This window comes from Cibotium barometz, chromosome 26, assembly GCF_041138505.1.
Source record: "Cibotium barometz isolate CiBa-2024 chromosome 26, ASM4113850v1, whole genome shotgun sequence".
Classification (NCBI taxonomy): Eukaryota; Viridiplantae; Streptophyta; class Polypodiopsida; order Cyatheales; family Cibotiaceae; genus Cibotium; species Cibotium barometz.
In genome coordinates this window covers 37,157,710-37,229,798 of record NC_141071.1, presented here as the reverse complement: position 1 = coordinate 37,229,798, position 72,089 = coordinate 37,157,710, and the positions used below count along the sequence as shown (strand labels likewise).

The following is a 72,089-nucleotide window of genomic DNA, read 5'->3' as shown; positions in this document are numbered from 1 at the left end:
ACTAATATCGACCTATCAAATTTCCCATAAGAAAAGTATGCATATTGATCCATGAAAAAGGCTTACTACATCCTAATATATGAAAAGAGTGCATGTATTGAAGTACATGTGTTGGCCTATCAATGGAAGGGTAAATATTTCCCATGAGAGGAGTAAGTTATTAACTGACCTATCAACAAAATACATGTATTTGTCTATGAAAGAGTGCACACTCTCTTGATTGAAATTTGAATTAGGGTTTAAAGCTATAATAACCTCTTTATTAAATATTGCTTTCATAGACAAATATATGTATTTGTCTATGAAAGAGTGCACACTCTCTTGATTGAAATTTGAATTAGGGTTTAAAGCTATAATAACCTCTTTATTAAATATTGCTTTATGGTATTTATTTATGTGATGGCCTATCAATGAATAGAGTGCATGTATTCCGAGCATAGATGTATTGGCCTATCAATGGAAGTGTACATGTACTGGCCTATCAATGATAGGAGTAAATGTGTTGACCCATCAACAAAATACGTGTATTTATCTATGAGAAGAGTGTGCAAACTAATCCATGAGACGAGTGCACATATTAATCCTTGTGATATCAATCTATCAAAGACACAGTACATATTAATCCTTGTGATATCAATCTATCAAAGACACGGTACACATTAATCCTTGTGATATCAATCTATCAAAGACACGGTACATCTATTCCATGAGAAGAGTAATATCAAAAGAAGGGTATTTCGAAAAGAAGGGTACATGTATCAACCTATAAAATGAAGGGTAGGTATGTAAAGGGTTTGTTCCATAAGAAAAGTACACATAGTGATGCATGAGAACAGTATGTGCACCAACCTATCAGAAGAAGGGTACTTCTACCTTAGAAGAAAGAATATATGTATCGATCTATGAAAGGAAGCGTATGTTAACTAAAATAGAAAGAGTACACATACCAACTTACTTATGAAAGGGTGCATTGGCTACTAAATAAAAAGTACATGTGGTAATCACAAAAAGAAAAGTGTATCCACTTTAATCGTTGAATATAGAAGGCTCCCCTACGAACTCCTTATAGATAAATGTGCTAACCAATGCTAGTCATGAATGAAGTTAATTATTTTAACCATGGTTACATGTACCAACTTACTTATAGAAGGGTGCATTGGCTGCTACATAAAAAGTACACATGGTAATCACGAAAAGAAAAGTGTATCTACTTCGATCGTCATTGAATATAGAAGATTCCCCTATGGACTCCTTAAAGATAAACATGGTAACCAATGTTAGTCATGGTGAAGTTGATTATTTAAACCATGGTTATGTTTATTTAATCCATGTGTTTGTAAATTTTGAAAGGGGGGAGAAGACATGATGTATGGCGAGAAAGTGGTACAAGTCTTCCCTTAAACGTATAATCATAGGGGAACATGATATTCGCTCCTTTTAAAAAGCACTTTCACTGATGTAATAACAAATCCATGGTGGATCTAAATACTATCATCATACACATAAGCATTTTGAATAAGATACTGCCAAGAACGTTTATTGTGGATGCTTCAATCGTTGACAATAAAATAAGCATCTCCTCTCACAAAATCCTTGCACATTAACATGTTAACTAATTTCAAATCATTTTCTAATCAAGTTAATCTTTTAAACTTTGGCAACGCATCTTCTATGCATGTTTATATGAGGGGGAGAGAAAAAAATGACCATACACAAGGTAAGGCGGGGAGGTAGCACAAGTCTCCTCTTAAAACTATAATCATAGGGAAATGTGCCATTCCTCCCTCATTTAGGAGAGCACCTTCAGTAATCATTTGTAACCAAAACTGTATCACACGCAACCCCTGAGTAGGACCATACCATCACATTACTTGCTCTAGAAAGCATCTGTGATGATTTTCTAAAAGTAAAAGACAAGGACCATGTATAACACCTTCCTAGCCAAGCACATGACCTTAGGCAATGATCACCACCATGAGTCACAAAACCTAATTGAGGGTTCACATAGCCGAGCAACATGATGGTGTCTATGGCAATAGCCCTCAATCACATCGATGACTAACCAACCTCGTTTATGCCATACAAGCCCACATCAGAAACTAAGCTTATAGTAGAGGCACCCACTAAGCTCATAGTAGAGGCACCCAGTAAAGCCCCACACCAAGCTAGTAGCCAATCGAAGAGACCAATTGGATGTAGCCAAGCCCATCATAAATTGAGCCCATGGAAGAGGCACCCACTAAAGAAGCCTCGTGTGCCAAACCAACAGAGACATACACCTTCCTATCCAAGCACATGGGGTGCTAACCTTATGCTATAATCACCACGAGTCACAAGACTCAAGTGAGGGTTCACATAATCGAGCAGCATGATAGTGGCCATGCTAATAGCATTCAGGTACACTAATACACCAATGGCCCTATTCTCATGCCATGTTGTTGTAGCCAAATCCCATTATAAATTGGGCCCATGGCAAATGCATCCACCCCGAAGAAGCCATGTGCCACACCACTAGTAGCCAAACAGGAGACCTAATGAGCCTACATTATGAGAACCCATGTGCTAAAGTGTCTAAGCACACCCATCTCTAGAAACATGAGGGTAAAGATATTAAGGCTTAGAACTTAATGATACAAATTTAATCACCTCAATGAAGGAGGAGGAGCTGAAAAACATCATACGTAGCAAAGGATTTTTAGTTTGTCAAAGAAGTGAACCCTTTTGCTCTTGAGAAGCATGGAACTTAATGATACAAATTTAATCACCTCAATGAAGGAGGAGCTGAAAAACATCATACGTAGCAAAGGATTTTTAGTTTGTCAAAGAAGTGAACCCTTTTGTTCTTGAGAAGCATGGAGATGATGACCAATACTAGTATGAGGGAGGGAAACCATGGCCTTAGGCTATGCCAAATATACAAGATTTTTAAATCCTTTCTCCATCTCGTTAAAGGCTATAACTTAAACCAATACTCATAAGAAGAAGTAATTAAACACGATATTAAATCCTAAGCTTAATCATGAAAGAAATTAACCATAGAACTTCTTTTCACAGTCTCATAAACATCACTCACATCCATTATATTGTATCTTTTAACCATGATATGTCCTTCATAGCCATAATACATCTTTCCCAACTATTAAACTTCTTTCACATCCATATGCATTTTCACTTCCATAATACATCATTCCCAACCATTAAACTTATTTCATATCCATAATGCATTATTCACAACCATGCTTCTTTCACAACCATGATGCATTATTTACAGTTGTAATGCTTCTTTCACATCCATAATGCCTCTTTCATAGCCATAATGCTTCTTTCACACCAATGTTTCTTTCATAGTCATAATGCCTCTTTCACAGCCACAATGCTTCATTCATAGCCATAATGTGTCTTTCACAGCCACCATAATCACAATCATAATGTGTCTTTCATAGCCATATGTATCATTCATAGCCATAATGCTTCTTTCATAGCCATAATGCTTCTTTCAAATCCATAATGCTTCATTCACAGCCGTAATGCTTCTTTCATGACCATATGCATCATTCATAGACATAATGCTTCATTTATAACCATATGCATCATTCACGACCATAATGCATCATTCACGGCCATAATGCTTCTTTCATAGTTATATGCATCATTCATAACCATAATGCTTCTTTCATAGCCATAATGCATCATTCATAGCCATAATTCTTCTTTCATAGCCATAATGCATCTTTCATAGCTATGATGCATTATTTACAATTATAAATTTACTTAAAGAGATGCAACCCTAACCCTAATTAACCATACAAATCTTTAACACAACACAATAAAACTGAAATTCCTCTAATGATGAGAGATTAGAAAAGGTAGTTTATCCCTAATTCTCTTAAAAATCATAAAAGAGTTGCTTATTCTAATTAAAATTTAGGAAAACATAAAGAAAAGGAAGAATAGGAAATTCTCACAAATAACCTAAATCTAGTAGTATAGGGAATGGATAAGAGAATAGCCTAATCATGCAATTTCACTTCTTCACTTTCTCTAATCATTAAACCTTATTACTAATCACAATTTATGGAACTCTCATAACTTAGTTTACGAGAAAGAGCTCTCTTATTACTGAAACGAGAGTTAAAAAGAGAGAGATGAGAAGAAAACTCTAAGAAAGGGCCTCATGTGACACTATATTGCACTCCATAACCCATTAACAGCATAATTAAGCCCTAGGGAAAAATTAATTACAAAAAAATTAAGAGAAAAACCAAAAAATTACTTACAAAACACTTGGCTTGACTTTGGGAGAGCACGATTCAACCTTTTAGCTCCAAAAATGGCTCTAATATCACCCAAGAGTAGAGGGGGTAGTGGTAGGAAGCACTAGGCAGCAAGAGGGAGAACGAAGTATGACAAAAATCAACTCCCAAACCCCAATGAAGTAGGCACATTTTTTAGCTTGGAATTAGGAAAAGACCCAAATTCAAAAAGGAACATGGTAGGTTTGGTCACACAGGGACAGGGAATGGTGAGAGGTAAGGTGAGAAGCATCAAGTCCCTGCCACCCACAGAAGGAGGTAAGGTGGACACATGGAAAGGGGATGGGCATGTAAATCCCTTGAGAAAGTTTCCCAAGCATCCTCCTTATGATTAAGATCTAATTAATTTAGGTTACAATTTGAACATACCTAATAACTCTTGATAATAAGTAGCTTAAGAATTTTTATAGCTTTTCACCCAGTAAAAATTATCTCATCTAATATTTACCACATCATTGCCCTATAAAGTTTAAATAATATTTATTATTATCTATTTCGGAGTCTCAAAATTAGAAAGTAATTTTATATCTCAAGGAAGTGATCAACTTAATAACTTTTCTAACCAGCTTTCAAGGTAAAATTGACAACTTCAATTTTTACAACATAGGGGCATGGTTTTAAAAAAATAATTGAGGTCATTAGATATAGAGAGGGAGGGACCTTACATCCTTCCCTCCTAAAAAGAACAAGCAGCCTTGAGCTTGAGAAATGAGGATATGCATGGTGAATACTGTTGGCTTTTTCCCAAGTAGTATCCTCTAATTTTTAGTGCTTCCACTTCACCAAAATTTATTCGCAGATGTCTATTCGAAAGAAGATTCTCTCAAAAGTCTAATATCTATTATGGCTCCACTTCAAACTCTCCTTGCTTAGGGATGATCATCTGAGCATTATCTAATATATGGGAGGGGTCAACTACATACCTCTTAACGAGATTTACATGAAAGATGTTATGAATTCGTAGATGAGAAGGTAGCCAATAACTCATAGGCTTGGTCATGCCAATTTGCCTTGTGATCGCATACGAACCACAATACCTAGGAGATTTTCTATCAATCCTGAGGAGCTTTAAGATCTTGTCAAATCAACTTGACTTGACGATCCATTTTGTCCATCATCTGCTTTGTGGCTTCTATTTTGATCAAGGGATCTAACCAAATTAAAGGAGTGACACATTCTTGACCATACAAAGCTTTAAAATACAATATTCCAAAACTCCTATGGTATGAAGCATTATAAGCAAATTCTACTAACTGCACAAATCTAAATCACTTCTTAGGTTCTTGATTAAAGTAAGCTCTAAGCACATCTTCAATTACCTGATTTACTTTCTCGGTCTGCCCATAAGTCTCGGGATGGTAGACCATACTCATATCCAAGTGAGTACCTATTGCCTCAAACAATGCTATCCAGAACCGAGAGGTGAACTTATTGCCCCTACCACTGACTATATGATGGGGTAAGCCACAAAGACTAGCAATCTCTTTAACAAGATATGTGTTATGCCTGTAGCGGTAAATGTCTTCTTGATAGGCAGCAGATGGGTTACCTTTGTTAGATGATTCATCAACGATCATAATAGAATCATATCCACCATGCTCACAGTCGAAAGTCCAGTGAAAAAATCCATACTAATAAATTCCCACTTCATCTGAGAGATTTCTAGAGGATGAAGTGTTCCAGGAAGCTTAACCTTTTTAGCTTTAATTTTCTAAAAAGCAAGACACTGCTTAACATAATTTAATACATTGTGTTTTAAACCTAGCCAAAAGAAACTCTTCTTAACCAAACAATAGGTCTTAATGTAGCCTGGATGTCCTATGAAAGTACTATCATGAGCTTTCATAAGAATTTTCCTTGAGTTCCTTATCTTGGGGAATACATGACCTCTGGTTTGAAGAATAGGCTCATCCAATGTATACCATTCAAGATTTTGAATCCTTTTGATTAGAACTTAGGGCTTACAAATAGGGGTCTTTCCCAAGAAGTCTCTTAACCTACTCTGGAAGGGGTTAGAAGTCATAGAAATTACCATTAAAAAATATTGACAATGTGAGGCTGAGAAATGAAATTTAAAAAAATTAATATATATGTAGTATTCTGGTGTTTTTGTTCCAAGCAATGACAGTTGGCTTGTATTTAGAGTAGATGTTATGGCATGTTTCCTTTGTCAGTGTGTTGGGGGTGTTTTTGGGTTTTGCATCAGTACATTTTGTATCCCTATAGCATTGTCTACTTGCATGAGTGGTGTGACTGGGGGCTTAAGGTTATTAAAATATTTTAAGCCTTTGATAAATCTTGAAGATATGATGGCCAACATGGAAGATCAAAATGGCATGGTATGAAAGCCTGGATTAATGTGAGAAAGTAGATGCAATTGCCTCAAAGAGGTCTAGACTGCTGGAAAGCGGCAAGAAGGTATTAAATAAGAAAAGCATAGGGGTACATCACGGTAGTACCCAATCACCTATTGAGGGATGATTAAGGAAGTATAGTGTGGTCATGTGGAGGCTAGGGTGGCCAATGATGAGAATAGCAAGAGGATGCATGCGACAAAAAAGGAGAAAGAGAATGGGGAGATTGAAGGAATCAAGCAGCAACCCTTTTTTGAGGAAGGAAGGCAGAAAAGTTTTTTTTTAATTAAGGGAGTTTTTGACCGGAGATAGTGGGACTGGAAGAGAGGACATGATACTGTGAGTCTCACCTGGAGATCCAGAGAAAAGCTAGTAGATCTCCTGTTTGTGATGTTACCAGCCCCATCAATGACGAAGGAAAATAAATATAAGAAGGTCACAGAAAGAAAATCAAAGACTTTATTAAAAAGAATCAACTCAATCCACAGGACATCCACGCAATACTTGATGAGACAAGTATATCACATAGAGGGTACTCAGCCATTTATAAGACTTTGCAGGAAAAGATAAAGGATTCTAGTAGTATGAAAGGGTCATTATTGCTAAATCCTTCTTTAGTAAAAAAAATTGCACATACAAGTAAATGAAGAGATACTACAAGCATTGGGAACCCCATTTCACATTGAAGACACATATGTTGTGCCAAAAGGAGATATAGTATATAATAGATACAATAATATTTTTTCCAACTTGGAGGCCTTACAATCGTATGCTATCCAATTTTTGAAGTTACTCCTAATGAATAATGTGATGGTGTCCTCAAATTTGTGCTAAAGCTTAATGAGTGTCAAATTGTGAAGGAAAGAAAGTTAGAAAGGGTTACTATCACATTCATGAACAGGGCACTTGATCTATCTATTAAAATGGATGATCCTAGATGGTTTAATGTTCAGTCTGAAAATAATATATTCTCCTTGGGATCCTTTGAGAAAAAAATTATTAGAGATCATTTTGTGCAATGCTATAACAAGAAATGCGTGTTTCATTCTTATGTTTTTTTGTGTTGTAGGTAGACTCAGAGAATTTTGATATTCTTCATTAGGTTTTTCATAAGACATCTATCAGGAGCAAAGAAATGGCAGAATTTTGGATGTGCAAGGTATGGGACAATATAAGGTGGAGTGGCATATGGAAGGTGATCTTAAAACTCTGAAATGTATGTATAATGTGTCAAAGGTAGCCAATTCAAAAAGTCCTTGCATATATTGCATGTACAATGCAAAGGTATTTGATAAGAGGTATTGGAAGAAGGCACCGGACCTAGATTACAAGCTAGTTCTCGATATTCTATTGGTGAGATTTCACATTTATACAATGCATGCTCTTTGCAGATTCATTGAAAAACTCTTGTTTTTATAAATATGTTTTGCATAGACTTTATAGCCCAATATAGCAAAGGTCGAATCCATCAAGGCACTAAAGAAAGTTCTATCATTGAAGGTAACTTGTAAACATCTTAGTTATATGATGCCAAGTGTTGTTATCATTGTAAATGACCTTGTAATTATAGACTAGTACTTTTGGCTATTTTTGCAGCCAATGATCTTATCTTTGTACATGACCACCTTGTAAATAAGCCATTACATAAATCAAAACTTTTCCCTTTCTTAGTGTTGAAATTTCAAAATGTTAGTGTTGGTACACTTATCTTTGTTTCTGTCTACGTACGTGTTAGTTTCAATAGAAGACGTCATTTTTCATACTGTCTAGTTTAACGATGTAGGTCTATGGAAGCATAGTCCTCTTTTGAAGGTGCTTTGGCATGTAAATATTGGTGTGGATTACTCCAGATATGCTACAAATTTGGTCATCATCTCAACCTCCTCCATGGCACAAAGGCAAGAGTACATTTTGGCTCAGAGGGAGGCATCGCTTATCTCTCTACAAACATACACTTTTCTTCTTAGAACTAGGCTAAAAAGCATGGATCTTTGGATGAAGATCAGATATCTTAGGGTGCTGTAAGAAGCACTTACACAGTCTCCCAAGATTCTAGCTATATGTCTTATGAATATGTTGTGAATGTTGTTTGAGAAGTGAGATTTATGATGGATGAATGTTTTGGATCAAATAATGAGTAGCTAATGTGTGTTGAAATCAGTGACTATTATGTTTGGTTTTGGTGTTTATGTCAATTATCATGAGTAAATGATTAATTATCATTTACTTAATTATCATGAGTAAATGATTAATGATCTTGATTTCATACACCACTTCATCTCTAATGTTGAACACATTGCCCCAGCTTTCCTTCACTTACTCTAAGAGGAATATTTTGGGTATCTTGCACCAGAACCACGTAATATTCCTCGTATCTTTGTTTTGTAGGGGACCTAAGCATGCATTATAGTAGGTGGTGCATCATTTAGTAGGAAATAACTACTTATTCCCATAGGGAGTTTTGCCATTAAGATTCCATACACTACTTCATCTCTAATGTTGAACACAAAAAGAACCCAAAGGTGCAAAAATTTCATTCCAAAAAAATAATCCAAAAATCTTTGACTAGGCAGCTCGCTTTTGCATCTCAGATATCTTTGGTTGCTTCTAATCTCTATGGAACACAATACATGGCACAAGCTTGAGTGCTTATTTCGCAAACGTGATAAATGTCCAAAACCTTTTTGTTCCCTCGTGAGCTCAATGATGCAAATGGTGCATTGATAAGCTGGAAGACCTATGAGTATGTCAACAATGAGGACATGGGGAAAGGTGTTCCAAAGTGGATAATTAAACTTGGATACAAAGAAATAGCTCCATCCATCATCATCCCACAATTCTTGCTAACACTTAAATGTTTTTATCACCCACACAACTTTCATAGTTATTGTCGACACTCTCAATTTAAAGAGTGCATCAAAAAATTTCCAGACGATGTGGTGGTTTGTTGTTGAATTTGCAAAGAACTATACATTTAAAGTGCAAAATGAAGTCCAATCGATGCATTGGCATAATGACCAATGTACCATCATGGTTTACGTTTGCTATTGGAAGGAGATGGGAGAGATAAAAAAAACAAGCCATGTGACACACTATTCGTGTAGCATTGCTTTATGCTCCACTACCAATGGCTAGTGTCTAAAGGCCTTAAGTTTAAAAGACAATGGGTTTGGTTAGATGGGGCAACATCTCAATTCAAGGAAGTATGCCCATTTTACTTTGTTGCAAGGTAAGGCATTCGTTTACACAACTCCTTATTTTTTCTACATCACTGCTGTGAAGATGCTCCATGTTTTAAAGTGCTATATAACATACTTTTTTCTCTTTTGTCTATGTTAGGTATTGCTCTTTGGCTAGCATTTGGATGATGTGAAACTTTTTTTGAAAGTCGCCATGGCAAGGGAGAACATAACGGTGTCGGTGTAGTCATAAAGCATGCACTAATTGCCAAACAATTGGATGCAAATGGTGCAAATGGTGCAAAGCTATATAATGCACATGACATTGTGGAATTGACTTGGAAGATGGGAGATTATGTGAAGCAAATTCTCTTCATGGAAGTAAAGGTGGGTGATGTTGATAGGTCTCGCTCAACACACTACATAATGGGTTTCAATCACAAAGATCCTACACAAGTGCTACTTAGAGGCTTATCATGCTTTTGTTCATTCTGCATTGATGAAACATGGGATAAGTGCACTAATTTATCTCATGCAAGTCTGTAGACCTTGCACAAGCTAGAGCCCATCAATGGACCGAATGCAATAGATCTAGAGCAGAACATACTCAATGGATAAAGACTAGCTAGTTGACATGCTTGAGATGGGTGACCATTTCACAGTACTTAGGTCCCCTACAAACAAAGATACGAGGAATATTACGTGGTTCTCATTACACAAGCCTGGAACTTTTTTAAAGAAGGTTGTGGTAGTAAAGAAAAGCGGGGAAAAAATGGAAATTTTAGTTAGCTAGTGGAAGAAGAGAGAAGAGAGAGGGTAGTTAATTAGCGAAAAAAGATGTCAAAGAGCTCATGTTTGATGTGTTGTTTGAACTAGAATTTGTGGACTCTAGGTTCTTCTTTGCATTTGAGAGGCAAAGGAGATGATACGTGAAAGGGAAAATAAATGTGTGACCTTAGCATAATTTCATTTCATGCATTCGTGTGCTAGATAGAGACTCAACCAAAGCTACCTTAGATAAAAATAATCGAAAAAGATATATGCAAATATATGCCTTTTCGGCCCACACTCGCTAGCCCATTCGATGAGGAACACCAGCACAACAACGTTGACGAGGCGACCTTGCGCGCAGTCTTGCTTCATGTTTATACACCAAGTCGCATCCGTGCTAGTGCTCCACGCAGTTTCCCATGGGTGCTTTGTTTTCCTTTCCATCAGATTTACTTGTGCTTTTATATTCCCAACCAAGGAAATACTAGTGCATGTGTGGAGAGTGTGGAATCAACCATCTCTATCAAAACTAGCCATGGTTTCTGGTTGAGTACCCTACCCTACCTTGCCCTCGTAGTAGCGACCTCTTCACAGTCTACTCATTGTAGACCATGTTAGTGCAGGCCATAATGGAGAGGTAGAAGAAGAAGTGTAGCAGAGAGCTAAAGAAGGCCATAATGGAGAGGTAGAAGAAGAAGTGTAGCAGAGAGCTAAAGAAGGTCGTAGCTATAAATGCAAGTTGTGAGTGCAAGCACTTAAGAAAAAGATCCAGAAGAGTTAAAAGCTTAGATTCAAGTGGAGAAGCTTACCTAAAGTTTCCCATTGAGAAGAAAAGATACCTCAAGGCAAAGACAAAGATTCTCAATGAAATGGAGATGGTGTTAGGTCAAGGAACATATCAAATAGTGCATAGTACTAAATACATCAAGTCAATGTCAAATGAACTAAATAGTCGATGTAAAGTTCTAAATAGTACTAAATAGTACTATTTAGTTCATTGACTATTAAACACTTGACTAAATAGTAATAAATAGTTCTAAATATTTTTAAATAATATTAATTAGTACTTTTTGATATTACTAAAATTAACTACAGGATGATGTACCTATGTAAAAGCAGGAAGATGTGCCTCCAAGAAATTGGTGGGATGCTCTTTATACTGTTTTAGACTAAGCCTTTGCTTTGCAAACATCCTTCTTGTTTGGAGACACCCTAGTGTTGTCCTTCCAAAAGTTGGTGACACATTGACCAACCTCAAAACTTAGGGAATCTTGCCAATGCTATTAACCTTCATTAGCCCATTTGAAATCTTCTCCTTCTATGTCAACACGATGCTTCTTCAAATTTTATAATTGAATACCAAGGGCTTTAGTGACTTTGCTATAATATATTGTTTTATTGCTAATTTATTGGTAAATCATGTGGAGCGCTTCTCTCTTTGCAACTAGCTTATCAACACTTTGCATTCCTTTGACAACACCCAGTGATGTCCCTGAAATTCTCCACAATCGCCATTGAGTGGCTTGGAAAATCTATCTTATCCACAACCTATTTCATATATGGATATCGTATAAGCCTGGCCAAAATGTTTGCCTTTGTACTCAAGCCAAGGTTTCTTGTCACTTTCTTAAAATGTCGCACAATTAATTTTTAGCAAATGTCTTATATACATGGCCTTATATTTATTAGTGCTCAGCTGCCCATGGCATGTTTAAGGGCACAAAATTAGTTAAGTTAATACCTAAACTATGCATATACAAATTAGTTAAGCTAATACCTAGGCTATGCATATACAAACTAGTTAAGCTAATACCTAGGCTATGCATATACACATTACATCTTAGCTAGCAACACATAATTTTTAGGCTAGTGACCATGTGTGTTAGAAGTAATGTTAACCAAATGTGGTTATGTTAACATTTCCCCTCCCTAATTCAAATTCCATCCCTCAAAATTGACAAACTATGATAGAAGAAGTGGCGACAAAAAATGTTGTACCATAATTTTGGGTATGATGTAGTAGGAAGGATTTATATAAAGTCTTACATGTATCCTAAAGGTGATGAGATGCATTCAATGCACTTGTTTGTAGCTATGCTGAAGAATATGTTCAATAAATAGATAACTCTTTAGCCTTGCATGAGGGAAAGAAGCAAAGAATTCAGTGGTATAGCCCACATAAGAAAGCTGTAAAATGATGTAAGGAAGGTAGGGGGCTTCAGTACTGCCACCAGCAGAGCAATACACTAGTGATCCCTTAATAGGGTGAGGAGAAAAAGAGGAAAGGATCTCTTAAGAGATAAATCTTAACCTCAATGCCTATGTGCATGCAAGGAGAGTGAGAGAGATGGAGATGGAGAAGGAGGAGATAAAGTGGAGAAACTTATTTCACCACACTTGGGAACTACTACCACTAGGTGTGAGAGAGGTGCAAAGGGTGGGAGGGGTGTTGGGATTCTCAAAGCTCCTTGGGCCCATGTAATTGCCACCACTATGGGAGTCCCTTACTAAACCTTAAGAGGGAATACCCCCACTATGTTGACAAAAGAGGTGTGGCAAGAATGGGCTCTTTTTTTTAGGAAATATTATGTGTAGTGATCTTTACTTTACAAATAGTGCAATCAAGTGTGCAAGTAAGGTGGAAAGAGTCCACTCCCACTACATCCGCTCTCCCATTCTCCCACCACATTCAAAGCAGGGTGGAGAGAGCCTTTGAGCAACATTGAACACTATGACTAGTAGTTTCCACTCTCATTGCACCCGCTCCCATGATCCCACCACATTTGAAGCATAAAAGGGTGGGAGGGGTGTTGGGATTCTCAAAGCTCCTTGGGCCCATGTAATTGCCACCACTATGGGAGTCCCTTACTAAACCTTAAGAGGGAATACCCCCACTATGTTGACAAAAGAGGTGTGGCAAGAATGGGCTCTTTTTTTTAGGAAATATTATGTGTAGTGATCTTTACTTTACAAATAGTGCAATCAAGTGTGCAAGTAAGGTGGAAAGAGTCCACTCCCACTACATCCGCTCTCCCATTCTCCCACCACATTCAAAGCAGGGTGGAGAGAGCCTTTGAGCAACATTGAACACTATGACTAGTAGTTTCCACTCTCATTGCACCCGCTCCCATGATCCCACCACATTTGAAGCATATAAAAGGCCCATTGGGATTGTTTAGGAGGCACCAATTAGTGTTTCTTCTCAAATGGTCAAGCCCCATATGCTAGATTTGAAGAGGAAAACCACATACACCATTGTGTTTTGGTAGACTGAGGCCAATTTAGGGGTTGGCATGACCACAAACATGGCCAATAAGTTAGGATTGGTACTACAAGGGGGTGGGGCATATGTCATTATCAATGCCCTAGGTTAGGAAGCATGTACATAGCTAACTACAACCAAGGGAGTAGTGAGGGGTTATTATAAGGAGTGGCTAGTGGAGGCAATAGGAGTCTCATAAGCCTAGGGTTGGAATATGGTGGTACCCCTTTTGGCACATGATTTGTTGGTGGAGGGGCTAGTGGAGGCAATAGGAGTCTCATAAGCCTAGGGTTGGAATATGGGAGAACTACCACCAACAAATCGTGTGTGCCAAAAGGGGTACCACCATCAGGTTCATAGGAGCATGGGTGGTTGTGGAACTCCCTCTCTAAAAGGTGGTGCACTAGCTATTAGAACTGCCACCATGTAGTCTTTGATGAATGGAATTAGAGGGTTGGCACCTTTGTGAAGTTTTTGTTGTATTAGCCAAAGACCCTTGAGGTAATAGAAATCCTTGTCCTCATGGCCATATTACCATAGTATAGTTGTTTGGCTTAGCATAGGAATAATATTCTTAGTTACGTCATTGAAGTAGAGGTGTCTCTTTGATTTAGTCAAAGACGCTTGAGATAATAGCAATCCATGTCCTCATGGCCATACTACCATAGTATAGTTCTTTACCTTAGTATAGGAAAAGTAATCTCACCTACATCATCAGAGCAGAGGTATCTCTCTGATTTGTCTTGTTTATATACATTCTAAAAGCCTATTTATACCTCTACACTAAGCACTTAAAATGAATGATCTTTGTGACTAGATATATAATAATATAATAATAAATGGAATGATAGTATCAAATCAGCATGATATTCTCTCTTTCCCATGTATTTGTTTGTTGCCTTATGAATGCTTTAGAGATCCTCATGTGATCGAAGAGTGCTCAATCATGTGTTCGGTCTTGTTTTGATTTTTGTGATTATGTGCTGCCTGCATGGATGCCTCATAATATTTTATATTGGTGAATCTACCAACACTTTTGGATATCCTCCTACAAGTGAGTGCTCAATGATGTCTTTGGTCTTGTTTTTGACTTTTGTGATTATGTGGTTGCCTGCATGCATTTGGGTAAGGTAACACTTTTGGATGCATGCATGCATCTACCAACACTTTTGGATATCCTCCTACAAGTGAGTGCTCAATGATGTCTTTGGTCTTGTTTTTGACTTCTGTGATTATATGGTTGCCTGCATGCATTTGGCTTGGGTAAGTCTCCATCCTCAATCCATTCAACATGACATTTTTTGGTGATTTTGTTAACCCCTCATGTTGTGTCATTACATTCCTACTCCTTTTTGGATGGCATCTGCATTTTTATTTTATGTGTGTTAATTCTCATGCTCCTGTTATTCTTGTGTTTTCGTTGTTCCCTATGTCACCATCCTATTAGCTATTTTTGGTGTCTCACAAATAGGATTGAGTTCATCAATTTTTGTCGCTCATATTTTTTGGGGCTCATTGATCAGTTAGCATTATCTTCTTTTCAACCATTTCTTCCTCTATTGTGCGAGTTTCATGTCACATGTTTGCCTTTTTCTCATATGATAGAGGTAACAAATCTTCTTCTTTTGGTTGACAAGCTGACGAGCATGATAGTATGTTGCCATTACATCCCTCATTGTCAGATACATGTTTGCTTTGCCAGATTTACATGTATTTCCACCATACATCAATGCTTTCAAGCTTTAATGGAAAGCTTCCAAAAACCAGAATTTTTCTTTGCTTTGATTTGCTCTATTTTGCTTTGCTTTTGCCTGTATCACCTGCAATCCGCTCAAGGATGTTTAGAAGACCTTACCCGGTAGGCCAAGCTCTCAGATCTGATAGTATTTGGTGTGCTCCAAGCTTCACAGCTCCAATGGCAAGCTTCATAGCTTCTCTTCACAGCTTCTTTTCCCTCTTCTCTTCACTCACTCATAAACCCTAATAAACAGCGCAAGGCTCTAATACCATGTTGAAAGAACGGTAGAGGGGGAGGAGACACACACACAGGAGCAAACCCTAATGTATATTGCACACCCTAACCATAGAGGGAAGCCATCTCCACTCTCACACAAAGCATAATGCCCTAATCCATAATCCACACAACACACTATGAGTTGTGTCCACACTCTACTAACCCTAGCTAATGTCCACACACTATGACCAGCTGGACACACGGTCATTTATGTCTCACACATGTTCCTACCTAATCTGCCAGCACATAGCATAGCTGGCTCACACTGACATCGAGCTTGAATCTCAACAGCCCCTCTCAAGCTCATGATGTACTGCCGATGAAGATGTAGATGAGCTTGGAATATCAAGACTCTCAACAATGACAGGCTGTAAGCCTATCTCAGTGCCATTGGATCAGAATGGCAAGTTGAGTGTAGATTCAGGAGAGATTTTGGAGGATCCTACTATGTATAGGTGCATAGTAGGAAGCTTGATCTACATGACGATCACGAGGCCAGATTTGAGCTATGTTGTTGGGTTGGTGAGAGTCAGTTTATGCAGGTTCCTCTCGGAAGCTGCATTTGGATGCATTGAGACGCATACTAAGGTATGTGAGGTCTACTTTGCATTGTGGACTATTTTATGAAACTGGGACAGAGATATGTGTACATGGGTACACAGATGCTGATTGGGCTGGTAGTATCTCAGATAGAAGATCTACTAGTGGCTTCATGTTTTCTTTGGGGAGTGCTTCTATGACTTGGAGCAGCAAGAAGCAGCCTACGGTTGCTCTATCCACCAGTACTACAAAGGCCGAGTACAGAGGTGCTGCTATGGCAGCATGTGAGGTAGCTTGGTTGAGAAAGCTACTTGCAGATTTGGGTCTATCAGTGGATAGACAAGTTGTCATTTTCTGTGACAACATTAGTAGTATACAGTTGGCCAGGAACCCAGTTTTTCATGCTCGCACACGAAACATATAGAGGTCCACTACCATTTTGTCAGAGAGAAGGTTTTGGCAAGAGACGTTGACCTTGTTTATGTCAGCACACATGATCAGGTCGCTGACATCTTCCCCAAAGCATTGGGTACAGAGAAGCTCCGCAGATTCAGGGCTTCGCTTGGTGTACATGAGATGGAGTTGAGCTCGAGGGGGAGTGTTGAGATATCGAGCTCATCTAGTGAGGCGGTGGACACTTCCGCCTGGGGGAGATAGGTCCCACACTTACACCACTGGCATGGTTGGTGAGATCATGGGTGATATGCAGCTAGTGGGATGACAGGTTGTGTGGTGACAGCCATTCTAGAGACTGGCATAGTTATAGCGCCAGCTCATTTAGTTGGGTTCACGCTATAGAGAACCCTAGTATGTATTTGGTTGAGTACCTTTTCATATTGTGTGTACTCTTATCTTTGTATATGGTGTGTTGGAGTGTAGTGTGAAGAAGAAGAAGATTTTCAGCCTCTCACCTTGTGTGTTCTCTTTTAGGGTTTTGTGAGTGTGTGTGTGTGTGCTTGCAAGAGCTCAAGCTCTCTTCTCTCGTGCATCTTTTCACATCACCATGTCTTGGATTGCACTAGCAGCAATTACAAAAAATCTACACTTCCACAAATTATTGCGTGTATATTTTTTTCTCAAAAAAATCCTTTATATATTATTAACAACTAAAAGCTATATAAGTTTCACAAGAAGTGAGTGTGGGCATGAGCTTCCAAAAACATGATGTTATGTTATGAATCTCGATGGATAATAGCTTGCTTTAGTTTCATACCTTCCTTGGTGGAAAATCCAAGCTCACCAAGGAGTCAAATAAAAATGCTAAAGTTGAGTTGGAGCTATTTATGGTAATAGAGAAGATATGTATAAAAGTGGACTAGTTAACTTCTTTCTATTGATCTTGGATCATTGACAATGGAGCATCTCAGCACATGACCAAAATCAAAAGGAATGGTACACATCTCTACATGAGATACCATCACTAGAGTGGTGAGAAATAATTCAAAATGACCTTGGGTATAGGTACGATCTCTCTTGTTTCAAAGAATGGTGTTTCTAAGAAACATTTAGATGTCCTCTATGTGCCAAATATCAAAAAGGAATTTTCTCTCAGTTGCGGCCATCATTGACGATGACCTAAAGATTCAATTGATCAAGATGGTGCAATCTCATCACGAATGCCAACAACAATGTCGTGGAGAGAGGAGTTAGGTGAAACAACTTGTACACGAGCTTTGAGATTTCTCTACCCCCAAATCGATATGGGTACATGAATAGGCTCTAGCGTGAGAGATTTGGGAACCTTAGTTAGGTGGAACAGCTTGTATACAAGCCTTCATATTTCTATGCCCAAGCTAATATGGGTACCACCAGTAGGCTCTCGGATGAGAGCTTTGGGCACCTAAAGTATGTAATCTTGAAGAAGGTGCATAAGGATTCTGGAGAAACTATGAAAGCCTTTTAGAGAAGCCAAATACATGTGAAGCTTGTATATTTAAACACGTGAACATGAGAGAGAACACCCTTCCCCTCGTCTATTGGGTCCCACATCCCCTTATCAAGGAGACGCTTGTGAACCTGCCTTTAATGTAAAAAATCAGATAGGTTTGTGTGTGCAAACTTGTGTATGATCATGAGCACTTATCTATATGAAATATTTTGATGAGAAGCATCTCATATCTATTAAATATTTACAAGGGTAACCTTTCAAAGTCAAAGGGTCAACATCGGGATTTAAAATCAAAACCTAAGTGTTCTTAAGTAGACAATAATGACTATGCTACATGTCCCTTCACAACACATAAGGGTTGTTCTTTATCATAAACTAATCCATGCCCCCCTCGTCTCCCTCTAAAACAGTAGAAATTGTAACATTATTGAGCCAATTAATGAGTTTTTATTTCAAGAAGCTAGGGACCTATGTCTATCTCAAGGGCTCACTTCTAAAATTTTCTATTATGAAGATCCTCATATGATGTTGGTGGGGCAACTAGATCATTACGATAGGCTAGAAGCTTAGGATGACTTCTAATATTTTACCTTCTTTAGTATTAATTGATTGGGATAATATTATTTAAAAAAACTTTGGCTTAGCAGAATAAGGAAAAAAGGTCATTTGCAAAGTGGCCTTTGTATCCACATTTATTTATAAGATATTTTATTTTTTAAAATGGAACTTTACACCTAAACTTTTGATTCTACTATCTCTTTGTAGCACTTCTAATAGTGTTAAGAGATTAGGTGACTCTTTGTAGAATTTTTCTTGACCTCTACAAGGTAAAGCCTAGAGAAACTGGTGGGCTCAAAGGGTTGCAAGAGAAAATCAAACACTATTCATGCTCGTATCTATACATAGGAGCTAATAAATGCTAACAGAGTTAGCTGCAAATTAAAAAAGCATGAAGAATAATTAATACACTATGCTATATAAAATATATATATTAGTAACACATGGTCCAATTTACAAATTTAGATAATAAAGAGGGTGCGAATTAAAATAAGGGGGAAATTTTTAGTAGTATCTAATAAAAAGAAAGAGAATGATTTAGGTTGATTAAAGTATGTCGAAAAAAACATAGAATTATTACAAGGTATAATATAAACTATTATACAAAGTATAGCCTAGTGTTATTGGAGGTAGGATACAAAATGTTAAAACATTGTGAAATAACTATGCCAATTTTTACATAACTAGTATGTAAATGAAACTTCCTAAATAATAGTAGATATAAAGAAATGATAAACCCAAGATTAATTGTCTATTGCTAGTAAACCAATTGTTAGTAGAGTTCTACTAGTATGAGAGTTAGTGAAAACCAAGGGAGCAATTGTAAACCATAATGTATAAATATTATAAAGTACCTTATATATAAATATTATAAAATACCTTATATATAAACGATTATGATCATACTTAATACAAATTAGCCATTAATGAATATCAAAGCAAGAAAAATAGTTAATTAAACAATATCATGATTGACATCAATAAATTGCTTTAGAAACACAAATTAATATCATTACAAAAAACTATTAGAAGTCCATAAGATTACAAGAGAATAGTAGTGTTTAATAATAGTAGAAAGGAGAATGAGAATTAGTGTAAGGGAGCAATTGTATGTATAAATATTTAAAAATACCTTGTAACTTAAATGATTATGATTAATATAATCATTGATACATAAAAAAGTATGCATAATCGTTAGTTAATCAACATCACGGTATATAATCAATAAATTGTTAGCAAGGCAATCTGAATTAACATCATTAATGGTTACAAAAAACGATTAGAAGTCTATAAGGTAGAGCTTAATATTAGCAATAAACTTACGCTGGGATTTAACAGATTAAGAAAAGTAAAAAGCGCGAGTAAATTAACATAGGATTAGGAAGCTGGCGCAACCTGAGAAGAGGCCATCGAAAGCACTCAGAGACGTTTAGGGTGATTACATCTCAAGGCAGAGGGGAGTTGGTTGGATTAATGTTAGAGACTAATTATGATTAGAAGGTTTAATGCATGTTGTTAACGTATAATTGGTACTCTTCAAATTGCCACAAGGTCTATTTTTAACTATCGTTTAAAATTATTAATACATGGATTAAATCAATATCGCCGACCTCATTACATAACGAAGGATACGTTAAAAATAGTGGGTAAAGTTTATTATGCACAAGATAAGATGGGGTTTATTAACCTATATGACTATTATTTTATCAAATGGTTCCATAGCTATACATTACCTAATTATATAATATTTTGGGAGGTTTAATACTTATTATTAATTTATATAATATTTTGGGAGGTTTAATACTAATTATTAATATTCCATAGCTATACATTACCTAACTATATAATATTTTGGCAGGTTTAATACTAATTATTAATTTATAATAAAAATAAAAATAATTCAGTATAGTATGAAATATTACCTAAAAAATAAATCCAACAAGGTAAAAACAAATATTATTCCTAATCAATATTTATTATGTGATACAAATAAACCCATGAGTGGATCCAATAATGTGAACCAATAACAAGGGAAATGAGGAGTAGATTATTAACGAAAAAATTATATCATTTCAAAGGATCATTCAAGTTTAATGAAAAATATTCAACCCACAACTAATATGTAACAGGATTATGTGTATCTAAGAAATAAACTTAGTGGGTTTAGGATATTATACTTAAATTATCCTTTTATTACAACTATCACTAGATAAAGTTTATCATGGTTGCATAATAAATACGATCCACCATGCATTATACAAGTATCAAACTATATGTTGCAAGAGTCAAGAATAAGGGAAAACAATTGTAGTGTTTAGTCAGCCATACATCATACAAGAAAAAAGATGGTTATGTGGTTACACATGTATACTTGCAAAATAACAGTACTATTAAGAGAAATTAGCTAGGATTCCAACTGTATATACAGGCATGAAGAGATTATAGAGTGAAATGTTCCAAAGTCGTCATTACTCTTCCATCAATGATATGAGTTTCTGCACAACGATCCAAATATTAACATACATGATTATTAATTAGAAAATGAGGCACAAATTATGCCAGTTTTAAGATTAGTTGTGTGTGTGTGTTTATTATTGTGTATGTGTGTGTTTGTGTATAAGGGAGAGAGAGAGAGAGAGTGTGTGTGTGTGTACTTACAAAATGAGGTAAATATGTGTGAGTGTGTGTATATATATTTGAGTGTGTGCATAGGGGTGAGTGTGTGCATAGGGGTGAGTGTGTGTTTAGATTTACCATTAATAAAGAGAAAATTGAATTGTGTGTGTGTGTTCAAGCTATTTGCATTTTCAACAACAACAAGGGAGTTGGGTGGCAATTGTCAACCACTAGACAAACCCCACATCACCCTTGGCAATGACCTCACCATGCCAAATGCAAAATTGCCTCGTCATTGAGAGACACCTATAATATTTTTGGGGCCTCAAGGTGGGCATGTGTGTGTGCGCTTGTGAACGAAGGTGGCCGGAGTGGCTTTGATCCACTCTTATACGAGCATCATAGTGTACTCTTATACGAGCATCATAGTGTCTTGGATTGCATTCATCACTCAATAATAAAAAATCTACGCTTCCATGAATTATTTCTCATGTAGGTTTTTTTCCTTAAAAAATCTGATGTATATTGCTAATGTGATTTCACTTCATAATTAAAAGCTATATAAGTTCTCCATGAAGTGAGTGTAGGCAGGCCTACGGATTCCCAAGCTTCCAAGAACATGATGTTATATTCTAGATTTGGATGGATAATAACTTGCTTTAGTTTCATACTTTCCTTTGTGGGAAATTCAAACCATAACCTTGGTGGTGCAAGTGATTTTAATGAAAGTCCCCATATTGTGTGAGAATAATCTACTATTAGCATTCATGTATTATTTGGTGTAGGAGTCTAAGTAGTAGAGGCATTGTTGTAGGTTCCTATTTCACTTGGTGGAGCTAGATATCTTATTACAATCATTGATGGCTTTGCTTGATGATCATGGGTCTTTCTTGTAAAAGAAACATTCAAAGAAAGTTTGGAATTGTCTAAAAACCAAAATAGTCATAGATTGAAATATTTTTAGGGGAAGAAGGAAGGAGGAGAGGAGCTGCGAGGGGGGGAGGGGGAGATGGGACGGGGCGGGTTGGGGTGGTGGTGGTGGTGGTGGGGAGGGGGGGTGTGAGGTGGGATTTCTTTCCGAAGGGACATGGTGCCTTGAGGGTATGCTAGCCCGCCCCGAATAGTTTGCCTGCCCTCCCCTTGCACCTCCTCCCCATATAGAGGCAAACTATTCAGGGTGGGCTAGTAGACCCTCAGGAGGCAAACTATTCGGGGCGGGCTAGCATACCCTCAAGGCACCATGTCCCTTCGGATAGAAATCCCACCACTCACACAGGGGGGGAGATGGGACGTGTGTGTGTGTGTGTGTGTGTGTGTGTGTGTGTGTGTGTGTGTCTATCTTCTTCTCATTATCTGAGAGTTGGTTGTTTGTGTTCGTATGTGCAAGTGTTCACACATGCATGCATGAGTGTGTGTGTTTGTGTGTTTTGTGTGTGTGTGTGTGTGTGTGTGTGTGTGTGTGTGTGTGTGATATATATATATATATATATATATATATATATATATATATATATATATATATATATATATATATATATATATAGGAAAACATAGGCCCAATTTCATTGATGCTTCAAGGTATGTTTCTTCTATTTTTGTTATATATAGTTGTGTGCACACTTGAATTAACCTTTAAATTTACAAAACTTACCAAGAACATTCCCTAGATATTCCTTTCTTTTTTAAGGATGAATTTGTTTATTTTGTGTACCATCCTAATCAAGATGCTAGGGGAAAGAAAATTAAAAATTTGACACAAAAAGTACATTTGAGACAATGATTATCGGCATGTTAGTGCAGTGGTTAGAATGGAGTTCAAGAGTCCCCAAGTGTGGGTCAGAATCTCCCCTATATGAGTGAGGGCATGTGTGTGTGGGAGATAACATGTATACTTTCTACTTTCAAGATATATATATAACTAAATATCGATTATGTTATTTTTTTAATAAGATGCGAACATTTTGTTACTTTTTTTCAGAATCCCCTTTCAACGGATGCACTACCCGCATTGCACCACTCACACACACCACGGATGTCAGGGTTTGTACCCAGGTCCATTCATTTAGGTAGCGTAGAGTAAGGACAGAAGTTCATCTACAAAGTGCCCTTTGTTATCCATGATTATGTATTTATTTTTTAATGTAATTTCACACCTATAGGTTTGATTCTACTATCTCTTTGTAGCAATTCCAATGGTGTTGAGAGCTTAGGTGACTATTTCTAGAATTTTTCTTAACTCAATAAGGTAAAGCCTAGAGAAACTGGTGGGCTTAAAAGGTTGCAAGAGAAAATCCAACACTATTCATGCTCTCATAGTAGCTTGTTAACCCATTCCTAGGGTTAACAAGAGCTACCACCATTATCTTACATCAAGGAGTCAAGGTAGATGCACCAAAGGGTCATACATTCAAGATATGAAGCAATGGTGTCCAAATCTACAACTTGGATAGGCGCCCGTAATGGTCCGATGGAATACTTAAGGCGATTCTCGCTTCAAGAGCATGTGGTAGCATGTAAGATGAAGTCCCAAGTGATGTACTTCATGGATATATTATGAGAGTAGTCATTGTAATAGCATTAGGCCTCTTATGAGCCTAAAGTGCCCGGTTGGCCACAATTTAAGTGTGTGAACAGTTATGGCCATGTATATAAGTGAATTTCTCTCATAATACAACGTACTCTCCCATTGTGCAATTGAGTCTTGCTCTTGCTAATCCTCTTACTAATCTCTCTCTAATGCATGCTAGTGAGTGTGTGTGAGTGATGTGAGGTGAGAGGAGGGACGAGTACCCGCAATGCAATGCGGCAGTCTGACAACATTCGCGAGAAGTGTGGTGGATTTCTTCTCAAGGATTTGTAGAGCTTGGAGACCTCAAAGGTTACGAGCTCGGCCATTGGAAAGATCCTCGACAGTCACCAGGTAATCTCGTATTGGATGTGTTTCAAGGAGGGTTAGGGTGAGCCATAACAATGCTACCAAAAAGAGCTTGATATAGGCTCTCCTTCGCCATCATGTAAATGTGTTTACACAACTGCATAGTTGCCAACTAACTTTTTGGGTGAGGGGATGGGGAGATGAAAGACTCCCTACCCATGAGAATGGGTGGGGGAAATATCTTCAAATTTTCAAGATTTTACCTTTTTTTGGTTTCCATCAAGTGTGTTAAGAACCTAAGGTCCTTTTCCAAAGATTCTAGGCAAAAATGCCTCCATGGCACATAGAAACCATAGACTAGAAGACTCCCTAGCATGGTCATACGAGATCTTAAAATACATGAAACCATAGACTAGAAAACTTCCTAGCATGGTCACAAAGATCTTAAAATACATGAAAAAGGCTTTTGCATATAAATAAATATAGATTGTGTGTGCGCGCGTGCGTGCGTGTTCGTGTTCGTGTTCGTGTTCGTGTTCGTGTTCGTGTTCGTGTTCGTGTTCGTGTTCGTGTTCGTGTTCGTGTGAGAGTGTTTATATATATTTTCAAGCTATATGCAATTTTTACCAAGAGGGTTAGGAATTATCAAAACCACTAGAAAACCCCCATTGTGGTTGTTGGTATCCCCATTTAGCAATGGCATCGACATGCCAAATGCAAAATCACCTACTACTGATGCGTGTGTGCTTGTGAACTAAGGCCATAGTAGCTAGTTCTTTGTTCTTGTAGAGAGTGCTTCACTCCACTGTTATATGAGCATCATCATGTATTGGATTGCACTAGTATTAATCGCAAAAATCTACACTTCCACAAATTATTGCTAATGTACATTTTTTCCTCAAAAAAATCCGTTGTATATTGTTAACAACTAAAAGCTATATAAGTTTTACATGAAGCAAGGCTGGGCATGAGCTTCCAAAAACCTGATGTTATGTTTTGGATTTAGATGGATAATAGCTTGCTTTAGTTTCATACCTTCCTTAGTGGAAAATACAAGCCAACCAAGGAGTCAAGTAAAATTGCTAAAGTTGAGCTCTAGCTATTTATGATAATAGAGGAGATATGTGCAAAGGCGGACCAATTAACTTCTTTTCATGGATCTTGGATCATTGACATGGAGCATCTCGACATATGACCAAAATCAAAAGGATTGGTACACGTCTCTACATGACATACCATCATGGTAGTGGTAAGGAATAACATAGCCAAGGGCATATACTCACTCTCTCTCTCTCTCTCTCTCTCTCTCTCTCTCTCTCTCTCTCTCTCTCGCTTCAAAGAATGATGTTTCTAAGACACGTTTAGATGTCCTCTATGTGCCAAATATAAAAAGGAATCTCCTCTCAGTTGGCGAACATCATTAACCATGACCTGAAGGTTCAATTGATCAAGATAGTGTAGTCAGCATATTTCTCTGCCCAAACTAATATATGGGTACATGAGTAGGCTCTGGGATCAGAGATTTGGGTGCCTGAGTTAGGTGGAACAATCTGTATACGAGCTTTTAGACTTCTTTGCCCAGGACAATATGGTTACACGAGTAGGCTCTGGCATGGGAAATTTGGGCACTTGAGGTATGCAATCTTGAAGGAGGTGCAGAAAGCTAATATTGTGGAGAAGTTAATATTGTGGAGAGGCTATACCAAAGTTTTAGAGAAGGTAGATGTATGCGAAGCTTGTATGTTTAAACACGTGAATATGAGAGATTTGGGCACTTGAGTATGCAATCTTGAAGGAGGTGTAGAAAACTGATATTGTGGAGAGGCTATACCAAAGATTCAAAGAAGCCAAATGCATGTGAAGCTTGTATGTTTAAACACGTGAACATGAGGGAGAACACCCTTCCCCTTGTCCATTGGGTCCCACATCCCCTTGTCAAGGGATGCTTGTGGATTTGCCTTAAAAATGCAATAAACTAGGTAGGATTGTTTGTGCAAACTTGTGTATGATCCTAAGCACTTATCTATATGAAACCTTCTAAGAAACATCTCATATCTATTGAATATTTACAAGGGTAACCTAGGATCAACATTGGGATTTGAAATCAAATCCTTCCCTTATATGAGGTCTAGTGGACAATTGCCACCAACTCCTTGTTGAAAATTGCACGCATGCATGCACAGGCACGCGCACACACACACAAACCTGAAAGCTTTTTCAAAAGATGGTTGTGCAAGAGCCACAAAACCACTTCAAGTTGTCCATGGTAATGTTTATGGTCCCATAAAGACCATTTCACTTGGTGGAGCTAGATATCTTGTTACAATCATTGATGGCTTTTCTAGATGCTCATGGGTCTTTCAATGTTCAAAGAAATTTTGGCATTGGCTAAAAACCAAACTAGTCATAGATTGAAAGCCTTTTACAATGATAAGGAGGTGAGGGGAAGAACGAGAGGGGGGGGGGGGGGGGGGGAGGGGGAATGGGATTTGTTTCACATGCCTTCAAAAAGTATGCAAAGCAAAGGGAACCAAGCATCAATGTTTTATAGCTCATTGGAGAGAGAGAGAGAGAGAGAGAGAGAGAGAGAGATTTATAGGGGAAACTCTAATTGAACGGTTTGAATGGAAAGAGAGAAATCCAAGCAAAGTTCCCATGGTTAAGAAAGTTGTTGCATTACAGAGAAAATGAGGTAAACATGTATGTATATATATATATATATATATTCACACACACACGTGTGTGTGTGCATGTGTGTGTGTGTGTGTGTGTGTGTATTTATAAGGTAAACTCTTATTTTAATCAAAAGGATTTAATGGAAAGAGAAGATCCAAGCAAAGTTCCCATGGTTAAGGAAGTTGTTGCACTACAGAGAAAATGAGGTAAACATGTATGTATGTGTGTGTGTGTGTGTGTGTGTGTGTGTATCTTTTCATTATCTAAGAGTTGTTAAGGAAGTTGTTGCACTTCAGAGAAAATGAGGTAAACATGTATGTATATATATGTGTGTGTGTGTGTGTGTGTGTGTGTGTGTGTGTGTGTGTGTGTGTCTTCTCATTATCTAAGTGTTTGTATGGGCGGCGTATGTGCTTGTGTGTGTGAGAGAGAGATGTTTATAGGAAAAAATATGTTATTTCAGTGAAACTGCAAGATATGTGTGCACTGTGCATGCACGAGTTAACCTTTAAATTTATCTAAACTTACCAAGAACATTCCCTGAAGAATATATATTACCTTCTTTTTAACGGATGAATTCATTTATTTTATATGTGTGTGTGTGTGTGTGTGTGTGTGTGTGTGTGTCTTCTCATTATCTAAGTGTTTGTATGGGCGGCGTGTGTGCTTGTGTGTGTGTGAGAGAGAGATGTTTATAGGAAAAAATATGTTATTTCAGTGAAACTGCAAGATATGTGTGCAATGTGCATGCACGAGTTAACCTTTAAATTTTTCTAAACTTACCAAGAACATTCCCTGAATAATATATATTACCTTCTTTTTAACGGATGAATTCATTTATTTTATGTACCATCCTAATCAAAGAGCAAAATTTTGACATCCGTGGATGGGTTCAAATCTCTCCTCAATGACTGAGTGCTGATAAGCTCGGACCACAGACTGGATAACTTCTGGTGGACTTTGGATCTTCCAAAACAGACCAAAGCAGAGTTCTCAGAGATGACCTTTGGCAGCTTAATATCCATAGGACATGGACTCAATGCGAGATCAACCTACGACCTCCATGAAAACTGCTAGAAGAGAATAGGGCAACTCTCCACCCGACCACCGGATATAGGAACCATACCTAGCTAAAATAGCCCTGGCCGTCCACACATGTCCGGACTCCCCTGAGCCACCCAACTCCCCCTAGTCCTACCCGTGTCCTGACACTCAAGCTCACACTCATGTATCCAAAATGAGAGACCGCTTCATCATATGCCCATAGAGGAGGCTTATTGAGATGTATAGACAGGCCAAGAGTGGATCTCAAATGGGAGCATAGAGAGCTCCAGATGTATATCCTTGTTTCCCCCTAAAAGTGCTATAATTCTCTTCTGAGAGTACCATTACCATGCACATTTTACCAGTGACCTGCTCATATAGTGTCATAGTGACCCATGTCACAAGCTCTTCCACATGTAGCTGCCTTGGTCTACTTGCTTAGTTGCTGTCTTTCTGTGTGCAGCTGTGCTTTTTCAAGAATCAAGACTCACTGCCTATGCCTATGAACCTAATGCACATAGAGGGCCACACATCTCTAGACCTCGTCCTCATAACTCTCCACAGAGGACTAAACCCCAGTCAATGACATGCTCCTATTGAGGACGAGTCTGTATAGAGACCATTTTCTCACATTGACAGGAGAGGTTGCCCAGATACTAAGGGATCCACCTACCACATGCATTGAGGATTTGTATGGAACAGCCCTGTTTCATCGCACATATTGCTCGTAAAGATGAATCTCACCAGGAAACATAAAGAGCTCCAGACATGCACGGTATAATGACATGCTCCTATTGAGGACGAGTCTGTATAGAGACCATTTTCTCACATTGACAGGAGAGGTTGCCCAGATACTAAGGGATCCACCTACCACATGCATTGAGGATTTGTATGGAACAGCCCTGTTTCATCGCACATATTGCTCGTAAAGATGAATCTCACCAGGAAACATAAAGAGCTCCAGACATGCACGGTATGCAGTACAGAGGACGTGGAAACAAAGGAACATGCTTTATTGCATTGTTCAGCACACTATGAGATTTGAGGGTGATATCATTGTTTGTTGAGGGAGGTTGTTGAGGGAGGATTCAGCCCTCTATGGGGAGTCGTGGAGTAGGTTCATAGGAATAGGGAGCAAAGCACAGCTGCAAGCAAGGAGACAGCAACCAAACACTCCTTATTTCTTTCTTGGTCAACGTAGGTTGAAAGAGCCACATGACACACCAGCCATCGAGACCGCTCAGTTAGAGGTCGAATACGAGAAATCTTCAAGAGTCCACAGGGGGCAGCAACCACCCAGAGAGCTCCATAGACATTTGGAGGGTTCACACTCTAGGCCCTCAAAAGATGAGATCCTTTGCACCCTTTGTAACCCTATTCCTTTGACACGGAGTGAGCTTGCAGCCTTGCCAGAGGAGCCAGAATGCACTAGTAGATCATACTTATATATATACCTAAATGAATCCAGGAACATGCCCAAATTCACCTTACAAGAATGTGCAATTTATAACCTCATGGTAGTCATCCACAAGACAATAGACCATCAACTCTATTGAGTTTCTGTCCAAGCTCCGGAGATACAGGGCAGACTCAGCCATAATGAGGCCTAGCACTAGGGATCATACTTCTATAAAAATCATTCAACATATCATTTCTTTGTTGCAACAGCATTTAGGGGAGGCTTTAGGCATCTTATATTACAGATTGTATACATTGTACTTAGTCTCATAGGCAGAGGAAAGCTCACTAGACTATAAACTCCATCATGTATAGTGCAGACTGCAGAAGGGTTGACAAAAGGTAGGCTCGACTGAGCCCGAGTGCCGATGAAGCTCATTTTTCTTGAAATGCTCCTCAATTACTTCACAAAAGGAAAAATATAATTTCTGTTTTGCCCCTGTACACAGTACTACCCCTCATTTTTAATTTACATGTAAGGAAAACTTTGAATGCAGTGGGGGGTGAAAGTAAAAGATGGAACAATTAAAAGTTGATAGAGGAAGCTATTCCACTGGATTCATACCTTAAACCTTAATATATGTCTCATCCTTTTCTTCACACACAGTAAAAACTAGCATGAAAAAGCAGCTGGTTTTAAGTAAACTGCCGTTTTGCAATCTCCATCTTCATCAGGAGCTCCTTGATCTCTGCCTCCATTCTGATCTTCATCTTTTGGAAGTCATGCTGGGCACTCTCAAGTGCTTGTAACTCCTCAAACCGCTGGCGCTGCCTCTCCTCAGCTTCACTGAGCCTCAGCTTTGAGTACTTGCAGGCATAATCCTCATCAATCTTCTCACGCTTGACAGATATGATGCGTTGAAGTCCACCGGCCTCTTGGCGAGCTTCATCTGCACGCACTTGAAACATCTTTGCTTCTGCTTGCTTAATCCTTACAACGCTCTCGATGTCTTCGATCTCAGCCTTTTTGCGAGCTCGGTCATACTGCAGCTCGGCTGCTTCGGTCCTCTTTTCCTCCAGATTGCGGTCATAGGTCTGAAGAACCACACGTGCTTTGTCCAAATCCACCAGTTTGTTGCCACCACTAGAAGTGGCCTTGGGCATAGCAGGATCTGCCATGTGATCGGAAGCATCATTTGACTTGAAGGAAGAAGGCTTTTTGTTGGGTCCAGTGCAAGCTCCATCAAGCTCAGCATTTCCCTCTGCATCAAAACATCAATAATAGTCAAATAGACATCTCTTAATTTAATCCACATGCAAAAAAAAAAAAAATCACCTGTCATTTTATTAACATTTACCACTAGCAAATTGCAGTTCATACATGACTTTTTTCTAATAAGAGTTTCACTTTATGCTTGAACATATCCTACATACTCAAAGCTCTTGAAGATCTCTCCTTGACCCTACCTCATAGCCGTGAAGAGAGCTGAAGCTACAGTAGAGAGTGAGAAGTCCCAATTTTCTCAAACAGGGCTTCTAACCCAAGATCTCCTCAAACGCAAGCACAGAGGTGAAGATTCAAACACTGGCAAACAAAGTGATGAAATATCCATGGAGCAGGTAGGGATCACCTCCATGGTGATTAAGGATGTTAAGGCGCTGTGCAAAGTGCAATTCTGAAAATCCTGGTCATGAATGAGTACAGCAAGTATGCAGCACGCTACCCATTCTTTACCACCAGCCACCCCACAACATGCCCACAGGACAGGTCACAGCCTTACACATGGCACGTCTCTTTGGGCTTCAGAATAGGGTACCAAACATTCAGGACAAGTGCATAGTTGTTTATACTGGACTAGGGAAAGCTTTGAAAATACACACATCTAGGTCAATCGTTACACTTCACACCTCACCAATTGATTGATCAAGAAGAAGCATTTGACTATGAAGTCTATAATCTCGCAGTTGGAATTATGTAAGACACATTTCATACACTATTGTAGGACCATAAGGATATGGGGAGTACTCTAGAGTCTAAGCAACTACTATCACCTCCCAACCAAGAGCTACTGATCCACTTCCGGCGGCCTGCGTCCGATGCGGCCACCCTATGGAGACACAGAGACACTGCCTTTGGGACTGCCCTCAGGCACAGCAGATTTGGCTGCGGATGCTGCGTATTCTGGCCCCCCTCTCTCCAGAGGGTATGTTTACGTGGGGTGCCGCTGCTTGGTCGACTTCGTCAGGGCCTGCTATGGGCTATGAGATGGAGCAGGGCAGTCAGGCCATCAGATTTATTAGGGGCCAGCCTCGCCTGGTTCCGGCACCGGATTTCTCGTCCGCCAGCTGGACACAGGGGAGGGATTTACGATGGGAGCTCCTCAGCAGCCTCACCATCTGGTTCACCTGGAGGGCCCGGTGCTTTACGGCCTTTGAGGGGAGATTAGAGCCACCAGCAGAGACTGTTCGGGGGATTTGGCAGGAGTTGATCCACACCCTGCGAGGACAGTACGACCGCATCCGGGGAGACTCGGATGAGGCGATCTTACGGCGCCAGGCCTTTCATACCACTTGGCGCTGCGGCCCGTTCTACACCCTACACACGGGATCCCCCCGTTGGCACTACAGGCCACCTGTTTGGCTCTTTCCCCCCCCCATTGTATGATTTAGCCGCTCAGTCCTTTAGACTGATGCTTGTATTTTGCAGCACCTAGGGAGAGTCTCCCGGGCTGCCATGATGTATTCACTGCTCTTCTCTCTGTTAGGAGCAGGAGAGATCTCTTTTGTAGCCCTTCGGGCGTTTTTTACATAACTATTGAAAGGATCTTTTCTCGGAAAAAAAAAAAAGAGCTACTGATCCAAATGGGCACTGTTTACAGGTTCAAGCTATATTAATGATACATCCACAATCAACATGTGAGACTGCCAATCCCGTGTGTCCTATACCACAGCAAACCTCCCTAGAGAGGGCCTTGCACACATAAGCAAAGAAGAAAGCAAAAGAAGCAGTGAAGAAAGATTGGGCTGAACAAACTTGCGATGGTGAAAGATAGTAGGGGATTTCAATGAATAAATAATAGAGAGATCTCCAACTCGGGGTAAGCCTCGGCACTCTATGGTTGAGCATGGAGCTAGATGCTGGTGCATCAGTTTGGATAGCTTACTTCATGTGGTTTCTGGAAGGCAAGGTTTTAACCTGGGGTTGACACCAAGAGACTGAACTCCTTGGGTGTGTTGAATAACATAATCTATTGGAGCATGTAGTCATGGTAGAGTGATTCCTTGAGAAGTAAGCGAGACTTCAGTACAAATGATATCCCATGCTATTGTATCATGCACCCAGTTTTTTGGATAATATGATTTACATCAGGGAAAAGTGTGAAATCTAGTAGGACTCGTGGCCTTTAGAATGGGCTACTCCATGACTTGGGGAGCTTTTCAAGCCAGAATTTGAGTACAAGTTGGAACAATATTGGTTCTCTAAGGGCAAGTTAATTAATGTTAATTCTTAAGCCACAAATTGATTAAGGACAGGAAAACCCTATTATGGCTAGGTGGATGACACAATGTTCTCAAATCAGCCCCGAGACATCCATTGGAAACAAAGGATGCAGGTGTTGAAATACATCCGAGGTACACTTGGGTACGGTATCACCTACACCTCACGCAAGACACTCGATTTTTGAGACTCAAATTGGGCAAGAGATTATGATAGCAAGACGTTAGTTTTTGGTTATTGTTTTTCGCTTGGGGCTTGAGTTACCCCTTGGATTAGTAAGAAGCACCCTACAGTGGCACTTTCTTTCTACAGATGCCAAGTACAATAGGCAACACACTTTGCTTGATGTGAAGCAGTTTGGTTAATGTCACGTGCAAGTGTACAAGGGCATGGCATCATCAAGCTTTAATCAGGATCTTCCAATACAAAGACTTCCGCTACATATCACATTGGTATCAGATTCAGATTGTCCACACACACCGTATCCTAGTGTGGGGGTATCCTTAGATGGTCAGATTGCGTTCCGGCACGACCACCGACTTCAGCATCATGTCTACAGAAGAGAGTACTCATCAGCCGGAAGACATCTCCCCCGAAGGAGACCACGTTCTTCCGCCTACAGCAGACACCATAGCTCTTCTGAGAGCTCAGAACCAGCTGCTCATGGAGCGTCTCCAACTCTTGGAGGCAGCAGCAGCAAGCCCTTCTCCGCCTCCAGCAGCACCCGACTACATCTCTCTCTTCTTTTAGATGGAACAACAAAGGAGAGAGAACGAGGCCCGAAGGAAAGAAAAAAAGCAAAAAGACGGGACTATGAGGAAGCCCAACGCATGATCGACAAAGACCGGCGTCAGGCTGAACTTGCCGCTCGGGAACACCAACGTGAGCTTGATCGAGAACGTATGTTACTCGAGCACCAACGGGAAAAGGAGGCCATACACTTGAGGTATCAGTAGCTCTCCTCAGTCTCCCCAGTCATAGGTGTCACCAGCCAGCAGTCCGCAGCAGCATCAACCACCATCATTCGCAGTCAACCAAACTTCAGTAAGTATGATGGTAAGTGCGATCATTCATCAGTTAATCAATTTATTCATCAGTTTAATGCTCATTTTCCATTAGCTAGGATTATCACAGACCCACAAGATAAAGTCCACTTAGCGGCTCCCCATCTTGCTAGCGAGGCAGTCACTTGGTAGCAGCATTGGTCTAGTATTCATACAGACCAAGCCACAGGTGTCACAGCCTTTGACTGGGACATCTTTGTCCATGACCTGAAGACCAAATTTCTCCCGCCCCAGTACATGACCAGTCTGAAAGATGAGTTCTATGAAGTCAGACAAAACGGATCCCTAGTGCTTCAGTTTTCCGATAAGGTTATTACTTTAGCACAACAGTTAGGGTTATCTGCGCAGGCTAAGATGGAGCAATTCATTCGTGGATTGGACTACATTCGGTTCACAGTTCGTAACTTTGAACCAAGTACATATGACCGGGCTCTGACTCTCGCTCAGAATAAAGAAATGAAGTTGAACGGGGGCAAGCACAAGCAGTCATCTCCATCCAGTACCAAACCCCAGCAGCAACAATCAGCTGCAATGACAGGGAAAGGTGACGCTTCTTCTAAAGATGCTAAGAAGGATGGCAATAATAGCTCGAGTTCAGGGGGTAAGAAAGATAAAGAATCTAAACCTAAGAAAAGCCCCGATGAAAAGGCTAAAGCACGCATTTTTGGAGGTTATCTTCCTCCAGAGGAGCAAAGGAAGTACCAGTCAAAAAATAGATGTTTTTTCTGTCATATTATAGGGCATGGTAAGAAGGATTGCCACAAATGGCAAGCGGCACAAGCCACCAAAGCTCCTTCTGGCACAGTTGCCACAACCTCCCCAGCTCCTCCAGCCCCGCCTACTACCTCAAATGTAGTTCAACTTTTACCTTCTATGCATCCTATGCCATCCGTGGTATTTGATGCTAAGCAGGAGGGTGAGAGCGATGCTGCTCAGAAGAGCCTCATCCAAGCTTATGGCTCTCAACAGGGCCAACAGTTTGTAGTCCTTTTCGATATGGGTAAGTTCTGAAGATGCCATCTCTCCCCAGTTGGCTAATAAATTGAACTGCACATTAGTCCCATATCATCTGGATGTGGACGGGTTTACACCTGGTCTTCGCACCCACATTTCCCAGAAGGCACAGCAATTTGCCTTTGAAGTTCAGAAGGCCTCATTTCAACGAGATTTCATCGTCTCACCTCTATTGGGGTGTGACATGATCTTAGGAATTCAGTGGTTCCGTCAGTATGAGCCTATTCCCGTTTGGGGACAGGACACTTTTATTATTTGTAAAGGTTTTCCTGAGCCTGTCATGATTCGTGGGGATAGAAGCATTCTTGGCATCCCATTGATTTCGCATCTCCAGGCCAGACGAGCTATCCGCAAGGGAGCAGAAGGAGCACTCCTTTATGTTCGTGCTCAAACAGCCCCTCCCTCATTAGTAGCATCCGTTACATCTTCAGTCCCTCAGTTAGCAGACCTCCTATCCAAACATCAGGACATTATGCTTAGGGACGATCTCCCGCCCAATCTCCCACCCTGAGGACCATCACATTGATTTGGTCCCTGGATCAGATCCTCCTAGCACGTTTACCTATTGTCTTTCCAAGACTTTAGAGAGCGAGTTAGAAAAGCAGTTATCTAGGCTTCTCCGAGCCGGATTCATTCGGCCTTCTTCCTCCCCATTTGCTGCACCTATCCTATTTGTCCAAAAGCAGGACAAGTCTGCACGCCTTTGTATAGACTACAGGGCATTAAACAAACTCACTATCAAGAATAAGTTTCCTATGCCAAGGATAGAGTACATTTTGGAGCATTTAGACGGTGCTGAGTTTTTCACTAAGATCGACCTCAAGAGTGGTTTACCATCAGGTCCGCATTTTTGAAGCTTACACTCCAAAAACAGCTTTTCGGACAGAGCGTGGTCACTACGAGTTCGTAGTCTTGCCTTTTGGGCTTACAAATGCACCCGCAACCTTCAATAAGATGATGTCTAGGATTTTCGCAGTCCACATTAGGAAGTGTGTTTTCATATTCCTTGATGACATACTAGTCTTCTCAGCCACTGCTACGGAGCAGCATGAGAAAGATGTGGAGAAAGTCTTGCAACTTTTGCGAGATAATCAGCTCTACATAAACGCCAAAAAGTCTGTCTTTGGTGTTAAGGAAGTTCAGTATTTAGACTACATCATCAGTTCCGATGGGATTAGACTGGATCCATCAAAGGTTCGGGAGATCTTAGATTGGGATATTCCTAAGACCGTTCAAGAAATCCGCTCATTCGTAGGTCTTTGTCAGGCCTATAGTACCCATGTCCATCAATTTTCCAACCTTGCAGCACCTCTTACCGACTTGTTCAAGGGGGTGAAGACTCGCAAGCAGAAAGTCTCAGTTACAGGCAAGGCGCTTGATGCATTCCGTGCACTCCAGAAAGCTGCCTCAGAAGCACCTGTATTAAAGTTAACATCATGGGACGAACCTTTCGAGGTCATCACCGATGCCAGCAATGTAGCCATAGGTACAGTCCTCCAGCAGGACAATAGACCCGTGGCATATTACAGTAGAAAGTTGGATGTCACCGAAAAGAATTATTCGATACATGACAAAGAGCTTTTGGGTGTGATCACAACGCTCAAACATTGGAAGCCCTTTCTTTATGGACAGGCTTTCACAGTGAAAACAGGCCACTAAGCACTTAAGTGGCTTCAGACTATGCAAAGTGCCCAATGGAGTGATCGACAAGCTAGGTGGAGTCAAATCTTCCAACAATTTGGAGGTATGATTGAATACATCCCTGGTAAGCATAACCCAGTAGCAGATGCTCTTAGTCGAAAGTCCAACATCCAGGCAGTCCAAGAATCTACCATTCTCGAGATCACGGGGAAGGACTTAGATAGTATGAAAGACTAATATGTCGACTCCCCTGAGTTTGGTACTGAATACAGTTTGGCCCTCAATTATGAGCCTGGCCACTATTCAGTACAGAACGGTTGGTTGTTCTACAAGAACCGTCTCTGTGTTACTTGGGAAAAGCGTTCCGCTCTTCTCCACGATGCCCATGACTCCTTAGTTGGAGGACATAGGGATATCAACAGTATCCTCGAGAAATTAGAACGGTCCTTTTATTGGCCAAAGATGAGGCGTGATGTCTATGCACATGTTCAAGCCTGTAAGATTTGTCAAAAAGTCAAGGTTCCCCATACACAGAAAGCAGGTTTACTTCAACCTTTGCCTATCCCCGACGGACCTTTCATCGATATATCTATGGACTTTGTAGGGCCTCTACCAGCATCCACTGGATCCCGTAACACTCAATGTTTTACCATTGTGGATCGCTTTAGTAAATTCTGCATGCTCATCCCATGCAAGCATACCGCCACAGCCGAGAACGTAGCCCGTTTGTTTCTCAAGCATTGGTATCCAGTTTGTAGTTTGCCTGGCACCATAACATCATATAGAGATTCCAAGTTCATCTCGCATTTCTGGAGGGCATTATTTGAAAACTTCGGAACTAAGTTGCAGTTGTCTAGTGCATTCCATCCACAGACAGATGGTCAAACAGAAATTTATAACCAGTTGGCCTTTGATGTTCTCAAGTCATACTGTCATGACCAGCAGTCCAAATGGGAACATTATCTTCCAAAGGTCCAAGCTATCTTGAACGACACTCATTCATCTAGTGTCGGACAGACTCCATATGAAGCAGCCTTTTGGTCGCCGTTTTTCTTCTCTTTTGACAAGAATGGTGTCTCCATCTTTAGAGGCTAATAAAACCACGGAAGCATTTTCCGAGATCATTGAGTCAATCAAGAAACCGCTTGACCAAAGCTCAGGAAGCATATAGCAAACAGGCGAATAAGTCTAGACGAGATGTCCACTTCAAGGAAGCAAATTGGGTCTATTTGCGTATCATGAAACAGAGATTGAAACAAGTGGACAAACGTTGTCCCAAGCTTTCACTCCATAGTTTTGGCCCTTTTCCAATAGTTAAGAAGTTAAGTGATGTAAGACTGACTGCTAAGATGTCTACTATGCAAGCCATGTGCAACCCTATATGCTGTGCAAGTATGCAAATGGATGGGTTACTAATGCATGCCTAAGGGAAAATCCCTAAGGATGGCCTGCAAGATTTTGAGAACTGTGTTTAACTGTGAGGAAGCGATTAACATGATGTCTGTCTGAATGACTGATGGAATGAAAATGATCTAAGGCTAGTTACCCTGTAACGCTCTGATACCAATGTGATGTGCAGCGGATGTCTTTGTATTGGAAGATCCTAATTAATGCTTGATGATGCCATGCCACTTGTACACCTGATGGGTGTGCACGTGACAGTTAAGGAGGGACATGGGTCTGGCTCAAGAGCATCCAACCGAGTTGTTGAGTGACAATCAAAGTTGCATGGCAATTGTGAAGAACCCGATCAGTTCTATCCATTTGGACTAGTCGTAGGGTGGCCAACCTCCAGTACAACTAACCCTGGATACTATATATAGACTAGTTCTGCAGTCCTCATTTCATATTGAGATCATTCAGATTAGATCTATGTTCACGATAGCAGTGCACCCTTGTATGTGCATGACATCTTCTGTCTAGATCGCCATCTAAGCTCCTTGCCAAAGCACACAGGGGTGGGCAGACGCCATCAGTTTGTAACTTTGGTTTGCAACAGTGATTCAGCATATCCTCCATATCTCTTGCTTCAACTTCTTTGTCTTGTGATTAAGTTCCGCTTGGTGTAATTTCTTAATGGCTATATCCATTTCAACAAATTGTAAATAATTTGTACCATTTTGATCTCATAGACTAGATTTTGGCCCCCCGCCAACAATAATTCTTTCTACACCCACCTACAGCACAAGGGTGCTAACCAAAAATTAAACAAGCTAAATACAAAGACCGTTTTCTAACCGGTACTGCATGCTAACTAACAGGAAAGTTTGGACTACTAACACCTACAACAAACATGCCTCCATACACACTCCACATATCATAAGCTCACTCCACAGTTGCACTCAAGTTTTATCATAGCTTACAAAAAACCTGTCCATTTCTTGCACAAGAAGGCAGAAAAATATGTCAAGCTTTTGGTCAAACAAACATGAAATCTTACCATTAAAGAATCGCAACATGCTCCTGCAAACTTCTGCAGCATCAACTTTGTTTTCAAGCTTTTGCAGCATCTGTTCAGCTTTCCAACATAACTGCTTTCCTCTCATATCTTCACTTCCATGAAAGATCCTCCGAACACAATCCAACTCCTTTGCAAGAGTTTCGGCACCCCAGACCTCAGCACATTTATGGAATACTTCCTTTACAAACCCAAACAACTCTGACTTGTGATCACACGCAACACAATGGTACTGCATCTCCGTAGTGCCAGTTGCACTTTGAGTGGGTGCAATGTGAGACCTCCTTAAGCCACAATCTGTGTGACACCAATGGAGGCAGACATCGCAACCGACCCAGCGACAGGTGTTGTTATCCGAATCAAACTTAAAACATACAACACACATGCACTCATGGCAAAAGCCACTTTTCTTAGAGCAGATCCTGCATACACATCCACCCACAGGCAATGACTGCTGGCAAGCTATGTTCCGACACCTAGTCTGCAAGAAGATGTCTATAAGAGCCTTGTAAGTCTGTGGCTTAGACCCCTCCTGAACAAAAGCTTGCATCCCAGTCTTCAAAGCAACAAGAATCTCCAACTGTGTTTGATGTGCATGCAAGAGAGTATCCTCTGTCAAATCCATCCTTCTTCGTATGTTTTCTTGTAGAGTTATGAACTCTTCTCGTTTCTCAAAGCTACCTAACATCCCCTTTGCCAAGCCTTTCAGACCCTCAAGAAAGCTGTCTGGTAACTCCTGTAGCTTCTGTGCCATGACTGCAACTGGTTCTGTTGCAATCTCATGCAGCCCAATTTTCTCGCTAAGTACATTTCTTTCCCCTATTACAGTATCATTTTCTACAGAGCTAAATCTCTTGGCATTGGATGCAGGGGGATCTACCAACCGCTCCCTGCCCTGCAATGCATTAGGTTCTGAGCGGGTTTCTCCAGACATAGCTTGCTGTTTTGATGCCAACCAGGCCTTCTGTTGGCGGACCCTCTCCATTAGATCCTTGTGTGCAGCAGCTTGCCTTCCAGATCCTTCAAGGTCTTGCGAGCTTGAATCTAAGATCTTTGGGGCTTCTTGAAATCTCTGTCCAAATTGGTGACTCCTTTGTGAAACATGGTTGCTTCCTGAGCTTCTGTTACTCCCTGTAACAGAAGGAAAGCCTTGATGCAGGTTGCCATTCTGTAGAATTCGTTGATAGAGAGGAATTCCACGTTTATGCTTGGACCTATCCTGTGACAAGCTCGTAACTGTATGCATTCCATTGGACATTTGTTCATTACCACTCAAAGCTGGCCAGCTCCTATGAGACATCTGTTCAGTGCCTTGAGATATTTGCCTGCTTCCACCACAAGAAAGCTCCTGGTTTTCCAAAGAAGTGCAATTAAGGGAACAGCTGGGATTGTGGATAAAAGACTGCGACTGTGAGAAAGAAAAGGAGGTGGTGAAGCCATCTGAATTAGTGTGGGTCTGAGACTGAGAAAAATTCTGAGTCTGGGTCTGGGTGTGCGTTAGCGACTGAAAACTCCTCTCTGGCTCTGGAGGACCTGCCAAACATGGAGGGTTAGAATCCGCTGCTGCAGTTGATGTTCCCGGAAGTGCCAAAGAAAGCTGTAGGGACTCTATCTTTAACTTCTTCTGCTTGTGGCCAGAATGCTGACTTGATTCCTCACCAGAGCCTCCCAAATGCTGCCCAATCATTCTTGCTTCCAAGTTGTGAACTCTCTCTATCTGTTTCCCATTCTGCTCTTTCAATTTACTTTGGCTCCCTAGTGTATGCCCCTTTAGCTCAGAGCTTTCACCCTGAGCTCCATCTTCAACCGGTTTTGTAAAAAGGGACAGTGTCAACTCTCTGGTTGAATCATGGCCTTTGGCTGCAGAGCTTAGGTTCCAACTCTTTGCCTCTGTTTTTGCATCTAGCAAGTCAAATTTTAACCCTCCTTTTGAGCTGTTACCTATCTCCAAGACTTTGGTGGTAGAGGCAGCCATGTTTTGGCGCTGCAGCTGCAGGTTGACCGTGTCTTTCCCCGCTGTAACAACCACCTGTTCTTCTTTCCTCTCTGGTGACGATGTCTCCCCATGATCACATTTATTCTTAATCTCATCCCGAACTCCATGGCTTTCATCCCCATTTCTATTTGGCTGAATTTCCACTTCAGGAAGCACGCCTTTGCAAGTTTCCTCTCCCTTTGTGGCATGAATGGGGGCTGCACAATTTTGGCTGTCATCCTCCTCCGCCTCTCCAGTGTCTACTGTTTTTTGTTCAGCAAAGTTGATGGTATCCAACTCATTCTGTTTTTCCATAGCATAAGCTTCCGGCTCCAGTTCACCCTCTTCCATATCACTCTTATCCCCATGGTTGGAAACTGAATACCGAGTTTGCTCCTTGTCGAAAGGCCTCTCGTTTGACTGAACTACCGCAACATCCACATTCCTAGGAAAAGATTCTGCATCATCTTTTGCTTCATCCATGGCCTCACCCTCCACATCACCTTCATTCACTGCCCCTTCCTTCTTAACAGCCACATCAAAGTCCGACTTTTCAGCTGAGTAGGCCGTGTGCCTGTCCGCCTTTCCAAGTTCATTACCATAAACATGTCGTTGGTTGGCTTTACTGGCAAGCTCCTCTCGCCTTCCTCTATCCCTGTCTGACCTAGCCCTCTTTGAAATGCGGAAGAAAGTGATAGGAGGACTTCTCGCTCTCCAAGCTTCTTCGTGAGACCCATTGGCCTCGGGCCAATGCTCTTCTTCAATTGCATCTTCTCCCCCTCCACGAGATCTTGAGGTAAAGCTCCTGTTCCAAGACCTTGTATCAGTCTCAGCTGAGCTAGCTCCCTGCTCCTTGTGCTTTTCTTCTTCCTTGATGGAGCGAAATTTTGATTTTGGCGAGGTGACATCCATGTCATCCAAATCCCTGACCCACCTTTCTCTTCCAAATGTTTTCCTGGGTGAAGAAAGCCTAAGCTTCTCCATCCCATCCTTCTCCCTGGGAGACGATCTAGGCGTCCTGGTGCAATCCTTCTCCAGTCCAAAATCTTTTCTTGGAGACCCTCTTATCGCTCCATCTCTGTCTGAACCACCAGACCTCCGTGGAGAAAAATTGAAAAAATCCCTGCCATCTCTTTTTGTAAAACCAAAGCCTTTGCCAGAGGAGGGGCTTTTGCAAGCATCACCATGTTCTGGGCTAGATGAGCCTCGCCTCCTGAACTCCCCGCCGTCACGCCTCTCTTTGTCATGCCCCTTCCTAGCTTTGTAAGCTGCATAGTCACTCTCGTCCTGCAGGGGAGAGCTGCTGATACCTTCCGAGACCTCATGCCTGTGGGGATCTACTCCATGGTTGCTCCTCCTGCTAGAAGGTCTCCCTCCTGTCTCCAGACTCTCTCTGTCATGATTTCTGGAAGGAGTTCTCGAGCCACCACCGCCATCGGCACCACTCCTCGTAGATCTGTATCTCTCTGTCTGGGTGTCACGGTGTCTCTCCGAGCGCTCAAAGCCAAAAGATCTTCTGAGCGAGCTTCTGCCTCTGTCAGAGCTCTCGAGGAGGGCATCACCGCCTTCCTTATCAGAGCTGCAAGCGCCATAGCTTCTTCTGACGAGATCTCGGGCAACGTCACTTTTGTCCTTGCAGTCAGGGAGATGCTTGGGAGCAGGCGATTTGGCTCGGTCGAGACCAGAGGGATGGCGCTGGAGGTCGGTATGGCGACTGCGGGGCCGGTCCTTGGGGCAGTGGGAGGGGCTACTGCTACAGGAGTCCATGAGAAGGGGGGGGGGGGAGGGGAGGCAGAAGGACCTTCAAAGAAGAGGTGGGGAGGGGACAGAGAGGGAGAGAGAGAGAGAGACAGAGGGGGGGAGAGAGAGGTGCTTCATGGAAAGGAAGCTATAGCCATGCTTTGCCTGGTCCTCAGCTTTGGCTATGGCTATGGCTATGGCTATGGCTATGGCAAGGGCAAGTTTTTACTGCCTACAGGCGGTATATTAGTCAACGCAACCACAAGAACATACCCGTCAACGCCCAAAGTTGAAAATTAAAAACAACGTTCAACGTGGTCTCCCTTCCACGTCATCCAGGCGTCTCCATCCTTTTTGGCCCCTCCACGTCACATTTTACTCCACGTCACACTTTTCATCCTTTATTCTGCCCACAAGCCTCGAATTAGAGTGGGTACAAAAACTCCAACGCAAGTACTCTTGCATTCTAGGCCTCTCACGTGGTCATCTCATCGTGAAGGTTCCCATCCCTCTTCGTCAAGAATCGAATGTGTTTTGCCCCACAAGTTGCCTCTTCCACAAGTATCTGTGTGTTCATGTGTTTCGCTCCACACGACGTTGCATGCAATTCCCTCCATCATCCCATTCAATCGATAAAGTGCCACCAACTACACCCACACACACACAAAATCAACTCGTATCACAAAAACGACTTGTAGCAGCTGATACTTCAACTTCCTCAAAAGGATGTGGAGTCATATAAATGTGCATTGTGTATGTGTGTATAACACGAGCAGCTTGTAATGGTTAATAATTGTTGACCTGTGCTTCGCACATATATAATTCCCCGCTTGATATTTTTCAAATTCCTAGAGTACTAAGAGCTACCCCTCCTCGAACCTTCAAACTGTGTCCCGAACTTCCAAATTCTTGCCATGTGGCAACTTCGTGAAACTCTTCCTTTATATAATATATAGAGAGATATGGAGAAGATGTAGATTGATATAATTGTATGTTTTGTACAGCTTGCATGCACACCCACATGTGTGAAGACATGCATGTTGCGTATGCATACACACGTGCATGCTTGCACATTTGATCACAAACCTTTCTCTTTTTCTCTTGAATTAATTAGTAGAAATAGGAGATTGCCTTAAGAGACCAATAAACTTTTATACCATGGGTTGATGAGAAATGCCTTTAAAACCAAAGTCAAGGATGGCAGTATAGGATCAAAAGTGTGGCCCCTTTCTCTTTTTCTCTTGAATCCATTAGGAGATTGCCTTAAGAGACCAATAAACTTTTATACCATGGGTTGATGAGAAATGCCTTTAAAACCAAAGTCAAGGATGGCAGTATAGGATCAAAAGTGTGGCCCCTTTAGATAAAGGTTAATATTTTTTTATGCCCTTGTCCTATATTTGCAAGGACAATCTTAATTCATTAAAATTCCTCACAAAGGTATCTTTTGGGCCTTGCCAACCTTTTTCTAGCAAATATAATTTTGGCTAGTATGCTTTTAAAGATGTTGTCTACCCATCAAGCATTGTATAATACTTTGTGAATTTGGTTTGAGTTGGTTCCCTCCCTTCTACGCTTTCAATTACACTCTGTATGTTTCACCTTTTGTTCTTTCATAATGCTCTAGTGGTTGAATAGTGGCACTATTGAATTAAAAAATATATTTTGCAAAAAAGGCTCTAGATTAATGTGAATTGTCTAAGTTTTCAAAATCAAGAGTGGTCCCACTCATGATAATATGCTTTAGGGTGATAGAGTGAGTACATTAAAGTGTTTGTATATCAATTATCATCTGGGTTTAAGAGGTGACATTGCAATTAGCTTTAGCTTGAATGTGATACCACCTTGATAAAGGACACAAATGTGGAGTTTAAATTTGGTTTGCTACATGGTATGCTGATCATCTTGATTACAACTAGTATATGATATGGTGAGACACTATACTTAAAAAGATTCAAATAGAGCATGTCCTTAATGTGTGTCGCACACTCTTGCTAGAGTCAATCTTATTTTATAAGCCCATTTTTCAAAAACTATATTATTATCGTAAGTTTAAGAACAATCCCCCAAGTTGTGCATCATAACTTAACTCAATTCCAAACTATAAACCGAAGGTAACATATTGGTGCTTGCTTGAGAATCTTAAACACTTCATTATTGGAGCTTTACAAAATAAGAGTGTATTTTGTATAAGTCTTACTTGTGATCAATCTGAATTGAGAATGTGTGGATCACTTCTTGGAAAAACCAAGGCATCTTATTATATATCAAAAGAATATGAGGAAGTTCAAAAGGTTATTTTTCTTACCAAGAATGGCATAGAATTGTCTTTATAATTTTTCTTAAAATAATATTTTTCCCACATAAAAGTTTCTTTGGTACTACTCTACTGTAGTACTAGTGTTGTAATCCTTGCCCTATTTAGCCTTATGTAGTCCACTCTACATCCACATTCAAGTTAAACTTTTACTACAACACTCAAGTCACAATGTGGACATGACACTACTTTGATATTTTTTTTTATTTCAAGCTTTTTTCGATGCTTATGGTAACACTATTAAAGATAGAGTGAAAACTTATCAAAACTCTTCTTTTGATTATTTGTGGCTTCTCTTGGCTTGAAAGTTCCTAAGTTAGGAGGGTGGCTCCAATTAATGGTGGAATTGAGCAAGACGGGACGAAAAAAACATATGAATTCAAAACTTCTTTTGATGATGATCATGGTTTATACCAAAAGTTTTTCAAAATTAACTATAATTCTTAGGGTCTTTATAATAAAGCAATAAAAATTTCTATCAAATTTTCCATGGCAATGCCAATATCAAAGCATCAAAGCAAGCTAGCCATTAAGTTATGTTTCAATATTAGCATGTTGACATTGAACATCATGTTTTTATCAAGCTTGTTATTGAGGGGACTCGTGTTATAGAGGGGAAAACTACTTATCGAGCTTCTTATTGGGGAAAACTTCTTATCGATCTTGTTATGGGGCTTTTTCTATCAATATTTTTTTATATGTGGGTAAAGCACACTTAGTTTCCAAAAAAACTTATTTTACACCGTGTGATGATAGACTGCCCTCACTACAACACGAAGAAAAGTGCAAGTCAATTTGAATTACACAAGTTGTTAAAAGGGGTGAGATTTTAGCTAGGCCCTTGATCTTATGTGGCCACACTCCTCTCCACCTAACACCATCCTCAAAAAAGATTAATAAAACAGCTTATTCAATGGATACCACATTGTTATTCTATGCCTCAACACTCGTGACTTCACATATGTTCTAAAGGGGTGGTTCATTGATATTATCATCACCATGTCCCATAGGCTAGCCGTATTCTCCAATGCTTTTATATGGCATGTACCACATTGTCAATGTGTTGAATTATTGTTTACAAGGGATGGGCCTACCAATTATGCACACATCATCTATTTTATTAGATTCCATGACTCATGTGCCAAGCAAGAATACAAGTCCTTTTAGATATCTTTTTGTTAACTTTAGCATTGAGATCCTATATGTATTCTCATTAGCCCACATGCAAAATTGTGCTAATCCAAGGCAAACATGATGTAAAGACTCTCCAAACAACATTGCCCATCTAAGTTTTAAAAGTTACATGCATCATTTGGCGAGTTGTATGGGACATATCACATATCTACTTGATTAGAAACACTAAAACATCACATTGAGATGACATATTTATTCAAATTTTAAAGAAGAAAAAATTGCACCGAGGTACGAATAAAGTTGTGAAACAAGATATATACATGCCATGCTTTTTAAAGTCGAACCATTTTTTAAGTTTGGTTGGCCTAATGTGAAAACTAGTAGTCATTTGTATATAATTCATTCTTGACAATAAGCATAGCACAATCATTACCTTGCAAAAGTTTACTTTTGTGAGCTTCCCTTCTTGCTTGCTATTAGATTATTACATGCTAGATGGATGCTTGTTTGAATAGGTTTGATTACAAGTTTTCCTCTTCCATTAGCTTCTGCTTCCCCCACCTTTTGTGAGAGAGAACCATTATGAAGGACCATCTCTTATTGCCTCCATCTAGGCATAGAGAGCTCTCCCTTCACCGCTTTGGCAAAGGAGCATTCCAGGGTGACAACAAAGTGAGGATGCGATGGATGAGCTAGGGTACCCATATAGGGAAGTTACAGGTTATGGCTCTAAGGCAAGACCCAATGACACATGCTTTGGAAAAGTTAAGGTAAGCTCTTGACTTGAACATATTTGGCGTTGTTTTGTCGAGGACTAGCCTAGGGCTTAACTCCATCCATCCATCCATTCCAAGCTATTGGGATTGCCTAATATTGCTCGGTGTTGATTAGGAGATCACACCCCAAAAAAACATACAGTTTTGGAGTCATTGGATGTGTATATTGATTTTGATTTTGATTTGAAGTTTATTTGTGTTAGGGCAGTCTAGTTTTATCTATTGGAAAGGTAAAATCCTGGTTCATTGGTGATTTGCATGAAATTGGAGCCTAAGAGGCTAAGATTTCATTGCTTTGAGCCAAGGAATAGTGAGAGGCCTCCATCCATCCTCCTAGAAGAGAATAGGGCAACTCTCCACAACCGTCGGATATAGACCACCCTAGCCGGCTAAAATAGCTTTGACTGTCCACACTAGTCCAGACTCCCTTGAACCACCGGACTCCTCCTAGTCCTACCAATGTCCTAACACCACTCCCGCCTTTTGAAAGAGTTTTCGTCCTCAAAAACGAAGGTAGGATATCGGGTCTTGAGAGTACTAATGTCCTCCCAAGTTGAACCTTCTTTCGGTCGATCCTTCCACTTAACTAGACACTGTTGTCTAATTCTGTGTGATGAGTTCACTTCTCTTGAAAATCCAAAATGCGCTCCGGTTCGTGTGGTAACACTAGAGGTTCAATTAAATCTACAAGAACACATGTATCCACCACATTGGCATCTTCACTTGGTCGTTTTCGCAGTGACTAACATGAAAAACTGGGTGATCCTTGGAATGTTCTAGCAAAGCTAACTTGTAGGCAACTTCACCTACACGCTTAAGTATTGTGAAAGGTCCACAATACCTCGGCGATAACTTTGGCACTTTGCCCGTCCTCAAAGTTTCCGAACTCAGGGGAACCTTGAGAAATACTCGGTCACCTTGTTCAAATGTGACCACTTTGTGGTCACATTTGAACCTTGAGAAATACTCGGTCACCTTGTTCAAATGTGACCACTTTGTGGTCTTTGTCCGCATAATGCTTGTAAAACAATCTTGGGCTTGTTTAATATTTTCCTTAGCAATATTCAATATATCATTATGATCTTGCAGAAAATCTTTAACCTTTTGAATTCTTTCAGTAGCTAACCCACAACTATTGGAGATCCAAGTTGAAAGCCATACATAAGCATGAAAGGACTAGAGCCCATAGCAACATGCTTTGCACTATTATAGGCAAATTCTAAAATTGGTAAGTAATCTTCCAACTTTGTTTGCCGTTTACTCACCTATTCCCTTAGCATATCCTCAAGTACTTGGTTGACCCTTTCTGTTTGACCATCACTCTGAGGGTGGTTAGCAGTGCTCATACTACTGAGCATTGTGTCCAACCTTTTGAACACTGCTCGCCAAAAGTGACTATTAAACTTTTGATCTCTATCATTGACTATATTGGCTCTAGTTGTAGGTAGATCTACAATAAAGTCCATAGAGATGCTTTCCCATTTACCCATTAGGGATCTCTAAGGGTTTTAATAGTCCGCCTATCTTAAGACGCTTAGCCTAACTCTTTTGAAATAAAAATAAATTTCTTCATGCATCTTTCTAAGCATAAAATAAAAATTGATGAAAATATATTGGTGGGTGTGTAAGTGGCATGACTAATGTCCTGCTCCGTGCAAGATGTGCTACTTCCGCTGCTAGCACCTTGAATCCGTTGCGGGACAAGGATCTTACAGTTGGTATGAGAGCAAATTGACTAATAAGGATCAACCAGAAAGCCAAAAATGTTAAAAATTTATGAAGTAGCAGTATAAGATCAGAATTGTATGATGAAATTCATACAAATTGTTATTTGAACTGAAATTTATAAATTAGTAATTGGGTCTTCAGATGGAAGTACCACAATTGCATAGAATCCCTGACTTGCTTGAGGCCTAGACATGATGGTCTTTACCTTATAATTCCAAGGGCTGTGACTACCCGTATATACCGAGGGTATATATCGACCTAGCATTTTTGACGATGCAATTCTTGGAGGTCCCTGTGAAGTCCAGGCCAATAGAATTGCCTTCTCACTAAGGCATAGGTCTTCCTAATTCCAGGATGACCTGCACTTGTACTATCATGACACTTATAAAGTATTTGGTGCCTAGTGTCAGAGTCCGAGACACACACTCTTCCTTTGTGTAACAAGTACCCATTGTTGAAGGAAAAATGCTTCCAATGATTAAGCTCGTCCTTAGAAAGAGAAGAGCTGGTGTGGAACTTTCATATGCACTTGCTATTTGTGGAGTGGGACAGATCCCTGCATGTAACAACTTTCCACACCTTGGCATATGGTTGATCATGTTCACACTTGCCTTTGAGTGAATCTAAAAATTCACTTTTCAACTTTGTGAAACTCAACGAGTTGACTTGAGGCATGCGACTTAAAGTATCAGCCCATGACATTTGTATCGACCCTTGCGATACCTTAATTGAAAGTTGAATTCTTGGAGGATTTTTGCTCTACTAAGCTTTACGACCTTCCAAATCAGTTTGAGTTGTCAACCATTTGATGCTCTCATGATCAAAGAAAATCTCAAGCTTAGCACCGTAGAGATACTGTCTCCACTTCCCTAGAGCATAAATGGTGGCATAAAGCTCACGTATCTCATTGGAACCATGAACTTAGCATAATCTCGGATGAATTTACGATATAACCCTGCCAACCCAAGGAATATATGTAATTCCTGCAAATTGGTTGGATGAGGCCACTTAAGGATCGCCTCTACTTTCGCAGGATCCATCTGAATTCCGTTTGCCGAGATTATGTGACCCAAATAATGGATCTTTGAGGTAAAGAACTCACACTTGCTCTCATTAGCATAAAGTGCATTTTGCCTTAGAAAGTCAAACACTAATTGTAAGTGTTGAAAATGCTCTTCCTCGGTGCGACTAAAGATCAAAATATCATCAAGAAATACTACAACAAATCGACCAAGATACGGGCGTAAGACGCTATCCATAAGCACCATAAATGTAGCTGGAGAATTAGTTAGACCAAACGACATAACTAAAAACTCATAATGCCCAAATCTGGTACAAAAAGTTGTCTTAAGCACATCCTTCATGCGGATGCGAACTTGATGATAGCCTGACCTTAAGTCAATCTTGCTAAAGTATCGCGCACCTTGCAGTTGATCAAAAAACTCATCAACTCGTGGTAAAACGGATACTTATTCTTTATCGTGATTTTGTTCAAACCACAATAGTCCACGCATAAACGCATAGACCCCATCTTTCTTCTTTACCAATAAAATTGGTGACGCCCATGGTGAATTGCTCAGCCTAATGAAGCCCCTGGCGAGGTAGTCAGCAAGTTGTGTCACTCTACCTCACTAGCTTCACTAGCGCTAAGCCTATACGGGGCTTGTAGAGTGGTTTTGCATCCTTGAGCACTTCAATCGCATGCTAGACATTGTGCTCAGGGGGCAAACCAGACGGCAAGTCGCTTGGAAACACATCATGAAATTCATGCAAAAGACTTCGCAAAGAATTAGAAACTTGTTGAGTGAGCTTAGGAAAAATGTGAGTTTGCTCATTATTGTGCATAGCACTAACATGTTATTCACATATAACAGAATTGGGAGATTTACTACTCAAACTGGAATTAAAATCACCACCACTAGCATCATTATGAGACAAAATTGAAGGAGACATGTAACACAAAAAGAGATTTTCTATTTCATGAGCATGCCCGAGGTGGTCCACTTCAGCAGAACAAATGAGTGGAGATGGGGGCATATTGTGTTCACCTTACAAACAAACTTGTTTAACCATTCATCTCAAAATCAAAAGTATTATCTGGATAACTACGAGAAAGAGATGGTCCTAAATGAAACAACCATTCACGACCCAAAATAACATCACCTCTTGTAATATGCATAACCTGAAAATCTATGTGCATTTCATGTCCTTGAATAATGAGTGGTACTTGCTTAACCACTGTGGCCCGTACATGCTTATCATGACCAATAGCAAGAGATACCATGTATTTATGATCACCGGGGCTTTGTGGCAATTTTAACTTTTTAACCGAGTAATAATTCAAAAAGTTATATGTAGCCCCATCGTCAATCATGACACAAACTCTTCGTCCGTGTTCATGCATCCATACCAAATTATAAGGCCCAAGAGAGGGTACCCAACACTCATGTGTGGCATCGATATGGCATACTTGAACTTCATAAAACTTTTGAGAAGCTTCAAGTGGCAAGACTTGTACCATGTGCACTGCCTTACTACCGCTCTTATCGACATCTTTGTCATGGTTCTTTGGACAATTCTGTTTATCATGATCAACAGCCATGCAAATAAAACATATTTTTTCCTTTTTAGCTCACTCATAACCTTGCGGAGACAAGGGACCCCTTGGCCCCTTGGCCTTCTTAACCGCATCATTATCTTGTTTGGCCCCCTTCCGTTTGTTCCCCTTAGAACTATGGAAGTCGGATGCTCCAACCCAAGGTGTCTTGGCTGTGCGTTTCTTCTCAATATTATTATCAAAGATCTGTGCACTTTTTACAGCCTCTTCTAAAGTTTTAGGATATTGAGTTTTAACCTTAGTCTTATATTCATTATCTAGACCACATAGAAAACCCCGTACTTTCTGAAAATCATCCAAACATTCGAGCTTGAGAATTATCTCACGATACTTAGAAATATATTGGGTCAACGTAAGACCTTCGATCTTACAGTTGTCCTCCCAAGTATCCCAGTTGTGATCCTTCTCATTCTCAGGTAAGAATTCTTTTCGAAAAAGTGCCTCAAAAACAGCCCATATCGTAGGTCGATCGCTCTCGCCGAGACTCATCCACCACTTATAGGCCTTGCCCTCAAGTGTGAGACTTGCCTTGAGTGTGCGAATAGCATCAGGAGAACGCTTTAATCCACTTTTGTAAAAAGTGTTCATTGCATCTTTATTACGTTCCTTCTCCTCCCCCCACCCACGGAACATAGGAGGCTTCATGCTCTTGAGCATAGCTGCCACTTCCTGATTCCCGAGTGTTTCAGTGTCTTGAGTTGACTCCCCAGGAGTAGATTCCCTTGGAGTATCGAGACACTCCAAAACCCTGAATTAGTGAGACCAACTATTTAAGAGTCTCTTGCATGGTCTATAAACTTTGAGAAAGAACAAGTAAGCTTTGTTCAATACGTTGTTTGTGTGATTCTAATAAAGTATGTGCATGTAAATCCACAAATTTGTGATCACATGCATCCAGATCAGCCATATTGGTATCCAAAGATGGATGATCGCCATGCTGCTGACCCTCGGAGTGCTCGGAATCTTCTGAGGTCATGGTAACAAATCAAATTCGAGTGTAAGATGAAGATGAGTACCTGACCAAAACCGGCTCGTCTTGCTCTTGATTTCCCTTCGCTCTTATGGACACCACTCGATATTGGAGTTGTGGTGTTGCTTCTCTCCTTCTGCTCTAATACGAGAGAGAGAGAGAGAGAGAGAGAGAGAGAGAGAGAGAGAGAGAGAGAGAGAGAGAGATGCTTCTCTCCTTTGAGAGACGTGTTTCTCTCCTCCTGCCTGTGAGAGCGAGTGGTTGTGCAATGGCTGAGAGAGAGAGAGTGGTTCTCTTCTCTTACGGCGACTGAAGGCGGCTGGCGAGTGGATGTGCAATGGTTGAGATAGCCGTATGCTTTGACTATTGTGTGTTGTGCACAAAACTCCGTGCTATGGCTGTTGTATGTTCTGCGCTTCCACCACGACTATGGCTTCCATGGTTGATGTGGACAAGGCAAGGGGTTGCTGCGAGAGAAGATGATGGTGCAATCGGCTATCATGTGGATCTCATAGTAGCTTTGATACCAATGAGAGGCCTCCATGCAACCTCCTAGAAGAGAATAGGGTAACTCTCCACCCAACCGTCGGATATAGACCCTAGCCGGCTAAAATATCCCTGGCCATCAACACTAGTCTAGACTCCCCTAAACCACCCCATCTCCCCCTAGTCCTACCCATGCCTTGACAAATAGCTTAACAATTGTGATTAGGAGTAGAATCCACTCTGAAAACACAAGCATTGAGCACCCCCTAGCATTTTGGCATTATCTTGGGTGTGAACACCCTCTAGCATTAGCTTAGGCTAATGAGTTGAGAGATTTGGTCTCATATCAAGAAGTGGTTAGGGGGAGTCAGGATCTTGTGAAGGTTATGGGAGCCCAATAGTCACATGGGTATCCAAAGAGTCACATGATTGGATGGCTATATAAAGCTCCTCTTGTATGCAAATTGGAGAGGATGGAATAGAATACACTATGATGTTTTGCTTGTTTCTTTTATCTTGTTCTTGATCCATGTATCTTACACCATGCTCATGTGTACATGTGTACTCCATGGCTATGTGTTCAGGAGCATGTGTTTTCCCCCATGTTAACATGAGAAGCTTCAATCTTCTCCTTGCCCACAAGCTCTTGATCAGAAGTCTAATGCCTAATCCTTAAGTATTTCTTACCGAAAGAGAGATTAGTACCATGAATCATTCTTTCTTGATTTTCTTGATTATAGTGAGTTAATGTGTATCTATCTTTTGCTTGAGCAAAGGTAGATCTTTTCTACCCTGATGTGTGGAGTGTTCTTCTCCTTCTTGAAAGAAATGGCTGACACAGGGGAAGATGTTATTGCTGAGAAGCCGTCTCCTTCGCGGCGGCTAGCACTTGGCGAACCCATGGACATCCTGATTGGCTCGCAACTCATGCTTAAAAAGGCTCTTGCCCATGATGGCTCGGCCAAGGGACTCCATAAGGCCACCAAAGCCATCAAGAAGTATGCAGTGTAGCTATGTTTCTTGGTTGAAGATCGCAATCACCTAGATTATAGTAAACTTGTGCAAGCCTTGTGCTCTGAGCACAATGCTCGCACATTGTCAACTTGATCTCTGTGCCAAGTGCTAAGAAGCTTGGCGAATGGGCTGGTCTCTACAAAATAGATTATGAAGGAAAGGAATGCAAGTGTTATTGTTAAGGATTATGGAGAAGAAACTAAGGGATTGAATGTTATCTAGGAGTACTTGAAAAGTCAGTGAAGCATCTCTATCATGTGTGTGTGTTTACTAAAAATTTCCTACTTTGAGGTTGTAGGTTTTAATTGATGTAGAATTGAGGATTAAAAGCTTGTCCTTAAGCAAACTATGCTAATCTTTGATGAGGGATTTTGTGACTCGAAACCTCATTGATTTTGTCGTTTTCTCCCATGAACAAGTAGTAGGGTAGGGCTCTAAATCCTCCCATGAACAAGTACTAGGGTAGGGCTCTAAATCCTCCACATTTTCCAATATAAAGGCCATAGTTGCATCCCTTCCTAGAGGATTGGCCATGAAGGATGCCAAATCGAATGTGGGCAGATGACATGGGTGATTTTGTATATGCAGGCAAGTGCACCAAGGGAAAACTGATCTTCTCAAGATGATGGTTTGGCAGCATTTGAAGGTCTCAATTCTGGATCGAACTCGACTTTTACGCATTAGGCCAAGGTAACTCGTAGTTCTTTTAGTAAGAGTCAATGTGGGGACTATTCCTTTGGAGACTTTCAAGGAGTTCCCTCTGCGCAAACCACATCATCAGCATCCTCACAGAGGTATGATGACATCTTCAGAATTCCATCGTTGTTGGTATCAACAACAACATCGGCTTCTTCCTTCAAAGGCTCATCTTTGCCACTTTTTGATGCTCCCTTATATGACGATGATATCTTTGGGGGCATGCGAGGTTTTAGGAGTGCTAATGTCATCTATGATGATATCTTCAATGGTGTTTCTATAGTTTGGGACCAGCCCTAGTGTTCTTCAAATTGATAGAGATATGAGCTAGGAGAGTTGCTTGGCACCCCAGAGGCATCCCAAATGTGTAGTAGATTGTCGTTGCCCCCACTAGCAAGCATCATGATTGAAGATGGAGCTATCATGGCTGCCTAAGCTTACAATTAAGCTTACAATTGAGCCACCATTCCATGCTAGACTTCCAACTCGAGCAGAGTGGCCTTTCATTGACCTAATGTTACACATAGATGCTAAGTCCCAAAGCTGCACTTCACCATTGTCCAAGCCGATATCAATGTTCTTTCCATTGGGTCCCTAACTCACACTAGTCTCACAGGACCATCATCTTCCCCTACCTGCATTAACTCCTCAATGGAGCATGTGGTAGCATACCACATATAGATTGTGTTCCCCAAAGCTATTGCTACACACATCTATCTTGAGTCTATACGACTCCTATTGTATGTATTGAGGGGGGTGAAGAACATTCCACCACCTCACTTGCTAATGTTGTTATGTTTATCTGTTGCACATGGTCTGCTAGATGGGCTCCCTCACCTTACTAAGGATGTAGATATTTTAATTTATGTAGCCTTGGCCAATGATGCACATGGGCTACTTGATGGTATCCCTCACATAGTTGAGGATGATGATGATGATGATGTGTTCTTTGATGTAGATGGAGCCATGGCTGATGATGCACATGGGCTACTCGATGATGACCCTCATGTCATTGAGGATGATACATTTATTATGATTCCTTAGGCACCTTGGAATGGTGAGGCTATAATGCCTTTCCATGCATGGGAAATACACATAAGCAAGAGGTTTTTTACAAAATGAACACTAAAAGTTAAGATCAAGTAGCCTTGCGTGTGAACGGCAAGAACCTTGGTATTGCACCAAGCTCTACTTATTGGGAGTACACCTGGTCTTGCATTGGTGTGCTGCACTAGTTGCGGGGACTTTGATCAAATCAAACACTAAAAATGGGGAGAAAGTGTGAGTTGTGTCACTAAAGATTATCAATTCTATTTGTGTAAGCAATGTAATGCAAGGGGTCACCGGAAGTCATATTGTGCACTACCATTGGAGAATGAGTTCAAGGGAATCTTGCATGTCTTGCACAAATCTAAATCACATAAGAAAGTTAAGAAGGCAATTAAAAATCTAAAGGATTTTCATGAGCACATTAAAAGAATCCCACATATGGCATACGACATGTTGGCTTTGATGATCTAGCTCATCTATGCCTACTGCATGGAGTACATGGAATGCATCCTTCACCTCCGCCCCGTGGGAAACTTGGGGTGTACAACCTAATGGACATAGATGGTGAGTAATTTGCCAATTCCAAATACATCAATTGTTGTACGTTTCCTTGAAATATTGTATGAATAAAAAATTTAAAAAAGAATGTGGCATGAGGGTTGTAGGAGAGGCTTGATAAGGTCCCTATCATAACACTCGTAAGTCTGAGAGAGAAGGCATGAGGTCCAGAGGAAAATCCCAGCGAGGTCCTTGCTGTGTTGCCTAACGTCCAAGAATGAGGCATGAGGGCAAGAGGAGAGGCTCAATGAGGTCCCAGTAAGTTCGAGAGAGAAGGAATGAGATCCAAAGGAGAGGCACCGAGAGAGAGAGAGAGAGAGAGAGAGAGAGAGAGAGAGAGAGAGAGAGAGAGAGAGAGATACATACGCACACACACATATATATAATGTATACATACATACATACATATATACATATATATATATATATATATACACACACACACACACACACACACACACACACACACACACAAATACATACATACATACACACACACAAATACATACATACATACACACACACACACACACATATATATATTATATATATATATATGTATGTACATACACAAATATGTATGTACGAATGTGTTTTGTCCCACAAGTTGCCTCTTCCACAAGTATTTGTGTTCGTGTATTTTTCCCCACAAGTTACCTCTTTCAAAAATATTTGTGCACATATGTATGTATGTGTGTGTGTGTGTATGTATGTGCATATGTACATACGTATGTATGTATGTGTGTGTGTGTATGTATGTGCGTATGTACATACGTATGTGTATATGTATGCGTGTATGTATGTGTGTATGTATATATGTATGTATGTATGTAAATATGTAAATATGTAAATATGTAAATATGTATATATGAAGAGAATGCAGGGGATATGGAGAGCTTGAGTTCCTTACAAGCAAATACACACACACAAGAGAGAGCAAGACACATGTAGATATATACTTATAAAATAGAACCAGTACATATCTGGTTTTAGGCTATATATTCCCCGTCCCTATTTCATAAAAAACTTTACATATATTAGATTTAGTTAGGGTATAGTGATGAAGTCCTTCAGCCCCTCCTCTAGGTACCTTATGTTAGGGTGTAAAGGCCCTATGTAACATTTGTAGTTTGTATACAATGTGAAACCGGTTCGTTGAACCGGTTCCACCCTAACTCTAACACATGAATAAAACTCATGGGTTGTGGTGTGCCCATTATCCATTCTTCACACCCACACATTGTTGACTCTCGTCTCCTACTCACTCTCCACTCTCCACTCTCGACATCAACTGGTATAAGAGCCTGGGAGCTTACACCCCCCAAACCCCCCGCACACTCGGCGACAACCCCAAGCGCTCACACACTTGTCGACAACCCGACGCAAAGGAACTCCAACTGAACAACGAGGAGAGCCAGAAGCGCGACGAGCAGGACGACAAAAAAGCGCGCGCAGAGCAACCCGAACGGAGCGCGCGTAGAACTGCACGTGTGTCAAGAGCGCATGCGAAAACTGAGTAGCAGAGCGATGCACGACACAGAACGGTGTGGAGCGCGAGGACGTACAGAGTAGCCCAAATGCAGCAAGGGCTAGACAGCAGCGCAATAGGCTGATCACACAGAATAGCCCGAACGCAGCAAGGTCTGGACAGCAGTGTTGAGAAACCTGGAATTGTGATTTTGGGGATGTTGGAAGAGGAAAGAAGAGTGCCCCCGTTACGGACCTTGGAAAATTCCATTTGCGACGTGGTTCGAAGGGCGTGTTCATGTAGCGGTGGCACACCCTTGTGAGCGTAAGTGATTTTGTGACATCTTCAAAAAACTCTTGACTCTTGAGGTACTTGCTCTCTTGACCCTCCTTGTGAATATAGTCCACTTGGGGAGTCGTGGTTCGCAGGTACCTATCACATTGGGCACTTTGGCAGTGATATTGCGTGACATTCGTCACATGACATTGTGATTGCACCAGTGGGTATGCTACTTATGCATTGAGAGTACTTTTGATGCCTATTGTGCTTGGATAGCACTTGCCGTTCAAAGGGCTTTTGTGGTTTGGATGCATATGCATTTAGGAGGAAGCTATTGGATGCCATACATGCCTTGCATGTTCAGAAATTGAGCTCTAATCAAGGGGCTTTTGAAGACAGAGGTGTTATTGTGCATTGGACAAACTGCAGCAGGAAGTACATGCCATAAATCCTCGTCAAAAGTGTTCAAATCAAGGGGCTTTTGCCTATTTGCAGTTCTGAATTGTTTGTCACAGTTTGGGGGACTGTTACATGCCTTTTGGTCACTAATTGAGCACTTTAAGTTGGGGAAATTGTGCCATTTTCTGAGTAAAACAGTCATTTACTATTTCTGGACAGTTTTGGTGGAGCTTTCCTACTGCTGTACCGCATTTCGAGTGCTATAAGTGTCATTAAAGCTTGCTGTACCGTTTCTGCAGCAAGTGGGAGGTGTTATTTATCTAGGAGTGTTTCCGCGCTTTGGAGATACTTTGCTGAGCACTTCTAAGTGCTTGCAGGGAGTCATACACTTTATTTCTTGGTTCTATTTGCTGATATGGCTTCATCAGGAGAGAGCTCATCTTTGCTCCACATCCGGAAGCTTGAGGGTGCTAAGAACTACGACATCTGGAGGACCCAGGTGTACAATGTTTTGTTGCAGAAGAATCAGCATCTCCCTATAAGGGAAAAGTGTTACATTCCCGTAACGCCGCCTACGGCGTTACCACAAGAGGGGATGGCCTCTGGCTCACCACCCAGCCATAGAAGAAGAATGAGGATTGCCCCTCATCCCCCAGGCTATATAGTGTGTGGCCTGCTGTCCACACTAGCCTGGCCGCCCATGACTCCGCATGGGCGTCCTCTCCCACTGAACCCCGGACATGGCCATCCGGTCTGCCGTCGGTCACAGGCATTATAGCCTACGTGACATTACCCCCCCTTAAGAAGAGTTTTCGTCCTCGAAAACAAACTGGGAAAATTTTTTGGAAATTGCACTACGGCGTTCCCAGGTTGCTACTCCTCATCCCTATCTGTCCATTTAACAAGTACCTCCTGGTACACTTTATGTCGGGTTTGTCTGTCACGATACTATAGAATCTTTTCAGATTCATGTGGTATCTTTGGTGGCTCTATCAAGTCCACCAAAATCTCTGGAGAAACTACGTTCTCTAACTCGTGAACTGATTTCTTCAGTTTACTGACATGGAAGACAGGATGAACTTGAGAATTCTCCGGTAACTCAAGTTTGTAGGCTACGTCCCCAATCTTCTTAAGGATTTTAAAAGGACCACAATATCTCGGAGAAAGTTTATCACACTTTCCCGTTTTCATGGTTTCTGACTGCGCAGGAACCTTGAGGAATACAAAGTCACCTTCTGCAAAGGTCACCTTTCTTCGTCCTTTATCCGCATAAGTTTTAGCGCGATCCTGAGCGCTACGAATGCTTTCTCGTGCGGCTCCGAGCATATCATTCATATCTTCAAGGAAATCCTTGACAGATTGAATCTTCTCCTTTTCTAGGCCTACAGCCATCGAGATCTCGGTTGGAATCCATACAGTGACATGAATGGTGTAAATCCAGTCGCGCTGAATGCTTGGAGCTGTTATAAGCAAACTCTAATATGGGCAAATATTCTTCCCAATTAGATTGCTTCTTACTAACATAAGAACGCAACATATCCTCTAGAATTTGGTTAATTCTTTCAGTTTGACCATCAGACTTCGGATGATCTGCCGTACTCATACTCAGAGTAGTATCCAACTTTTTGAAGACTTCCCTTCAAAAATGACTGTTGAACTTTCTATCTCTATCCGACACTATATCTGCGGGCAGGCCATATAGCTTGTAGAGATGTTCAATAAAGAGTTTTGCCAACTATGGCGTTTTTACAGTTTTCTTCGTGGCAATAAACTTTGCCATTTTAGTTAACCTGTCCACTACCACCCACACCGAGTCATTCCCTCGACTCGTCTTGGGTAAACCGGTAATGAAATCCATGGAAATGCTTTCCCATTTTCCTTGAGGAATCTCCAGCGGATGGAGTAGTCCTCCAACTTTAAGACGTTCTATTTATTGACTTGGCACTTACTGCATTTCAGCACATAAGTCTGGACGTTCTTAAACAAACTAGGCCAATAAAACTGTCTTTTTACTAGTGCATAGGTCTTCTGAATCCCAGGGTGACCCGCACTTGGACTATCTATACCCCGAAGGCTCAGCTAGCCTCTCCGGACTAACTCTCGCCTTGCTACCCGCCGCACCTACAGCCAGTCTCTCCGGACTAGCATTACGTGCCGGCGAGGAAGGTGGGCACGGCTGTGACAAAGTGCGTACGCGTACAGCACGCCAGACCTCTGTAAAGACAGGATCATGCTCACACAAGCCATGATTTGGTATTTCAACCAAAACCTTAAGGCAAATTTCATACCTTGATTTTGCATCATGTCATTAGCACAGAAGCTAATGTACTGGAGAGCACTCTAGTAGCGCAAGTTCTTAGACTATGCTACTAGATATCTGAGACTACGCTACCATGTTGCATCACCAACTTGTTAAAACTTCTCCTTGGAAAGCTCTACGGCCATAGGAGAAATAAACTAGAGCCAATCTAATCATGAATCACAAGGATTAGTTCCAAAGTTGAGAGATACTTCTCTCTCAGAGTAACATCTTTGCACAAGCATATGCTCTAGAATCTTGTTGAGTTTCTAACTACCATCAATCTACGGATGGTTAAACTCCACTCTAACTCAGAGTAAATGTAAGTTTTGAAGATTTCCCTTCAAATATAACAATCAAACTTCCTATCTCTTATGCCATACTATCTTTGCGGGGACCATATAGTATGTGGAGATGTTTGATAAAGATTTTGCACCACTACGGGTGTCTGGAGTTACATCCAATCACTTACAACTCTTTGTTGCTATTACCAGACACATCCCTTCAAGTATAGTCTGGACTCACACAACTATTCGAGTTTATGTGATATTTGAGGATATCTCTCCTTTTCTCAAGAAAGGTTTTTGTCCTCAAAAACTGTACTCTTAACGAACTACGCGCTAGTGTCATAGGTCCAAGAACAAATCTAGACCGTGTTTAATATCATATGTTATATTCTTGAGTCCTTCCAAGAAATTTTTAAACATCTTGCAACGAAGATGTGGTATAGTGTCTAGCACATATGGTGGTACTATTGATAAAATGCTTTGCAACAGATCAGTGGTTTCACACTTGTAACAAAGTGTTTCATTGTTGCATATTATTACCCTTCATAAGCGGTTACACACTTATGAAACATTTGGGTGGGTTGTACCATCTATCAAGAAAATTCCAAACTACTAATAACCAAATTATCACTCCACAGATAATGACTAAGCTTGCTGCGAAGCCATAGGTTGCTAGATAATTGATGGTAATTACACAAGCCCAATGTCTCATTACATCATACATTCAATATAAATGCAAATATCACAGTACTTCGTGATGATGAACTTAGGAATTTCATCCTATCCCTGTTTGGTGTTGGTATGAAGTATAACTATGAGAACATTATTTGCTGCCTCCTCATTATAGCGGCAAAAGCTACCTACCCATCATAGGTGGCAATCTCTACCAAGCTATAACCAATGACAAGCAAATAAACGAGTGCTCTTGTAAGAACTTCATAACCATATCTCACACCAAACTCATAATCACTACGGATTAAATGCCCGGGCTTGCAAAATTGAATGTTATCTGATAGGTAGAGGGGATCATCAAACTACAGATGACCTCGACAACTCACTAGGACCCAATGGCGTACCTCCCCCGAGTGGGAGTACCATATACAACCATCTATAACAAGATGATTAAGTCACTTGCTGCTAAGAAGTGACTACACAAATTGACCCCTCCATTGCAGTACAATTTCTGGTATTACAACACGAATTTTTGGACGTCCTTATCATAGAGGTCAACTTAAAAACTCTAGTGCATAGGTCTTGTGGAGTCTCGGCCGCGACCTAATTACACCACTGGTGACTTCCTACAAAAAATGTGGCGCCGAAGTCACCACCTATGTACTTTAACTCCGTAAAGTACATGGTCTTCATCTATCATCTATGGAAAGTTGTAAAACATTCCTGCGATGGATTTTTATCACCCTAAAATTATTGTGCACTATTTTAGTGTGAAGAGCTTTTTTCCTGGGTACCATGGTTCACCCCAAGCTCATCTGTTGCTAAATTCTCCGATTTAACAAAAGATATGTCTGCCTCCAAACACTCCGGTTCAGCCCCAGACTTTGAGTTTACTTCTTAACACTCCGATTAAGTCAAAACTCACCAGATACAGTAGGATTTACCACTAAGCTCTCCGGCTTAGCCTTCTATCCTAACTCAGCCCAAGTTTATGTACACTTCTTAGTCGGATCCGATACTAACAACAACCAGGCTCATCTGGAGTGAGATACTACTCACTATTGCCATGTAAAACCTTATTAAATCCATGGAATGCTCCACTCATTCCCAAGGGGTCTTACGACTTATAGGGTTTACATGCACATGAACTTGTAAGCAAAATAGCCGGTCATGCAATATTACAATTGCTTATGTAGGAAAGTAATATATTTCCCAAATTCATATGGTAGCAACTAAAATGTGCTCACAATCGCACACTTATGTTGAACATAGGCAAGACTACGCTTGCAAAATGCTATAGGGCGTCCCCCATGCATGAAACTGTCCAACCAAACTAGTCTTACTGCTAACCTCTAGATTTAGATCACTTCGGAACTAAATCACTCTGTTAGCACTAGTACACCATCATGGTCTTGCTACCTAGAGCTTCTCCGAACTCTGTAAAACTGGGTTTTATCCCAACTCATGGCTATATTTGTAATTGTCAAAGTTCAAATTTTATCTTGCACACTTTATCACTACGGACAAGTGTACATACAACCTGCCAAAGAGTCAAGTTACATGCACAAGCCTTGGCGTCCCATTCCACCAAGACTACAATCGATTTCGTGAGAATTTGATGTCCCATACCATCAAATTACCGCCAAACCAATTGATGTGACATATAAAAAGGCTCTTTCCTCCCTCGAAAGATCACCACAAACTCTCGAGCAGTGTGATGTCGACGCATGGCAATAAAAAGAAGAGAAAACCATGCTTAGTAAGTTTAAGAACAGTTCTCTTCGATCAACTTCTATAAGGGCATTGAGCATTACATCTCAAGATTATACCCCTTCAGATTTACCTTTGATTTTACAAATCAATCCTAAATCTGCTATTATTATCTAGGCGTATGCTAATCCCTCAGATTAGTACTCCTAGATAAACCATTCAATTGAGTACTGCTAGCAGCACTACTAGCCCCTTTATCCCAAGTAATACACACCTTAGGGATTACTTTTACCAGGCAATGTACGTGACTAAATCAAATTAGTCACTACTCTCTAGGCCCAAGTAGTGACACTATTTTGTTACTACCAACAAGGGCCAGCTTGCCTCTACGGGCCAAAGCTCTCTTGTTGCTACAAACAGTAAGCAACTTGTTTGGACACAAGGCATAACCACATCAAGACTACGCTTGTACTACATGGTTTTCATTTGCCAAAGTTTATCACAATCTTCTAGCATCTGTTAAAAGATTGTGAAGGGTTATGAGCACTACGGCTCAATTAGGCTTACCTTGATTTCTCGTGATAAGCACTTCGTCTAATTTGGGCACAACTGACGCCATTGCCGGTCCTCTTAGCCCAAGTAAAACAGTTTTAGATTTACACTATAGCCAAACTACGTGACTGATGGTCAATACTAAGTCTATGCTCAGCTTAAATTTAGTCTCTCTGAACCAAATGTGTGATCACCACATGTGCTATTCTCGAGGCGCTACGGCCACCATAGACGTGTTCACTAGGCACAACGGCCATAGAACGGCTCTCTCTCAAAGGACTCGGCACTACGGCCGTGGGATCTGTCTCTCTTAGCAAGCGGCGCTACGGCCATGTGCGGTGGGTCTCTTTCGTGGAAAACGGGCACTACGACCACACGGCGCGACGGTCGTGTGGATTTGTTTCGTGGGGTGTGCCGTTGTTTTGTGTTTTTTTTTAATAAAATAAAAAATAATAATAAAAATAACGGGCCGGGCCGGCCCTCGTCGCCGCTTCGGGTGTGGCCGCTCGTCCGTGGAAGTGTCCACACGATTTTGGCTGGCCGCCCGTTGCCAGCTGTGCGCTAGGCAGGCCCATATGTGATGGCATCAAGGGCTGGCCGCCCGTTATTTCCATTATTCATAAAAATGAATAATGAAAATATATTTTTTTAAAATGGTTTTTAAACCCTTTTCTCTTTTTTTTTTCTTTTTTCTTTTTTCTTGCTGTCGCTGGTGCCTGCAGCGCTTGTGTTTGGCCGTTTGTCGCCGACTGTCCGGTGGCGCCCCACCGCCTGGCCTGGCTGGCCGACGCCGCCGCCTGGCTGGCCGCCCATGGCCACCGCTGGCTGGCCGGCCGCCTAGGTCTGGTTGGCCTGGCCTTTGGCTGGCCGCCTGGCCCCCCCTTAGACCTCGCTCACGACATTCGTAGTAAGGTTGTAGACGGCGCTGGCGAAGGAGGCGCCGCTGTACCCGTCGTGGCTACGCAGGTAGCGTGGGGCTGGCATGTCTTCGCCCATAGACGCGCTTTTTGGAGACAGATCAGAGTGTCCTAGGACATGAATGAATCTGCGAGCCGACAATACGGTGAACCGGCGAAAACTGAGTCATGCTCATGAGCTGTCTAGCAATCTCGCTGTCAAGTAACTCAGCTGACCAGCTCTCGCTTCCCCGTGACCGAAAGCTGCCTGCGGAGAACCGAAGAATGTGCCCCTCTCTCCACCCCACGCACAGTCGTGTGTTCGCCCCCCCACACACAGGTCAACGAAAACGCCGTCGCCGCTGGTCATTCACAGCATCGTGGGCTGGTGGTCTTCGCCCCCCCACACACAAGCTTCAACGAAGCTTTCGCAGACAGTGGGGCTGCTCTTCGCCCCACCCCCCCACCTCCCCCACACACAGTCTTTTTCCAAAATTTTCGTTCCAGAGAAATGCTGGGAAAAATGGAGCAAATCAAGGATAGACCTTTTCCATAAAAATGTCTGATAATACATCAACAAGACCCATGAGTTTTTTGTAACAAACTAAATTAAAAATCTTTTTGTTCTGCTATCAACACATTTATAGTGATGAATTTCTTGCGCTACCAGATTCTTACAATGTCATGCTTGGTAGACCTTTCATGACAGAGGCCAAGTTGGTGTGCATGATTGGGTAAATTTACAAAAAGACACCCAAGTTCAAAAGGTAATTTTACAAACTTAAAAGACTCATCTTATGGAGGGTTACCTCTTTGGAAATGAAGTCCATCCCCCTCACTGATCGCACTACTCATCCTATTGAGGGTAACCTCTTTGGAAATGAATTCCATCCCCCCATTGATCGCACTACGTTAATCCAAGTGTGCAAGCCATAGATTATTCGAAACAAATTTGGGGAGAGGAGGACCTAATGTATGCCTTCCTTCCACCTCTAGATTTTAGTGAAAGCTAGATGCACGTATTATCAATAACAATTGATGTATTCCCTGAACTAAGTACATGGAGTTAGACACAATGGTGCATGGTCTTTGACTTATGTCCTAAAATGATGAGAGATAGGATTGTTGTTGAAATGTCAGAAACTAAGTTGACAACTAGATTTGACTGTGAATCATCACTACGAGAGAAATGCATTCAAAGATGGTTAAGGGCAAAAGTGTGTTATTGAGGATGAATTTATGGAATATTTTATATATTCCGATGTTGTGTAATTATGGATTCTTAAAAGAATTCATAGAATATTTTTATTTTTTATGTTATGAATTCTCCTAGATGGGTTTATATTGGGATGCCTTTCTAAATCTAGGCGGTCGTAGCTTACTTTACGCGTAGGTAGGTGAATCTGTACATGCATGGGAAGTATTGGTTGCATTGTCTTATTGATATGAAATTAAATATGGATGTTTATTTTAAATCAATTAATTGGCTAGGTGATGCAAGTGCATATCATTGGACTAGATAATGGAGGCGAGCTGGTGATGGTCAGAAAATATGTCTTGCGACGATAACCAATTTTGAATATTGACAATAATATTTGATTTTTTCATGACAAGTGCTATTAATTTATTTGGACACTATTCATATTTATTAGCAATGTGTATATGTTAATTGGGACATGTGAAAACTCCCTAGTGCATATTTTATTTTTCAAGACGTGCACTTTTATAAGGTTCAAGGTCACACCTATTTTAAAAGAAGCCTAGCTTGCACAATCAAGAAAGGTATTTTTGAAGCAAGCCACTTTTGAAGAATACTATTCCTGAAGAAGTCGACATTTTTGTAAAGCATACTATTTTTGAGCCCCAAAGGCTACCCATGAAATAAATTTAAGTACACTAAGAGGAAGAGTGGACTCACTCAGATTGGACCCAATATTGTGTATTAAGTATTTTGTTTGTTCTATTAACCTACACTATTTTATTTATTATAATCACTTTTATGGGTTCATGTCAACCTCCCACAACAAAGTGCTATCAGAAGGTTAGGCATACAATATGTTACAAAGTTAGTGTAGTGGCTAAGATATGTCTAGGCTACAAAAGTGTACGAGGAGTTTTCTCAAAAAAGATTACTGCATTAGGTAAGGCACACAAGGGACCCTAGGCCCCAGAAAAAGTTAGACTGCAACTTTCTATATCGAAAAGGTGCAAGAGAAACAAAGCCTTAGTGGAGGCAAAGCGAGAAGCCAAGAGGATATTGGCTCAAACTGAGGCCAAGGAAGATGACATAATGAACTTATGGCCAGCTCCATATCATTATAAAACATATACAGTGGATGAGCAAATAGTTATCCGCCTTAGATCCCAATGCTCTAAGGAGGGGCAAGAAGGAATCTCACATGATGGACCCATTGAAGTCAAAGAATTGGATTTAGATGGAACTAGGGAGGAGCCCATACTTGTGTTCATTGCTAAGGACCTATTCCTAAAGAGGAAGGGAAATTGGTTGAGTTAAAAGAATTCAAGGATTGCTTTGCTTAGAAATACAAGGATATGAGGAGATTACTACTAGAAGTGGCACAACACATGATCCCTATCATTGAGGGATCAAAATCAAGTAGGCAAAGACCTTATCAAATGAATCCTAAATATTCTACCATTGTGCAAGAAGAAATTGATAAACTTATTGCTATAAGATTCATTTATGAAATCGAGCACACTGATTGGGTATCACCCATAATCTTCCATGTGGATATTTGTTACATTAAACTTTTCCATTGGGGTGTGTATTAGCATAACCAGGGAGCATGAATTGGACTACCATGTTTGTTTTTCTAGTAGACATCTTAATGAGGCAGAAATGAATTACACCACCAGAGAGAGAGAGAGAGAGAGAGAGAGAGAGAGAGAGAGAGAGAGAGAGAGAGAGAGAGAAGGGTTAGAAATGGTTTATGCTGTAAAAAAGCACAGACACTATCTCTTTAACCACAAGTCTGTATTCTTCATGGATCACCAAGCCTTGTTATATCTCTTTAAATACCTTGCACTTCGAGAAGGATTACAAGATGGTTGCTCTTATTCTTAGAGTTTAACTTCAGAGTGAGTGTAAGAAAAGGAATGCAACATGTTCTAGCCGATTATATGTCACAGATTCCTAATGGCAAGCCTTCCATGAGAATTTATGCATGCTTAGTTAAGATTGACATAGTGCTTGAGTAGAGTGATGAAATCTCTCAATACCTCACTTATAGTTTTTCACAAGATCAATCATTAAATAAACATAAGATGTGGTGGCTTATCAAGCTAGTGACACCATATCAACTGATAGTGAGACAACTATACGAGTTCTGGGGTAAGAATGATATTTTATGAAGATACATGTGAGAAGATGAGTGTAACAATTCATTGTACCACAGTAGAGGGACAGGATGCCCCTCACCCCAGTGTAATAGTGTAGCAACCCTTTGAAAATGGGGAATTAATTTTGTATGACTCATTCATCCTATTGCATAAAGAACCTAAGATTGCTACATGATAGTAGACCATATATTACTTCACAAAGTGGACAAAAGCTAGGGCTGCTAGGAAGGTTGAGGCTCATACCACTACTAAATTTTTATATACGAGCATGTCATTTCTAGATTTGGATGTCCTTTGGAGATTGTAACCAAGGATCACACTTTGTTAATGAGGTGATCACCTCAGTGCACAGAAAGTATTCACCCTACTATCCCCATAAGCCAATGAGGTGATCACCTCATGAAAAGCTTTATGATAGTGCACAGAAAGTATTCACCCTACTATCCCCATAAGCCAATGACCAACAACAGGTAGAGACCAAGACCAAGATCTCATGTGGCATTCACACAAGCAAAACAAACCAAAAACACAAGCTTACAACTACATTGTGGGATTATCAAACATCATACAATGTATCCATGGGTTACACCCCATTTTGGTTTACCTATGGGGTTGATGATGTAATAATGCCCATGGAATACATAGTTCCCAACTTGAGCAATTGTAGCAGCGGAGATTGATTAAGAATGCAATGCCTGAAAGGCTTATTGATCTAGAAAAGTTGGAGAGACTAGACTAATAGCCATGCATGAGTTTTTGGTAGAAAAGCTCTGACATAAGAAATGGTTTGACCAAAATGTCAAAGGACAAGGAACTTAAGGAGGGAAAATTAGTATTGTTGTTTAGAGTAGGGAGTAATAAGCGAAAAAAGTTAAAAATTTGAGGAGTGGACCCTTTTGGATCACAAAGGTTAATCCACAATGGTCAGTCCGTCAGGATTGAGACCCTTGATGGTATTGAAACCAATGGAGGGTACATCAAATGGGAGCAAACTAAAAAATCATGAGGGACCCCTAACTCAAGATATGCTTTCACAAATACATACAAAAAAGAAGGAAAAGAAAGCATAGGACATGATAAAAAAAGGCTAGCCCAAGAAGAGGCTATGGTCATAATCAATAAAGCAAAATAGAGGATGGGTAAAACATGACAAAAAGGCTAGCCCAGGAAGAGGTTGTGGCCATAATTAATAAATCAAAACACAAGATATGTAAAACATTATTAACCAATATGGCTAAACTATCATCCATGGAAGATGATATTGAACCTACAAGGGTCAACATTCAAGTTTTTGTGGGGCTAAAAACACCAACACAAGAATATCTCTACTTGACACAAGAGCTAGTCACACAACCTGATGTCATATGAAACATGGGAATCACTGGGTAAACTAGAGTTAATATAAACTCATACAAAGGCTCAAGGTTTCCATGGTAGCATAGCAAAGGTTAAAGGATGTTTAAAGGTGCAATTATTGTCACCAAAAGGTAAACAATAACCTTGATAAGGAGATCATGCCACTGAAACCCCTCCACCCCAACTCCTTATGAGATGATAAGGAAGGGGAAAATGCTTATGCTTATACATATCCACTTAATAGGCCTCTATCCTACAAGCTTCTTCCTTCTAATGAGATGAGTAAGCTCTTGAACTTGCTAACAATGAGGAATCTACTAACATGGAGTCTTCTTGTTTACACCATGATTTTCCCACCACTGACACTCTCGCCCCCTTGAGTAGCCACCAGCCGTGAAGCGAACAGCTGCAAGCTAAACTAACAAGGTAAACCCTCCACCCTTCCAAATGCTTGTAGATTATTCTAACGATGATATCTTGGAATAACTATCTGTAAACAGATTATGAATTGGGCAATCCAATGCTACCACCAAAGGTATGTTTCAAGATGCTCATGCAGGTCACACACCTTTTAAATCAACAACATGGCTCTTTCCATAAGTTTAGAGTGTTACTCCCTAGAGCCTACCATATCCAATGTATCTTATCAAAGCATCCTATCAAAGCACCCATGGCATAGTGGGAAGAGTTGATGCCAATGGCAAGGGACAACATGCTCTATAGGAGAACATGGTTGTGTCTACGAAGCTTGCAAATCTGTAACTACAGGATTTGCTTGAGATTCGTCGAGTAACATTCATGATTGCGTAAAGCTATATGGAAGAAGGAAGTGAAAACATGAGGTGGGCATTCCAAAATAGAGATAGATAAAGTAAAGCCCATAATTGAAGACTTCAGAATACAAATAGAATGGTGTAAAAAATCATGATGGACCCCTAACTCGAGATATGCTTTCACAAATACATAAAAAGAAGAAGGAAAAGAAAGCATAGGACATGATAAAAAGGCTAGCCCAAGAAGAGGCTATGGTCATAATCAATAAAGCAAAATAGAGGATGGGTAAAACATGACAAAAAGGCTAGCCCAGGAAGAGGTTGTGGCCATAATTAATAAATCAAAACACAAGATATGTAAAACATTATTAACCAATATAGCTAAACTATCATCCATGGAAGATGATATTGAACCTACAAGGGTCAACATTCAAGTTTTTGTGGGGCTAAAAACACCAACACAAGAATATCTCTACTTGACACAAGAGCTAGTCACACAACCTGATGTCATATGAAACATGGGAATCATTGGGTAAACTAGAGTTAATATAAACTAATACAAAGGCTCAAGGTTTCCATGGTAGCATAGCAAAGGTTAAAGGATGTTTAAAGGTGCAATTATTGTCACCAAAAGGTAAACAATAACCTTGATAAGGAGATCATGCCACTGAAACCCCTCCACCCCAACTCCTTATGAGATGATAAGGAAGGGGAAAATGCTTATGCTTATACATATCCACTTAATAGGCCTCTATCCTACAAGCTTCTTCCTTCTCATGAGATGAGTAAGCTCTTGAACTTGCTAACAATGAGGAATCTACTAACATAGAGTCTTCTTGTTTACACCATGATTTTCCCACTGACACTCTCGCCCCCTTGAGAAGCCACCAGCCGTGAAGCGAACAGCTACAAGCTAAACTAACAAGGTAAACCCTCCACCCTTCCAAATGCTTGTAGATTATTCTAACAATGATATCTTGGAATAACTATCTGTAAACAGATTATGAATTGGGCAATCCAATGCTACCACCAAAGGTATGTTTCAAGATGCTCATGCAGGTCACACACCTTTTAAATCAACAACATGGCTCTTTCCATAAGTTTAGAGTGTTACTCCCTAGAGCCTACCATATCCATTGTATCTTATCAAAGCATCCTATCAAAGCACCCATGGCATAGTGGGAAGAGTTGATGCCAATGGAAAGGGACGACATGCTCTAGAGGAGAACATGGTTGTGTCTACAAAGCTTGCAAATCTATAACTCTACAGGATTTGCTTGAGATTTCTCGAGTAACATTCATGATTGCATAAAGCTATATGTATGAAGGAAGTCAAAACATTAGGTGGGCATTCCAAAATAGAGATAGATAAAGTAAAGCCCATAGTTGAAGACTTCAGAATACAAATAGAATGGTGGAAGGAGCTCCTCACCATTCCAGAATATGGCAGTGTATACATGTGTTCGATACTAACATAGCGGGTGGACCCCTATACATGCCAATCAAAAGGTGATTCACCCCAACAACATTTGCAGCAAACCAAAGGAGAGACTATAGAGCAAATGAGAGACTCACATGCCTTCAACTTCCCAATATTTGAGCAAGCAAGTTTTGATTGCATAGAGAGTAAAAGAAAAGGATGACCCCATAGTGGTAGCATGCTGCTTCTTGAAGCTCATTATAGTTTTACTAGATCAGAAAAAGAAAGCAGTGGAGAATTTTGGTAGAATTATTGTGCTTTGATATGAACAAGGGTCTAGAGGAGATGGAAGTATTGTGCTTTGATATGAACAAGGGTCTAGAGGAGAAGGTC

The 72,089-nt window shown here is 40.6% G+C and overlaps 1 protein-coding gene across 1 annotated transcript; it reads right to left on the bottom strand.

Moving 5' to 3' along the window:
- Positions 1-29,926: 29,926 nt before the first annotated feature.
- On the bottom strand, positions 29,927-43,154 carry LOC147623926 (uncharacterized). The gene is made up of 2 exons (XM_086820558.1): positions 39,147-43,154; positions 29,927-30,750 (listed from the first exon to the last, which is right to left on the bottom strand). The coding sequence occupies exons 1-2, from the start codon at positions 42,904-42,906 to the stop codon at positions 30,185-30,187; spliced, it is 4,326 nt and encodes a 1,441-aa protein (XP_086676684.1). The 5' UTR covers positions 42,907-43,154; the 3' UTR covers positions 29,927-30,184.
- Positions 43,155-72,089: the final 28,935 nt, after the last annotated feature.

Coding starts and splice junctions, on each gene's coding strand:
- LOC147623926 (XM_086820558.1), bottom strand. CDS start 42,906: ATGGACTCCTGTAGCAGTAGCCCCTCCCACTGCCCCAAGGACCGGCCC. Junction 30,751..39,146: donor CATGTTGCGATTCTTTAATG/GTAAGATTTCAT, acceptor GTTTTGATGCAG/AGGGAAATGCTGAGCTTGAT.